Source organism: Haliotis cracherodii, unplaced genomic scaffold (assembly GCF_022045235.1).
Source record: "Haliotis cracherodii isolate W230 unplaced genomic scaffold, xgHalCrac1.p SCAF_1, whole genome shotgun sequence".
Classification (NCBI taxonomy): domain Eukaryota; kingdom Metazoa; phylum Mollusca; class Gastropoda; order Lepetellida; family Haliotidae; genus Haliotis; species Haliotis cracherodii.
In genome coordinates, this window is record NW_027266264.1 from 26,196,069 (window position 1) to 26,268,157 (window position 72,089).

Below are 72,089 nucleotides of genomic sequence, written 5' to 3' on the forward strand. Positions count from 1 at the left end.
ATTTTACCTTTCAGCGTAATAGATACATCAGAAATAGATACATCAGAAATAGATACATCGCATAAAACAAAAAGGTAATCAGTCACAAAACGTGATCAACACAGACCCACAAGGAGTTGTCAAAGTTAATCACCAGCGTTTTCGTTTCATCTGAGAAAAGTACCGCTATGCGCCTTTCAACTTCTGTCGACATTTTGTGTAAAGTTTCGGCGAAGAAGTTGCGGTACATGTTGTTTGTTTTTGCAGAATTTGAGGTTTAAGAAGCATTAATGGAACATCTAAGTATACATATCAGTATGACAAGTAGCAGTGTTTCACACTGACTGTTTTTTACAGATGTCAGTTGGTATGTATTAGAGTTTGAATGTTTTTAATGCGCTTTGTGACTCGAATGTGCACAAATACAGTGGAGAAGAAAATTAACGCTCTACATTCACCATCGATAAACTGAGTTTTTAGTAGGTTCCATAAGCTTATTAAAACGTAGCTGCGTAGACATTTGATCCTTTTCAAATATTTAACCAATATATTTTTGAAGGTTTCAACCATTCCTTCGCAATCAGTTTGTTCAAATTGAAAGCATATACCAATGGCGGCACATTTGAGCGGAAGTGTAAACATGGGGAATTTGACTAACTGCATACGAATTGTTTATTGACAGAAGAGTTGTAAAAATGACAAAAATGTGTTGGAAAATGTCTATTTTTGCGATGTTGCAAATGATATGGGCTTTGGGTAATAAAAACATCAATTCTTTTAACATGATGTTTCTGAGGGACATATATGTCCCTCTGGCACAGCAACTACGTTTTATGTAGGGACATATATGCCCAAATGGCATCCAGGGGGTTAAAGAGGTTGGGGGTAATAATAAACAATAAATCAACCTATATTCTTTATTCAGGATATTGTGAGCCTCAAAAAGAAGCTGCTTAAGCTATGTACAGTTACTGTGAGCAGGAGTAGCAGTGGTGGATCCTAGCTTCAATGCTATGCACATTATCCGATATGGTCAGTTCAGCGAATGTATATAGGATAACCAGCATGTTCAGTAAACGAACAGTAATGCATCTAAACAATTAACCTATCGCTACATGGCCATCAAGCAACATGATTGACCAATCAGAATGCCCTGAAGATACAGGATCCTTAACTTTGTCAAGCTTCAATCAAAGTGATAGACATTATTCCAAATACCTTGCAGGAAAATGTTTTGGAGCATATTTGCTTCTCAGCACAATTGACCATTACGTATAGATTAGAAAAATGCGAGAAAATCATGACAAACGGGACAAATAAAAAATCGAAATGGATCTGTTTCTATTAATGGGCGAAATATGTTATGAACGTGCTTGGTCACTCAGATAACCGGTCATTTTTGTATACAAAATATGAAAGGTACATTTCTTACTTAGCTGGATCCGTTGTGGTTAAGGGCCCGTGAAGATCCGGGGTAGAAAAGGTCTTCAGCAACCCATGCTTTCCGTAAAATGCGACTATGCTTGTCGTAAGAGGCGACTAACGGGATCAGGTGGTCAGGCTCGCTGATGCATTACATCGTATCCCAATTGCGTGGATCAATGCTCATGATGTCAATCACTGGATTGTCTGGTCCAGACTCGATTATTTACAGACCGCCGTCACATAGCTGGGATATTGCTGAGTGCGGCAAACAAACAAACAAACGTTGTGGTTAAGTGTGAGTGAAAGTAGAGAAGCCAACATCTGCTTATTTGTATTATATCTTCTTGATTACAGAGCATTCGAATGGCATGTTGCAAAACACAGAAGCTGACAATGTCCTGGCGTTTCATTACATGATGAGCATGAGTTTCATTTGAATACAGTCAAGACTTGAAAATCAATATCCATGAACATCTCCAGTTAAAACATATTTAATCACATCATTTAAGCATTAATCTTCCGGTATATCCGACTTCGTTTTGTAAGAATGCTGCCTACCGTTTCTACTGTGCAGGCAGATGCGATGGTTATGCGATTCACGTACGTTTCAAACGATTAAAACAAAACGTCATTGCTAACCACGTGCAGCTGGCCAGTTCAGATGTGCCTCTGCATCTTCCAGGCATTTTTCCAGATATTTGATAAGCACACAGAGGAATGAAATCGATAATAAATGCCTAGAGGTACTGATATATGAGTAAATATAGCCCATGCTTCATGTCCATAGAATTCCACCTGAATGGGGTTATGTTTGGGCTTCTGTGTTTGAAAGGTGTTCATTGCCCACATAGCGAAGTTGCACAGCAACAGAAAGGTTACCAACTCCCGACCAGGTTTCTTCCTAACCTGTATGGGAGTTGCAGCAGTCATACGATCTCCGGCCAAAATAAATATTGTCTGCATCGTAGCTTGTACCATCATCATTATATTGGAAACAATCGTCAGGGCACTCCTTTCGTCGTACGGATGTAAGATGGCAGCAACGAGACTAAAGATTGAGAAACACAACAGTCCAGTGTAGGAAATGAGGATGAGTGTGTCCTCCAGATCACCTTTGTGTTCTGAGTGGAAGCGATGGTGTTTCATCTTGTGGGCAGCAATAACAAGTGCCACAGTGGTGAGCAGATAGATGCAGGTGCCAGAGAGGTGTGTCAGGATAATAGCTGTGCTAGACATAGCCTCCTGGGCCGCTAGGACGTAGAACGCTATGATTGAGATGACTGACCCCACCGTGAGAAGGATGCCGAGAAATAACCCTCGGTTGGATCCTGCACAGTCCACGCTCATTCTCTGATGGCTCATGGCTTCATCGTCTTCATCTTCGTCATCAGAATCAGTGCGGCTTCTCCTCCGTCGGTATCCAACGTTCTTCCACATTACGTATAGAATGCCTGTAAAGCAAACGAAATAGATTTGTATCACACAGGACATGTATTGACTACATCCTGCATTCTCAAAGTGTGTTCACATTTGTTAAATACTGCAGTATTATTATCATCATTACTACATGTCAATGTATTCAAGAAACACTTCACAGAAACATGTTCTCATGATCATAATAATCAGAAAACATTAAATGCCCTAATTCGGAGCGTAATACAAATCCGGTGAGGGTGAAATCATCGTGTACTAAGCTGACTGTATGAATAACTAGACATGCCTGTTAGTGTCATATTACTCCGGACTGGTACAGGCAGCAACACATGGCATTGCCTAAAAGTCGGGCCGGGCCGGGCCTGGCCAAGACGGGCCAAAGTGTTATTGGCTAATTACTTCATTATCGGCGATCATACCTACATATTATTGATGCAACATACACACATGACATTAATGAACAATCACCAACCAAAAACGTGAAACATAATTAGGTATTTCGGAGTAAATCGTTTGAAATCCAGAAAGTGTAAGCGTCGCTGATCTAGGTAACATGTAAAAGAGCAATCGTTAAACGAAATAAGATTTGAAACGTATCAAAATACTTCTAGCTATCGCGATACAAATTTCCATCTGTCGGCATAGCGTTTATATTTATAGGATAGTACTGTATCTATGTAAATACCACTTAATAATGTCACTGTTCATCGTGTATAAAGCAGACACGTTGGTTAAAGTAGACCTCTTCTCCCCATATTCTCAACAGTCTCACAAGTGTTCGGTCCGACTTGGCCCGGGCTGTCAAAATCAACTTAAACCTCACAGATGTAACATGAAATGGATTCACACATATAGATTGGTATTATATCTACCTAAATATCTCTTTATAGTGTCTCAGATGGCGGTTTTTAAAGAAAACAAGGTGCTCAAAGTGAAGCGCTTTTCCCTCTACATTCTCAACATAGTCTCTATCAAAAGTGTTTGGATTGTGCTCGGTCCGACTTGTCCCGGGCTGTCAAAATCAATTATACACACAGATGTATCATCAAATGTGTTAATAACTGTAGCTTAGTGTTGTATTTACCTATAAAACACTTTATAATGTCACAGTACATCGTATTTAAAGAAAACTTGGTGCTCAAAGTGAAGCCCTTTCCCCTCTACATTCTCAACATAGTCTCTATCAAAAGTGTTTGGCTTGTGGTGGGTCCGACTTGGCCCGGGCTGGCAAAATCATCTTTAAACACAGATGTATCATCAATGTAGAGGGAAAAGGGCTTCACTTTGAGCACCAAGTTTTCTTTACATACAGCGATCTGAGACACTATAAAGTGGTATATAGGCAGATATAATATCATTTTCTCTTGGAACATCTATAAGATGTACAGCTACATGTATTTACCAAGAGAAAGAATCTACGTTTTTACTTCATTAAATAAACATTCACTCATTGAACATCTCCAACAATTTTGTCCATGTTGAGAACCACTGAAATGGTTAGTTCACTTGTTACATTTATATAGAACAGAACGATATTTGTGATTAAATATGATTGTGGATACATTTACCTTGGCTATATTTTAAAATTCAACAATAGGTTGCGTGTGGTTTGTTTGGAAGCATAAAATCAACTATTGTTTGTAAAAAACATTTGTGTGCGTTAATATATATGTTTTTTAAAGGAAGGGGTCTTTGAATAAATAATTATTTGTGTGGTCACAAACCCCTATCATGTAATTATATTTTCCTGAATAACATGTTGTTTGCATGTAAAAATGTCCCTGTTCACCTATATAGAAAGTCAATCAGCGAAATAAAACTGAGTAACATACTGTGTATTATAGATCCATAGAAATACGATTGCATAGAAGATCAATTCAGAATACAACAGGTGTAAGGTGTGGCTAATTGAAATGTATCTCGATGACTAATTGAAATGTATTTCGCAGGTAATAATCAATAAAAATTGTGACAGAAAAACAAGTGAAGGATTGAGTTGAATTTTAGTTTTGCGAAAAAGGTCCGTGGTTTCTGTGGATGAAACTAAGTTTGACAATGTTGCAAATGATCACTTTCTTTGACTTCATTACGGATTCCTCAACCTGTATCAAGGAGAATTGTTTACAGTTAAGTAAAATTCTAATTAAGATTTCTTAAAGCTGTCACGGTGGCAAATTTTTATCTCGAATTTGAAATAAGCGGTTAAATTTATATGTTTTGTTTTTTTGTTTTTTTGTTTAACGCCACACTTAGCAATATGCCAGCTATATGACGGAGGTCATGCAAATAATCAAGTCTGGCCCTGACATTCCAGTGATTGACATCACGAGCATCAATCCACACGATTGGGATAAGATGACATGCATCCAATCAACCAAGTCAGCGAGCCTGACAACCAACCCGATCCCGTTAGTCGCCTCTAACGACAACCATAGTCACCTTTTAATACAAGCATTGGTTGCTGAAGATCTGTTCTAACCCTGATCTTCACAGGTCCAAATCTATATGTATTTTTATGGTGAGGCGGTCGTGATCGGAGAATAGGTTCGAGAGTTCGGTACACACATTCGTGGTCAATATCTCTCATGTTGTGGATGATAGGGATTTTGTCATGTTTTGAAGAAATGTCATCACTGGCATGCTTTTGATGGTACACAAAACGTAAGCTTTACCTCGAACATGCTAGTTCCGGTCACAAAATATATGCTTTATCTTTTACTGATTTTTGTATTAATAACATTACAACGTTTCTCAAGGTTACAGACTCCAAGGATTCATTAAAGTGCATTTCAAGCACCTTAAATTGACAACTAACACCCTGTTCGCAAAACTCCTAACGATTTTTACTGAAAATAGATACGAAAACTTTAATTTGCTGAACCCGAGATTTGAATGACTGACAAATCCGTACTTTCTTGTGTTCTCATACATAAAACAGCAGTGTAAACATGATCTAACATGGCTTAATGTGGAATGTGTCTAGGATTGTAAACTCTCCATATTATTCAAAATTGTATGCATACACATGTGTCATCTCTTAACTGGTTTTGTGTCTCTACCCGCAAACATATGTGGCAAGATACACCTTCCAGGATAGTTGACAATGTGGACACTGACGAAAATTTCTACAACATGTCCAAACATTCCCAAACAGACAGAATCATATGCTTTCTGGAAGTAAATCCAGCACATCGTTGTTGTCGTTGTCGTTTTTGTCGTCTACGTCATCATTATCCTTCAAGGATAGTGGACGGTATGGACACTGGAATATTTCGAATATTGGAAATGTGTGCATTTTAATTAATATAAACACTATTTTAAGCGTCAGGAAACGGGATTTTTCTTGTCATGAATGGCGAGTATAACAACTTGGGAAGCTAGCTTGACATTTCGTTAGTACGGTCCTCATACTGTCTTTGCCTTGTTTCTCCTGAATCTCATTAGTTTCAAAAGAAACAGATAAATCGGTCATACAATGCTTTCATTGGATTTATCAAAAAGGACCATATCAGGTTTGTTCGCTTGGATACGTCTGACTCTGTATGTGGGCGTATTCCAGAAATTTTATATGTAATTATTTCCCACGACGCCCTAAACATATTCTGGGTCGTACCATTGATGGTCTCGGAGTCAAAACCACACATTACGGTAACAAGAGGATCGAACCATGCCAAAGATACTGTGTTTGTGTCAAGCTGGACATCAACTTTGACACAAAATCACACATTGACGTTTTCGAGTGGCAAGTGACTGGTTCTGGGTCGATTTGATATGTCACTTCGCTTGATTGACACTCATTTCTGTACCGTCCAGCACCATCAACAAAATAAACATTAACATTGATATTCAGTACTGCATCAATGGGTCGTTTAGGAAAATCCATTGAATGACTTGTTTTCAGTCTTGACATGCTTCACAAGAGGATCTTCAGATAAATAAATATGTGCAATAGTGCACGATTAAAATCAATCATGAAAGGCCTCCTTGTTAATCACACCATAGACGTTAAAATATGGTGATGATCCTCATCATAAACAACTATCATCATCATTATCATTATAATGTTTATGTTCCCGTCACAGTACATCGTATTTAAAGAAAACAAGGTATAGATATAAACACATTTGATGATACATCCGTGAGTTTAAGCCAAACACTTCTGATAGAGACTATGTTGAGAATGTAGAGGGAAAAGGGCTTCACTTTGAGCACCTTGTTTTCTTTAAATACAGCGAACGGAGACACTATAAAGTTGTATATAGGTAGATATAATGCTAGTCTATAGATTTAAAGACATTTGATGATACATTTGTGTGTTTAAAGTGCATTTTGACAGCCCGGGCCAAATCGGACCCAACACAAGCCAAACCCTTCTTCGTTTATAGATGTGAATACATTTGAATATTCATCTGTGAGGTTTAAGTTGTGCGTTTAAACACTTTTGATAGAGACTATGTTGAGAATGTAGAGGGAAAATGGCTTCACTTTGAGAACCATGTTTTCTTTAAATACAGCGACTTGAGACACTATAACGTGGTCTATAGGTAGGAATAATGCTAGTCTATATATGTAAACACATTTGATGAAACATTTGTGTGTTTAAAATTGATTTTGACAGCCCCGGCCAAGTCGGACCCAACACTTCTGACAGAGATTTTCTTAAGAAAATACAGTAAAAGTGTTTGACTTTAACAGACCAGTTTTCTTTAAATACGATGTACTGTGACATTATAAAGTGGTATATATGTAGATACAATACTAATCTATAGATCTTAACACATTTGATGATGCATCTGTCTGTTTAAAGTTCATTGTGACATCCCGGGCCATGTCGGACCCAACTTAAGACAAACACTTTTGATAGAGACTATGTTGAGAATGCAGAGGGAAAGGGGCTTCACTTTGAGCACCTTGTTTTCTTTAAATACGATGTACCGTGACATTATTAAGTGGTATATAGGTAGATTTAATACTAATCTATAGATGTAAACACATTTTAAGATACATATGTGCGTTTAAAGAAGATTTTGACGCTCGGGCGAAGTCGGACCTAACACAAACCAAACACTTCTGATAGAGACTATGTTGAGAATGTAGAGGGAAAAGGGCTTCACTTTGAGCACCATGGTTTCTTTAGAGACGATGTACTGATACATTATAAAGTGGTATTTAGGTAGATATAACACTGATCTATAGATGTAAACACATTTGATTATACTTTTATGTGTTTAAAGTAGGTTTTGACAGCCCGGGCATAGTCGGACCGAACACTTCTAAAAGGGATTTTCTTAAGAAAATACAGTAAAAATGCTTCACTTTCAGCACCTTGTTTTCTTTAAATACGATGTACCGTGACATTATAAAGTGGTATATATAGGTAGATTTAATACTAATCTATAGATGTAAACACATTTTAAGATACATCTGTGCGTTTAAAGTAGATTTTGACTGCCCGGGCCAAGTCGGACCCAACACAAGCCAAAAACTTCTGATAGAGGCTATGTTGAGAATGTAGAGGGAAAAGGGCTTCACTTTGAGACCCTTGTTTTCTATAAATACTGCGATCTGTGACATTATAAAGTGGTGTATAGGTAGATATAACACTAATCTATAGATGTAAACACATTTGATGATACATCTGTGTGTTTAAAGTAGATTTTGACAGCCCGGGCCAAGTCAGACCCAACACATGCCAAACACTTCTGATAGAGACTATGTTGAGAATGTAGAGGGAAAAGGGCTTCACTTTGAGCCCCTTATTTTCTTTCAGTAGAGCCATCTGAGACACTATAAAGTGATATTTAGGTGGATATAATACTAATCTATAGATGTGAATCCATTTGATGATACATCTGTGAGGTTTAAGTTGATTTTGACGGCCCGGGCCAAGTCGGACCGAACACTTTTAACAGGGATTTTCTTAAGAAAATACAGTAAAAGTGCTTGACTTTAACGGCCCAGTTGTCTTTGAATGCCATATACTGTGACATTATAAAGTGGTGTATTGGTAGATATAACACTAGTCTATAGATGTAAATACATTTGAAGATACATATTTGTGTTTAAAGTAGATTTTGACCGTCCGGACCAAGTTGGACCTAACACAAACCAAACACTTCTGATAGAGACTATGTTGATCTATAGATGTAAACACATTTGATTATACTTTTATGTGTTTAAAGTAGGTTTTGACAGCCCGGGCCATGTCGGACCGAACACTTCTAAAAGGGATTTTCTTAAGAAAATACAGTAAAAATGCTTCACTTTGAGCCCCTTGATTTCTTTAAATACGATGTACCGTGACATTATAAAGTGGTATATAGGTAGATTTAATACTAATCTATAGATGTAAACACATTTTAAGATACATCTGTGCGTTTAAAGAAGATTTTGACCGCCCGGGCGAAGTCGGACCTAACACAAACCAAACACTTCTGATAGAGACTATGTTGAGAATGTAGAGAAAAAAGGGCTTCACTTTGAGCACCTTGGTTTCTTTAAAGACGATGTACTGATACATCATAAAGTGGTATTTAGGTAGATATAACACTGATCTATAGATGTAAACACATTTGATTATACTTTTATGTGTTTAAAGTAGGTTTTGACAGCCCGGGCATAGTCGGACCGAACACTTCTAAAAGGGATTTTCTTAAGAAAATACAGTAAAAATGCTTCACTTTCAGCACCTTGTTTTCTTTAAATACGATGTACCGTGACATTATAAAGTGGTATATACAGGTAGATTTAATACTAATCTATAGATGTAAACACATTTTAAGATACATCTGTGTGTTTAAAGTAGATTTTGACGGCCCGTGCCAAGTCAGACCCAACACAAGCCAAAAACTTCTGATAGAGGCTATGTTGAGAATGTAGAGGGAAAAGGGCTTCACTTTGAGACCCTTGTTTTCTTTTAATACGATGTACCGTGACATTATAAAGTGGTATAAAGGTAGATTTAATATTAATCTATAGATGTAAACACATTTGAAGATAGATTTTTGTGTTTATAGAAGATTTTGACCGCCCGTGCCAAGTCAGACCCAACACAAGCCAAACACTTCTGATAGAGACTATGTTGAGAATGTAGAGGGAAAAGGGCTTCACTTTGAGCACCTTGTTTTCTTTAAATACAGCGAACGGAGACACTATAAAGTTGTTTATAGGTAGATATAATGCTAGTCTATAGATTTAAAGACATTTGATGATACATTTGTGTGTTTAAAGTGCATTTTGACAGCCCGGGCCAAATCGGACCCAACACAAGCCAAATCCCTTCTGATAGAGACTATGTTGAGAATGTAGAGTGTAAACGGCTTCACTTTGAGCTCTGTGTTTTCTTTAACTACTGAAATATGAGACAATAAAGTGGTTTATAATTAGATATAATACCAATCTTTAGATATAAAGAATGTTAGGAACTTTAGAAGTGCTTGGACAGTTATTAACACGTGTCGTGTCAGTCCTTTGACATTCGCGAATATCCACTTCCAGAAAACATCCTGTGTTGGTTTAACACGAATTAGTAAAGGTTAATTAGGGATGCCCAAGACGTTAATTAATGAAAGAAGAGTAGTCAAAACACTGTCGTTTTCTGCCCAGGACATCACACCCCGACACGCCAAGGTCGGTGAGAAGCATTCTAATCAAAGAATACACGCAGTCAAGACACTGACTTTTCTACGAGACTCACGGTATGTAGTCAAAATCATCAGTTTACTACATTGTTGAAGGTGCATTTTTATTCAAACTCAATTAAATGAGCAAAACTATACGTTTGTGGACATTTGAGATCTGCCTAGATATGCGCGTTTCGTTGTATTATTCTGCAATCCATTTTTAGTATTACCCGCTGGCCCGGCCCGGCCCGACTTTTCTTGGCCCGACTTTTAGGCAACCCCGCAACACACACGTGCGTGCAAGTGGCTATGTAAGTGCAAATATCTTGAACGCGATGTTTCACGATTTCCCATGTCACCCCATCTAGAATAGACAACCGTCGCCAGCCATGCACGACGATTTACCTCATCCATCTCAATTATCACATGGCAAAATGGCCTAAATGGGAATCAACTATCATATGTCAAAGTGGCCTATGGTGGGTCTCAAATATCATATGTCAAAATGGCCCATGGTGGGTCTCAACTATCATATGTCAAAGTGGCCTATGGTGGGTCTCAAATATCATATGTCAAAGTGGTCCATGGTGGGTCTCAACTATCATATGTCAAATTGGCCTATGGGGGGTCTCAACTATGAAATGTCAAAGTGGCCTATGATGGGTCTCAAATGTTATATGTCAAATTGGCCCATGGTGGGTCTCAAATATCATATGTCAAAGTAGACCATGTTGGGAATCAACTATCATATGTCAAAGTGGCCTATGGTGGGTCTCAACTATCATATGTCAAAGTGGCCAATGGTGGGTGTCAACTATCATATGTCAAAGTGGCCCATGGTTGGTCTCAACTATCATATGTCAAAGTGGCCCATGGTGTGTCTTAAATATCATATGTCAAAGTGGCCCATGGTGGGTCTCAACTATCATATGTCAAAGTAGACCATGTTGGGAATCAACTATCATATGTCAAAGTGGCCTATGGTGGGTCTCAACTATCATATGTCAAAGTGGCCTATGTTGGGTCTCAACTATCATATGTCAAAGTGGCCTATGATGGGTCTCAACTATCATATGTCAAAATGGCCTATGGTGGGTCTCAGCTATCACATGTCAAAGTGGCCAATGGTGGGTCTCAACTATCATATGTCAAAGTGGCCTATGGTGGGTCTCAACTATCATATGTCAAAGTGGCCTATAGTGGGTGTCAAATATCATATGTCAAAGTGGCCCATGGTGGGTCTCAACTATCATATGTCAAAATTGCCTATGGTAGGTCTCAACTATCATATGTCAAAGTGGCCTATGGTGGGTCTCAACTATCATATGTCAAAGTGGTCTATGGTGGGTCTCAACTATCATATGTCAAAGTGGCCCATGTTGGGACTCAACTATTATAGGTCAAAGCGGCCCAAATTGGGTCTCAACTATTATATGTCAAAGTAGCCCATGTTTGGAATCAACTATCATATGTCAAAGCTGCCCATGTTGAGAATCAACTATTATATGTCAAAGTGGCCCATGTTGAGAATCAACTATTTTATGTCAAAGTGGCCCATGTTGGGACTCAACTAGTATATGTCAAAGTAGCCCATGTTGGTAATCAACTATTATGTGTCAAAGTAGCCTATGTTGGGAATCAACTATCATATGTCAAAGTGGCCCATGTTGGGACTCAACTATTATAGGTCAAAGTGGCCCATGTTGAGAATCAACTATTATATGTCAAAGTGGCCTAGGGTGGATCTCAACTATTATATGTCAAAGTAGCCCCATGTTAGGAATCAACTATCATATGTCAAAGTGGCCCATGTTGGGACTCAACTATTATGTGTCAAAGTAGCCCATGTTAGGAATCAACTATCATATGTCAAAGCTGCCCATGTTGGGACTCAACTATTATAGGTCAAAGTGGCCCATGTTGAGAATCAACTATTTTATGTCAAAGTGGCCCATGTTGGGACTCATCTAGTATATGTCAAAGTAGCCCATTTTGGTAATCAACTATTAAATGTCAAAGTAGCCTATGTTGTGAATCAACTATCATATGTCAAAGTGGCCCATGTTGGGACTCAACTATTATAGGTCAAAGTGGCCCATGTTGAGAATCAACTATTTTATGTCAAAGTGGCCCATGTTGGTAATCAACTATTATATGTCAAAGTAGCCTATGTTGGGAATCAACTATTAAATGGCAAAGTAGCCCATGTTGGGACTCAACTATTATATGTCAAAGTAGACCATGTTTGGAATCAACTATCATATGTCAAAGTGGTCTATGGTGGGTCTCAACTAACATATGTCAAAGTGGCCCATAGTCGGTCTCAACTAACATATGTCAAAATGGCCTATGGTGGCTCTCAACTATCATATGTCAAAGTGGCCCATGGTGGGTCTCAACTATCATATGTCAAGGTGGCCCATGGTGGGTGTCAACTATCACATGTCAAAGTGGCCCATAGTCGGTCTCAACTAACATATGTCAAAATGGCCCATGGTGGCTCTCAACTATCATATGTCAAAGTGGCCCATGGTGGGTCTCAACTATCATATGTCAAAGTGGCCCATGGTGGGTGTCAACTATCATATGTCAAAGTGGCCCATAGTTGGTCTCAACTAACATATGTCAAAATGGCCTATGGTGGCTCTCAACTATCATATGTCAAAGTGGCCCATGTTGGGACTCAACTATTATAGGTCAAAGTGGCCCATGTTGAGAATCAACTATTTTATGTCAAAGTGGCCCATGTTGGGACTCAACTAGTATATGTCAAAGTAGCCCATGTTGGTAATCAACTATTATGTGTCAAAGTAGCCTATGTTGGGAATCAACTATCATATGTCAAAGTGGCCCATGTTGGGACTCAACTATTATAGGTCAAAGTAGCCCATGTTGAGAATCAACTATTTTATGTCAAAGTGGCCCATGTTGGGACTCAACTAGTATATGTCAAAGTAGCCCATGTTGGTAATCAACTATTATATGTCAAAGTAGCCTATGTTGGGAATCAACTATTAAATGTCAAAGTAGCCCATGTTGGGAATCATTTATTAAATGTCAAAGTAGCCCATGTTGGGACTCAACTATTAAATGTCAAAGTAGACCATGTTTGGAATCAACTATCATATGTCATAGTAGTCTATGGTGGGTCTCAACTATCATATGTCAAAGTGGCCCATGGTGGGTGTCAACTATCATATGTCAAAGTGGCCCATAGTCGGTCTCAACTAACATATGTCAAAATGGCCTATGGTGGCTCTCAACTATCATATGTCAAAATGGCCCATGGTGGGTCTCAACTATCATATGTCAAAGTGGCCCATGGTGGATCTCAACTATCATATGTCAAAGTGGCCCATGGTGGGTGTCAATTATCATATGTCAAAGTGGCCCATAGTCGGTCTCAACTAACATGTCAAAATGGCCTATGGTGGCTCTCAACTATCATATGTCAAAATGGCCTATGGTGGGTCTCAACTATCATATGTCAAAGTGGCCCATGGTGGGTCTCAACTATCATATGTCAAAGTGGGGCATGGTGGGTGTCAACTATCATATGTCAAAGTGGCCCATGGTCGGTCTCAACTATCATATGTCAAAGTGGCCCATGGTGGGTCTCAACTATCATATGTCAAAGTGGGGCATGGTGGGTGTCAACTATCATATGTCAAAGTGGCCCATGGTCGATCTCAACTATCATATGTCAAAGTGGCCAATGGTGGGTCTCAAATATCACGTGGCAAAATGGCCCATAATAGGAATCAACTATCATATGTCAAAGTGGCCCATGGTGGGTCTCAACTATTATATGTCAAAGTGGCCTATGTTGGGTCTCAACTATTATATGTCAAAGTTGCCCATGTTGGGACTCAAATATAATATGTCAAAGTAGCCTACGTTGGGAATCAACTATCATATGTCAAAGTGGCCCATGTTGGGTCTCAACTATTATATGTCAAAGTGGCCCATGTTGGGTCTCAACTATTATATGTCAAAGTGGCCTATGTTGGGTCTCAACTATTATATGTCTAAGTGGCCTATGTTGGGTCTCAACTATTATATGTCCCAGTAGCCCATGTTGGGTCTCAACTATTATATGTCACAATGGCCCATGTTTGGTCTCAACTATTATATGTCACAGTGGCCCATGTTGGGTCTAAACTATTATATGTCAAAGTGGCCCATGTTGGGACTCAACTAGTATATGTCACAGTGGCCCATGTTGGGTCTCAACTATTATATGTCAAAGCGGCCCATGTTGGGAATCAACTATTATATGTCAAAGCGGCCCATATTGGGTCTCAACTATTATTTGTCAAAGTAGCCCATGTTGGGAATCAACTATTTTATGTCACAGTGGCCCATGTTGGGACTCAACTATTAAATGTCAAAGTGGCCCGTGTTGGGGCGATTACCCTGCAGTGAGTCAGAACGGAGAAAACACACTAGCTTCCGGTTGAAAATGTAAACACGAGGAAGAAGGTAAAGACCGATTGCAGAGTACCCGACGGCTTTTCCCGACCTCGAGTGAAACACACAGAACCGAAGCTAACAGCATCATCAAAAGGACCAATGATGAGCAGAAATAAGGCGGTCGTGTCTGGTGATGAATCTGCAAAGACGGCTGTCCAATATGGTCCTGTCTACCAACCAATATAAAATCAGCCCCATGTTTATACATGATTTACACTTATTTTACTTTTCAAGAAAATCCTATTTATGAGTTTTTACTTGACAGTAAAACTTCATAAAAGGGTCAGACCAACACATGTTCAGTGCAGACGTCTGCTATTTAAGAAATAAACGACGAGTGCAGTGTTTTATTGTTCGATAAACAAAGACAACGAGTCGTTTATTACTTGTATGAGATATCAACATTACGACTAGCCTCTTTAAGGATGTTAGTGAAAAGTACACTCTTTAAAAAAAATTAACCCTAAAAATATAACCTGAATAAAATCCGACGGCGGCCATGGATGACAAGTCAAATTTTATAAATAGGGTTTTGGGGGAGGGGGGTCTTTCCCGCATATACTCACAACCTTCACGTCCATTTTCTTTACTTTTTCTCCCAATACCAATGTATATATCTCTCCCACTTTTGGAAGCGATTGTTCGGCCTTTGCGTTTATCTGCCTGGTCCAGCTATACATCTATGGGAACAACTAACTGGACACATCCCTCAAAATGTAGTGTCGTCCAATTTACGACGTCATCAAGTTACGAGCGCATGTTAGAATCACCAGAAATTACGTCATGATAGAACAATGTTTTATCGTGAAATACACCACGCTTTGTTCTTCATTGTTCTTTGCGATTTATCGCGTAGCTATCTTATATATGTTTATAACAGCTGTTAAATTGTACGTTCAAATGTTGGAATACAGCAACATTTTCAGTAACGCCGTTGTAGATTTAAGATCCACGTTCGAAGTTTTATTGATTGCACACCAGTGGTAGACATCTGTCACTTTGAGCTGTGGGGGTGGGGGGGGGGTTGGGGTGGGGGTGGGGTGGGGGGGGTGGGGGGGGTTGGAGAGGAAAAATATACATTCGTGTCAACAAAGACAGGCAGCGGAAAATCACTTTCATACGAAAGTGTACCAGTCGTGAATGTTGATTTTTTGTGAAACTTTCTCTGTCTGGACTATCGATATGTGCCATAGTCAAATCATATTTAGCACAGGTATGTGGGCTTGATGTGGCAGGGGTGGAAACAAGACTTTGATAAAAAGTCTAATGGACGCTCTTGCCTCGGGAAGATGTGGTAAAGAGGAAATGTACATCATTTCCCAATTCGAAGTTAGCGGTGTAACGCTGTACGTCGCAAGTATGCACTAATCAATATCGTCGTCATGCAGGCCCCTTTGTAAATTAAACTATGTAAGCGCGTTTTTCTGTGCGCTGTGTTTTGATTTCATGTAGAATGTCATTATGCCTTACACTAAGGCTTTATGCACACTGTAACATGCATTTAACTTAAAGAAATATTTTCTTTTTCTTGGAGTATTAGAAACACTCATAAACCTTCACAGGCACGCGGGGGAAAACAAAGTATACATAGTTTACTTTTTTGATGTAATTGATATTTGAAAGAACTGTTGTTAAGTTTGAGTATGTCTATTTAACCATCACTCATTCCGGGGTAGAATAGGTCTTCAGCAACCCATGCTTGCCGTAAAAGGTGACTATGCTTGTCGTAAAAGGCGACTAACGGGATCGGTTGGTCAGGTTCGCTGACTTGGTTGATGTATGTCATCGATCCCAATTGCGTTGATGGATGCTCATGATATTAATCACTGGATTGTCTGGTCCGGATTCGATTATTTACAGACCGCCGTTATATAGCTGGAATATTGCTGAGTGCGGCGTTAAACTAACCAACCAATCATTCATGCAACAAAATCATCTGTGGCTGTGTACTTGTGTTCAAACATAAGTTGGTTCAATGAAGACTGGAGTAAGAAATGAATTTGCCAACACATGGCCCCCACGATGTTTAAAATTGTGTAAATCTGTGCTGAAAAAAAGCAGATTATTGATTTCCCAAGAAACGAGTACATGTATGTCTCAAATACCCATCAGCAGTTGTGTATTATGAGAACATTTTTTGTTAAATTAAAAAAATGCAATCAAATTATATTTTATAAAATATAACCATGTAGAATCATTCTTTGAATACTGACTAAGCGCCAATACAGTTCATTTTTTTATATAATATCGCTAACTATGGTAAAATAAACGGTTTGCAAACACAGTCAGACTGGTCCTAACTCGAATATTTTCATTCTCCATGACATAGTGAATAGAAAGATTCACTCACTCACTTATCGTGAACGTCTTTCTCTCCTTGTACCACAGTCAGCTAGGGTACAGGGCTATTCCACTTTTCTAAGGCGCAGCAATTTACTGTGCACAGGTGCGTGCATTAAGCGCGCCAAAAACCTGTGATCGTGGGTTCGAGTCCCGGATGATTCATTGTCTTTGTTTCTCAATACCATACCCGTGCTCGTGGTTTCACTAAAGAGGTGAGACATTTCGGGCTTTCCTAGCAACATCAAGCTGACACGCCTTGATATAACTGGAATACTGTTCGAAGCGACGTTCAACCAAACTCACCCGCCCTACGCACTGCTAAACTACGTAGCCCAAATAACAAGTGGCTGCACACTTACCTGCACACATCAGGCTGTACTCAATAGTGCATGGGTACAGGTAGGGGCCTGAGGACTCGACAAGCTCAGTCATGATAGTTTTCTGTGGACAGACATCTCCAGTCGACGTCAACACTGATGCTGCAGAACAAAATCCGTCATGTTAAATCATCATCATCATCATCATCATCATCATCATCATCATCATCATAATGATAATAATGTACGCATGTGTCCTTTCTACAGACGAATTAAGCTTTGAAAAGATACACTTCGCCCAGTAATGTCGCGGTAATATCGCGATACTCCTCCATAACAATATGTTCCGAATCATCTTTGCAATCGACCTCAGGCCTGTATTGCGGCACAATTGGTATTGGTATTGTGATGCAATTGCGTCAGTATCGTAACACTATCTCGACACTATTACGCCCATATCGACATACCATTGCGCCCTATGTGCATTTAACAATTATTCCGTGGCTTCCGCACTATTTGCACGGAAACGTTTCTCCACTTTAACTGTATTATCATGACACTATCGCCATTACACAACACTTATAAGTTATAAAAGAAATTGCATACGTATAGACTCCCATAAGACAAGTAACGATACCTTGAAGCGCCCGTCCGTGTATAAGTGTTGCGTTGGCCTCATCCCACAGAGACTCATTGTCATGGCCGTCTGTACCATAGCTTACTGTGTGGTCGGCGTGGTAGTCATGGTGATGACTCTCGTTATGTTGACCACGATGGTGCATGTGTATCGTGTGCAACGTCTCAACGACGATACTCCTAAACCAGACACATATATTTGCAGCACACATGTGCATCAGCCCAAACCTTGCAATGATCTTGTAACGATGGATGCACATCTGAAACAATGTATTAGTGGATTAATTTCCAAACAAAACAAAATAAAATGACTTTACAATTTTCATCTATCATATCACTAACTTAGCAACACAGCAAAAAAAGTGTAGGTTTCCGTCTTCCGGAAACCTTCCGGAAACCTTCTGGATACCTTCCCATTTTGGATCCGGCCCGGATACCTTCCGGAAACCTTCCGGAAACCTTCCAAAAAAAATGTCAAAATTTGGGGGGTGCATTTTGTTCACTTAAGTGTGAAACACATAAAAAAATTAACTTGAAAATACCAACCAATTTGAAGGTTGTTGAAGGCATCTGGAAGGTTTCCGGAAGGTATCCGGAAGGTATCCGGAAGGTATCCGGATGCAAATTTTCTTCATGACTTGCTTCTGGTAAATAATGTTAGCCTGTGCATTACAGGTACCTGTTGTAATATTCTGTGTTATTTTAATGGTAAATATCCTCCTAAAACATTTTTGGAGAAGAAAATTGTTCAATTTCATATTTTGTCCTTTTCGGATGTTAATGGTATTTAATGAACAAACATCAGTTCTTGTATAATGATATCCTTAAATTTCATGTCCAGACTTCCAGTTTGTACTGAGAAAAAGAAAAAGTTACAGGTACCTGTTGTAATATTCTGTGTTATTTTAATGGTAAATATCCTCCTCAAACTGAGATATGTGGGCATGCATTGTTCACAAGTTGTTTTGCGACATGGGTCCAATGTGTGAAGCTTTTTGCTGGTGTCCGCCACCATGATATTGTTGCAATATTGCTAAAAGTGGCAAAACAGCATTCTCACTCACAAAAAAATGGAAAGTCATTGGCTATGTGCTTTGGCATTTGGCCCTGGTGAGATTAACAGATTAGTTTGGAACGGTATCAGTACTTGTTATATCGGGACAGTGTAGTTTCATGGGAATATAAAACAGAATACAATTGTCCCAAATTGGTGCATAAGACTAATGGCATCCATAGAAAACACCTAAATAAAGTACAGAAAAAATATCAATGTCATTTGTCTACTAAGGTGGAACTACAACTTTTGTTAAGTATTTATAGTAGGAAAACATTCAGGGCATTAGTACATTTCATATTTGTTCAGCACCTATGTTATGGCTGATCAGTATTATATATCTTTATGCTAATGAAGCAAAACAAATCATGTTTTTGGAAAAAAATATTATTTATTGATTATATGGCATTTCATAGGTACATATCACAAATTGAAAGTTGATCAAGCAAGAAGAGGAACTAGCATAAAGTAACCAGTGGTGTTTGCAAGGCCTTACAGAACAGACGCTTCAATGCCATTTTCTAAATAAACAAATTAGTCAAATCTCAGAAGAATTTTATTGAAGAAAAATATCTAAAGTCAATTATGTTTCTGCAGTAAACCACAAAAGTCATTCAGATTTGTATGGTCAGCATCGGTGTACACAACCTGGACATAGTCACAGTGCTTTGGCATAAATTCATTCAGACTTCATTAGTGTCATAATAAAACCACCTACAGTCACACTGATGTGGCATTATTCATTCAGAATCATCACTTTCTGAGGTGAATCTGTTGGTTGTTATCAGGAGTACTGTTCATCTTCCGGCGAGTCCCTTGTCTGAATTGTGTGAGCAAGATCTTCTTAAATGTAGCTGGTGTGAGATTGTGAAATCCAGGTACCTGAAACATTTCATAACATCTTTAGAAACTTGTTAGTCAAAAGTTATGAAACACACACATATTTACAAATGTTTAAAGTTGTTTTCTCAAACAGTGAGGTATTGACAATTTATCTTGCAACTGATATTTAACCAATCTTTGAACATGTAAATAAGCCATTGCAAACAGTAAAGTGTTCAGAAAATACAAAAATGTATCCGGTCTTCTAAAACAATACCACAAGGTTCACCTGAATTTTGGTTGAGTGTTTGCATTACATCAAAATGTAAGGAAGGGTAAACAAGACTATGAAAAACTAAGTTACATAGGTTCTTATACATAAATACATAAATGCAACTATTCATAATTATCAAAACACATGTCATGTAAGTGATCTCAAAATACAACATAATGAGCGAGTGAGTTGGTATAGTTTCATGCAGCTTGTTAGCAATATTCCAGCTATGGGCTTCACACATTGTACCCATGTGGTGAATTGAACCCGGGTTTCAGAGACTGTTTCACCCACTAGGCTACCCTTGCACACCAAATACAAAAGAAAGTATATTAGGAATTCAGACAATAGATATTCTCACCAAATTCATTAATTCATTAATGGAAGCTATATTGAAATTCAAATTTTGACAAATTAGGATGAGACTGTAGAAGCATTTATCTAAGTTATTATGGATATTAAATATCTACCGTTAATTGGTAGTCCATCATAGACAGTGATAAGAAATTCAACTGAAAAGTACAACCTGAACCATCAACTAAAAACTATGTATATTACATTAAAGGGGCCGGTCATGTATTACCGGTATGTTCTCATTCATTTTTGACACAACCCTCCCTGAAAGAAAATGCAAAGCACTTTATATTTTATTGTCCATTTTGTCAAAAGTCTCCCCTAGAGACTCTCACATTTTAGGGTGACCCTCCCTGTTTGTTCTGATCTGAATTCAAATATTCATGACTCATTATCATATTTTATCATTCATTTTTGAAAATTAACTAAATAAAGATTAACTATAACATGCAAATCTGCCAAAATATTGGCCTGGCAAAGTTTAAATTAATCATAATTACTGTTATAAAGTTTTGGATCCATCGTCTGTTTCTAAATACAGTGAAACCCAACTTTGACTTGTGTGGCATTGTTGAATCATCTACCCAATGTTCTTTATGCATTGATATGCATCTGCACAGAGTGGTCAAAGTCTGTGTCTGACACATAGTGTGCTACAAGGGAGACATCAGTTTGTGTCTAGCCAAACTGTCTGATAATCTCAAGGGCTGCCTTGGTAGCATCAAGGGATGTAGCTAATCCTAAATAAACATAAAACAAGTGACATCATCTCTTCTACAGAACACATGATCAAAGCCTGCCCCACCTTTGATGTTTATTACCTTGCTACTCTAAAAACAGCTAATTAGCAAAATGAACTCAATGTCAAATCATTGTGGACTAGGGATTAACAGGGCAATTAGTGTCGGGTGGGTATTAGTACTTGCAATTGTCTGTTAATTACTTAATTGAGTAGTGACGGCTTAGTCAGTTGTGCCTTTACAAATGTTATTCAACTTATCGAGTCAGTTTACTATGTACCATGCTTCTTGGGACCAAGGAAATGTATCTTGCTGGATAACAGTTTTTTTCTAATTTATCAGAGATCAGAAATAATAATAATGACGTTTTTGATGTGCATTTCTTTGTTGTGTTCACTAGGATGATGGTGATGGTGTTTGAATTATTAGACACTATTTATTCCAAAAGAGGAATAGGGTTGGTGAAGAGGCAAAGCTTATTTGAACAACATATATATTGATATACAGAAACTGTACAACAAACAGATTAACTGTATCTACAGTTGAAACTATCATGATGCAAATTTTCACTGAATCAAAGTCATATCTTTTCAAGACTCAGATCAGGTTGTAGTGATTGAAGGTCACATTAAACTTGCTAATTTCAAATCATTCATCCCACACTTATGATTTGGTTTGTTGTTTTATGCCGCACTCAAGCAATATTCCGGCTATATGTAAATAATCAAGTCTGGACCAGACAGTCCAGTGATTGACATCATGAGCATCGACCCACACAATTGGGATCAATGACATGCATCAACCAAGTCACCGAGCCTGATCGCAACCTGATGGCGTTAGTCAACTCTTTAGACGAGCATTGTCGCCCGTTACGGAAAGTATTGGGTTACAAATATCCCTTGTAAAACCTTTCAACATGTTCAAATGACACATCGAAAGGACATTGTGAAAAATTGCACCATGTTAGGATTCTTAAATACAGTTTCAGCTTGACATTGAGTACTTTAAACTTTAAAGTGAAAAATACATTCACAACAGTCGGTGAGTAAATTGGAGTAGGGGAATAATTTCGAAGGTAAACTTGTTTCAACGTTTAACAACTACATGCATTTGTGTTTGTATGAGACGATGTGTGTTTAATTCCATATATTTTACTTCAAAGCATGTTATCACAATAAATTGAGTCGGGTATCAGATAAGTTGGAGTAGAGGCTAATTTCTATTGTAAACCTGTTTTAACATTTCACAATTATTGGTCTTTGCAAGTTATCATTCCTAGTTTAAATTCATTTATTTTACCAAGGTAAAAAAAAAAATAAGGTGTCATTTTCGTCAAGTAATAATCGCCGTTTTCGCTTTCGGCGAGTATTTCGCCAGTCAGTGCTGTTTTGCTAAGGTGTCGGTTCAGCTATAACCCGCTTATTGCACATTATTAGTTTCAATTTATATTTATAATCATTTTAACCACTGTAATAAGTAAAAAAATGAAATAAAAGTATATAGAAAATAAACAAGCACTTGTTATAAAATGTGCATCCGCAGGCAATATTTATAAGATAATCCTGCATGTAGCTGTGGCCATCACACTGAAGATGCACTTCACTTCTTTTTCATATGTCCAAATTACAATGATTTAAGACAGAATATGTACTATTATGTTAAGGGATATGATCTAAATTCAATTCTATTAGGTAATCCTGAAAGGACGTCAAAAATAAACTTAGAAATTCTTAAATCAGTAGAAGACTACATTCAGCTATCCAATAGGTTTTGTGATTGTACATAGCATCTTAAATTTATAATACTATTCCTTGCCGTATATTGCAGTACACTATTACTACTAAAAATGCGACCTGACAGCGCCGACAACGTAGTTTCTATAATTAGAACATGTATATAATTGTATTCCTTGACTGTACTTTTGTCATATCATATTGTATTCTAATTCTGGAGCGGTATTTAAATAAGTTTTTGCTTGTTTACCCATCCAGTTCACATATAAATGTTTAAAACAATATTTAGTAAACAAATAATTTAAACTCATGCAACAACATAGCGTGTGAAGACGATAGACCACTGAAAAGAGCATATATATGCACATCCAATGACCCCTGACATCACAAGGCATTGTTTTGCCAGGGTGTCAGGCAACAGAATACTACGAATTACATCACAGGGTACTGTGACCTGTTTGAAAAGGTACTGTATTCTAAAGGTAGGCCCAAAATTCTAGACAATCCAGTGATTGATATTGTGAACATCAATCCACACTGTTAGATGGTCACTGTCAGATGCCATGAACCAGGTCACTGAGCCTGATCACCTGATCTATTAGGTTATCTCTTATGGGTGAGGCTAAAACGGCACCTCAGCAAAATGTCACTGATTTCTCCAACGAAAACAGCACCTTGATTTGGCAAAAAGGGCTACTAATTGTTGTCTGTTATCTGGAGAGACATGTTGATTCCTGGCCGAAATATATATAAATGAAATTTCTATAAAATTACTATTTATTTCCTACTTACTAAAATAAATATGACATATATAGTATACCTGCTGTCCAGTTTCTTGACATTTTCGCCAGACTCAGGTTCAGCTTGACATTGAGCTAATCTGAGTAAAGCTACTTAAAACTTCAAAGCATGTGATCTTTCAATGATAAGTTTAGTTGCACCTCCCAATCAGAATCATGAGTAAATTTGAGCAGAGGCTAATTTCTAATGTAAACTATTTTTAGGTGACTAACATTTAACAATTATTTGTGTTTGCAAGTTTAATTGCATTTATTTTACTTCAAAGAAATCAAAGCATATTATATTTTCACAATAAGTTTAGTTGCATCTCCAAATCAGAGTCGGCAAGTAGATGCTAGTTTTTAATGTAAACCTTTTTGAAAATTTCTCAGTTATTTGTGTTTACAAGTGACCATGCAAGTTTAATTTCATGTATTCGGGCATATTCAGACACAAGGTAAAAAAAAATAACAAGGTGCTGTTTTCACCAGGCAATAGTAGGCGAGGTACTATTTCCCTTTATAGTTTTACCCTCTCTTACAACTAGCATAGGTTGATGGGGACCAATTCCAACCCGGAATCCCCAAATGAGTGGGTATGGTTTTACGCTGTTTTTAGCAATACCACAGCAAGGGACACCTGACATAGACTTCACACATTGTACCCATGACAAGAATCGAACCTTGGTCTTCAGCACTTCAACCACTATGCTACCCCACCGCCAAAATTCCCAACATGATAAAGTTGTTATCACGGTATTCTTCAACAAGTTCAAGTGAAAATATCCATACCTTTCAAATGTCTTATCTTCCACTTCACTATGTTCACTGTTGCAAAACTCCTGTCATTTAATTTGTTCTTGATTATTCACACCTGCAAAAGTAAGTTTAGTCGGTACGGTATGAACTAAAAAATGAGTCACTATAGAGTATCTAGATAAAGGAATACAAGTAAGCAAACATATTTCTACATCATATACATTAGCAAGGATTAACATAAATTAGGTAGATTGCTTATCCTACAAAAATTAAATCACACATTTACTAACATATATAACACAGAATAAGTGGCTTACAGAAGATAAATAACTTTAATACGTGATCAATATGATTAACATATTCCTTACCTGAATCAGAGACCATATAACAGTCTATGTATTATGGTCTCTGTCTGAATATGTCACATCTTCAGCTCCCTGCAATCGAGGTTGTGAAACATTTCTGCTGTAGGAATATTACATCCGCTGGGATATCCCTTGTCACACTGCCTGGCATGGTAGGCAAACGCATATTCCATACACCACATAGGTATACTTCCTAATACACACTGTCGAAATCCCCGCGGCTCCCAATATGGCCTGTATGAACTGTAATCGGCCAACCTCGTCTCTTTCCGTAACTGCTGCAGAAATGACCGCTCGTCATTCGTGACCAACTCGTGTTATTCCGGGACAAGCAAGTCTACCCATAATTCCCTGTATGGCCGAGGGCGCCATTTTGGAACACAATTGTAAACAAACACTCAAACCTCGTGTACTCGATGTACACCGTGATGCTTGATTGCGATATGCTTACCTCGTGTATGGATACATTGTTCTCAATCACCCGTAACTCGGAAATCCCGGTCGAAATCCACCTGAGCCATCCACAACGAGGACGTCAAGTATTTCGAAAACTCGATTGACAGCCGAAGGAAGGAAGAGCAGCTTGCAGATGCCAGGTATGTAGCAGGGCTTCGAGACATAATGTTCCATGATTTCTATACAGAGATCTTATGGAATGGATTGATTTAGATATTTTCCTGATCTCCATGTTACTACTGTAAACGTCAAGGGCCTTTTAGTTTTGTTGTTTTCGGAAACCCTTTGTTATTATTATGATCAAGTGTTTGTTGTGACATGGTATTTCTATTTGGGCTTGCATAAGAGCTACAGTTGCAGGACTTTTAAGGGTCGTGTCCTTATTCTCAACATAACGCTGGGATTTGATGATGAGGGTTAGTTACCAAGGGTATAAATCTGGCAAAGTGCATGTCAAACAAAACGTGGCATTCAATTCCAATCATGTGTTGCCACCTGAACCACCTGAAAGTGAGATATGGATTACAATGAATAATGACAGATTATCAATCTTTAACAAATTCACACTGAAACATTGAAAGGATAAAGACAAGTTAGTTGTTTTCTGTTTCAGCATGTTCAGGGTTTGTGGGGAGGTTCACAGACATCCTCAGGGAGGATACCAAGTATTGAGTGAGTATTTTTGTTTGTGATAAATACAAACTACATGTATTCATCATGGTATATTTCAATGTAATGTGAAACATCACACTCACAATAGTCCAGCTCTGTGATGACAGCCTGTAAATAATTGAACATGGACCAGGCAATCTAGTGATTGTTATTTTCAGCAAAGATCCATGCCCTCAGAGTATGATGACAACCTAGTCTGACCACTCAATTCATTAGTTGATTAGTGTTTGCAGCGGTAGAAACTAACACTTTCAGTCCACTAGTCCTAAAATGATAGCATATAGCAAAACCTTTAAAATGTCAAAATGACTAGTGCCAATTTCTAACCCTGGTGTTTGGATGTTGTGTTTGTGTGTGTATGTATGAGTGTATTTAGGTTGGTTTGTTGTTTAACGCCGCACTCAGCTGTATGATGGCGGTCTGTAAATAATCGAATCTGGATCAGACAACCCAGTGATTCATATCATGAGCATCGAGCCACGGAATTTAGATCAATGACATGCATCAACCAAGTCAGAGTCTGACCACCCGATCCCGTTAGTCACCTTTTACGACAAGCACAATGGCCTTTTACGGCAAGCATGGGTTGCTGAAGACCTAGTCTACCCCGGAATCTTCACGGGTCGAGTGTATTTAACTTAAATCATGAATCCTATACTTGTTTCTCTGTGCTATTACAATGTAACCCAAATTTTCTCGGGAATAATAAAGTATTCTCTTATTTATATCATTTCTGAACAAAGTGTCATATCAAGGTTAGATCTCTGTCAAAACAGTGCCATGGAAAAGCCAAACAAATAGCCTAGAAATAAAAGTAAATACTGCATTGCATTAATCTGCATTTCAAGAAAATGTGGCAATAATTCATGGAATGATATTCAACATGGTGAGGATCTCTCTGCATTGTCGAACAAGTTATTTCCTATGTAATGTATGTGTTGAATGACCCTGACTTTGTTGTCAAAATATTGTTTTAACATTTGTTAAATATGGGGATAAATGTCATCTCTGAATGTTTGACATGAATTATTATGATTAGGGTAGTTCTAAGTCGGAATCACAACCGGGGTCTTTTCATTTGAATCAAATGTACAACATGTACAGTTTGGACATTTCTGTGATGTGAATGCTACTTATGTTTGTAGAATGTCCGGATGAATAAAAGAGACAGTCATCCGTGCAGCATCAATGCAAAGAAAGACCATAGAAGAGCAACAGTGAGTGGTAAATATTTTGAAATTATTCTGTTTGGTTCATATGGTTATTTTGCAAATATGTCTTCAGTTTGTTCCTTATCGCTGTAGGCACGGATGTCCTATTATCTAAGGCACTACAATTTTCTGTGCAGAGTTGCATCTCTTGGGCTTAGCAGAAACCTATAGTCATGGGTTCAAATCCTGGTTCTCCCCGATTATGTTGCTAGGTTTGTCAGCATTATACACATACTCGTGGGATTCATCAAAGACCTGCATCACTTAGGACTTTCTTCCCACATCAAACTAACATGCGGTGATATATCTGGAATACTGTTCAAAGCAGTGTTAAAGCCAAATCATTTATTTAACACTGCATCCAGCAATAGTTTGGCTATGTGACAAGGATTGTGAATATATATTTTTCCATGTTGATGAGTTGAAACAATCACTAAATGACATCTCTTAAAAAGATTCCCAGCATTCCAAGCCTAATTAATAGATAAGGTTGTGATTGAGTAGGCTCATTGATCACATGTAATCATACCACAGTGATGTGGGATATTGTCCATAATAGTTATCATCGGTTTGTCTGGACCGAGTTCATAACATTAGTCACTGGTTTGTCTGGTTGAGATTTGAGATGTGATTATCTTAAATGTTTAGCATATAGACTCACATATGACAACTTAAGTGATTTTGCTGCCTTCTATCTGTAAGTACATGTGGCAACAATTCTTTTTGATTGCTAAAATCTTTTTACATAATGCTGCAGAAACTGAAGTCCTGCTTGAGATCCCTGGATGAGTACTCCAGGTTGACAGTCTGGAAGGACCAGACAAGGGAGTCCTAAACAGAGGCTGCACCCCTTCAGATATCAGAGGTGATTTGCAGACAGCGACGATGAGGGTCCTGTTATTTCAATGGAGGCCGACCGAGAAATAGTATGCCAAATGGTACTGGGACACACAAAGGCTGGTCTGGCTAATGTGAGAAGACCAACCAATGCCAAGCTGGAGTGGAATTCTTCCAGGACATTCAGGAAATTCTTGTAAACACTTGAAAGGAATGATAAATGGGACTTATTGTCTTTAAATGTGGACCCAAACACCAAATGGAAAGTTCACAATTCTACTAACACAATGCAGCAGAGATAGAGTCTAACTGGTATCCCCTCATCCTGGTTCCTGTTCATCCATGGCAATATAGAAAGAAAAGGAGGATTGAGGGAAAGTAAGTCATCTGAACTGGTGAACATAATCCGTAGGTACTGTCAAGCGAACAGTTATCACACTCTGTTATGAGTATTGAAGAATAGGATGAAATTGCATACTGCATCAGGAACCATCATGTGAACACTGTTCAATGTGCGATATACTATAGGCATATGAATAAAAGAAATTGATAATTTGATTGTTGCTTATGTTTCATTTGCCAGCTGTGTAAATGGGGATGTTTCATGATTTGGCCTCAGTTTAATAGCCACACTTATCTTATGAAACCATGCATTGCTTGGGCATCTCAAGATAAATAACACATGTTTCCTTTGCTCTGAAAATGTCTGATGACACATTGATCTGTTATGTCTAAGGTTAAAGTCACAACCAGACAAAAAGTTTGTTTGTGGTCTAACTCTTCCTTTGGGCAGGGGTCGAAGTTGGAAAAAGGTCGTGTGTGATCTATATATACTACATTTTCCCTTAAATTGCCTTTTCTACAGAAGTCTTAGTAACTCTTATACATATACTGGTTACATTACTTCCATATTTTGGTCAATGATATGTTGAATTCTACCAAAGGACTGCATATTTGGTTTAGCTCTTTGAAATGTTTTTGAAATATTTATCACTGATATTGAAGGTCAAATTCACACTCAGAAGTGATAACTCATGAGGGGTTGAAGTGTAAGATCAAGGAAACAGTGAAGGGGTCATTCATAAAGTATTTCTGCAATTATAACTAAAATGCCTATTTCTGGAGATATTTGTGAAGTATTAAGCACATCGTTGTTATATTATTTGAATACACATATATGTGCAGTGGTTACAACTCCAGTGTCAAATTAACTGTCAATCCCTTTTAATAAAATAATTCACAGTAACTGAGGAAGAGCTTACTGTAGTACCATAAAACTAGGGTGAGGCAAATGTCAATGAAGTTAGTATTTTGGATATAACAAGTACATGTACCGTTACAAATAGTCTTATTATCATCTCACTAGGACCAAAGGCCCAAGTGAGCACATTGTCAATGACTTTTTCTTTTTCTCAGTACAAACTGGAAGTCTGGACATGAAATTTAAGGATATCATTATACAAGAACTGATGTTTGTTCATTAAATACCATTAACATCCGAAAAGGACAAAATATGAAATTGAACAATTTTCTTCTCCAAAAATGTTTTAGGAGGATATTTACCATTAAAATAACACAGAATATTACAACAGGTACCTGTAATGCACAGGCTAACATTATTTACCAGAAGCAAGTCATGAAGAAAATTTGCATCCGGATACCTTCCGGAAACCTTCCGGAAACCTTCCAGATGCCTTCAACAACCTTCAAATTGCTTGGTATTTTCAAGTTAATTTTTTATGTGTTTCACACTTAAGTGAACAAAATGCACCCCCCAAATTTTGACATTTTTTTTGGAAGGTTTCCGGAAGGTATCCGGGCCGGATCCAAAATGGGAAGGTATCCGGAAGGTTTCCGGAAGGTTTCCGGAAGACGGAACAAGACACACAAAGATTTACATCCACACCACCCTTCTCCCAGTTACACATGACTCACGTACATGACACACAAGGTTTTACATCCACACCACCCTTCTCCCAGTTACACATGACTCACGTACATGACACACAAGGTTTTACATCCACACCACCCTTCTCCCAGTTACACATGACTCACGTACATGACACACAAGGATTTACACCCACACCACCCTTCTCCCAGTTACACATGACTCACGTACATGACACACAAGGATTAACACCCACACCACCCTTCTCCCAGTTACACATGACTCACGTACATGACACACAAGGCATTACACCCACGCCACCCTTCTCCCAGTTACACATGACTCACGTACTTGACACACAAGGATTTACACCCACACCACCCTTCTCCCAGTTACACATGACTCACGTACTTGACACACAAGGATTTACACCCACACCACCCTTTCCCCCAGTTACACATGACTCACGTACATGACACACAAGGATTAACACCCACGCCACCCTTCTCCCAGTTACACATGACTCACGTACATGACACACAAGGATTTACCCCCACGCCACCCTTTTCCCAGTTACACATGACTCACGTACATGACACACAAGGATTTACATCCACACCACCCTTCTCCCAGTTACACATGACTCACGTACATGACACACAAGGATTAACACCCACACCACCCTTCTCCCAGTTACACATGACTCACGTACATGACACACAAGGATTAACACCCACGCCACCCTTCTCCCAGTTACACATGACTCACGTACATGACACACAAGGATTAACACCCACGCCACCCTTCTCCCAGTTACACATGACTCACGTACATGACACACAAGTATTAACACCCACGCCACCCTTCTCCCAGTTACACATGACTCACGTACATGACACACAAGTATTAACACCCACACCACCCTTCCCCCAGTTACACATGACTCACGTACATGACACACAAGGTTTTACATCCACACCACCCTTCTCCCAGTTACACATGACTCACGTACATGACACACAAGGATTTACACCCATACCACCCTTCTCCCAGTTACACATGACTCACGTACATGACACACAAGGATTTACACCCACACCACCCTTCTCCCAGTTACACATGACTCACGTACATGACACAGGAGGATTAACACCCACACCACCCTTCTCCCAGTTACACATGACTCACGTACATGACACACAAGGATTTACACCCACGCCACCCTTCCCCCAGTTACACATGACTCACGTACATGACACACAAGGATTTACACCCACACCACCCTTCTCCCAGTTACACATGACTCACGTACATGACACACAAGGATTTACACCCACACCACCCTTCTCCCAGTTACACATGACTCACGTACATGACACACAAGTATTAACACCCACACCAACCTTCTCCCAGTTACACATGACTCACGTACATGACACATAAGGATTTACACCCACACCACCCTTCTCCCAGTTACACATGACTCACGTACATGACACACAAGTATTAACACCCACACCAACCTTCTCCCAGTTACACATGACTCACGTACATGACACACAAGGATTTACCCCCACGCCACCCTTTTCCCAGTTACACATGACTCACGTACATGACACACAAGGATTTACATCCACACCACCCTTCTCCCAGTTACACATGACTCACGTACATGACACACAAGGATTTACACCCACACCACCCTTCCCCCAGTTACACATGACTCACGTACATGACACACAAGGATTTACACCCACACCACCCTTCTCCCAGTTACACATGACTCACGTACATGACACACAAGGATTTACATCCACACCACCCTTCCCCCAGTTACACATGACTCACGTACATGACACACAAGGATTTACACCCACACCACCCTTCCCCCAGTTACACATGACTCACGTACATGACACACAAGGATTTACACCCACACCACCCTTCTCCCAGTTACACATGACTCACGTACATGACACACAAGGATTTACATCCACACCACCCTTCCCCCAGTTACACATGACTCACGTACATGACACACAAGGTTTTACATCCACACCACCCTTCTCCCAGTTACACATGACTCACGTACATGACACACAAGGATTTACACCCACACCACCCTTCTCCCAGTTACACATGACTCACGTACATGACACACAAGGTTTTACATCCACACCACCCTTCTCCCAGTTACACATGACTCACGTACTTGACACACAAGGATTTACACCCACACCACCCTTTTCCCAGTTACACATGACTCACGTACTTGACACACAAGGATTTACACCCACACCACCCTTCCCCCAGTTACACATGACTCACGTACATGACACACAAGGATTTACACCCACGCCACCCTTCTCACAGTTACACATGACTCACGTACATGACACACATGGATTTACACCAACGCCACCCTTCTCCCAGTTACACATGACTCACGTACATGACACACAAGTATTAACACCCACACCACCCTTCTCCCAGTTACACATGACTCACGTACATGACACACAAGTATTAACACCCACACCAACCTTCTCCCAGTTACACATGACTCACGTACATGACACACAAGTATTAACACCCACACCACCCTTCTCCCAGTTACACATGACTCACGTACATGACACATAAGGATTTACACCCACACCACCCTTCTCCCAGTTACACATGACTCACGTACATGACACACAAGGATTTACACCCACACCACCCTTCTCCCAGTTACACATGACTCACGTACATGACACACAAGTATTAACACCCACACCAACCTTCTCCCAGTTACACATGACTCACGTACATGACACACAAGGATTTACACCCACACCACCCTTCTCCCAGTTACACATGACTCACGTACTTGACACACAAGGATTTACACTCAAACCACCCTTCTCCCAGTTACACATGACTCACGTACATGACACACAAGGATTTACACCCACACCACCCTTCTCCCAGTTACACATGACTCACGTACTTGACACACAAGGATTTACACCCACACCACCCTTCCCCCAGTTACACATGACTCACGTACATGACACACAAGGATTTACACCCACACCACCCTTCTCCCAGTTACACATGACTCACGTACATAACACACAAGGATTTACCTTCGAATTGAGAAATATGAAGTATAGTTGTGTGAATGTGAAGATGAGGTGGAGAAAGGGTTCTGCTGACTTCATGATGTTGGAACAGTGTGCGAGACCGTCTTCATACACCAAGTATTGCCCGAAGTGAAGGCCACTGTGGATCATACTGCCGATACCGAAACCTGCAGGGAAACACGTACGGTAAAATACGTTTCTAACGAACACGCTTATAACGAACTGACAGATATAACGAACTTATTTTTTTGGTCCCGGTTATTTGCTGTATATTTGTTGTATATATGCATATAACGAATACGGTTATAACGAACTAAAATTAGCGGTCCCTTTGTGTTCGTTATAACCGTAGTTTTCTGTACAATTATATACTGACTGTCTCGAATGCTTAACGTTTCACACACTCACAGACGCCTTTGTAAGAACTGCGGTCCACATCCAAATTAAAGGTTTTCTTGAGGCAATTGTCAAATATAACTCCTTTCCAGCTGCTGTATCTACGTTAGGGTGGCTGATTGGTCTAACGGGCCAAACATATATGAGCAGAGTTACGTCCATTGATTGTGCCAGGATCCGCTGCTCGTGAGTTCGAATACCAAATTCGACTCTCGTATGATCATTGGTTTGTTAGCACCACAGCCCTGCTTGTTGGGTCTTTGATAAGACCTGACTGACTCACCTGCATGAAGATTTCGCTCAGTCATAAACAGCTGTTCTAAAGTTCTCGCTTCATTTCCATTTGTTCGCTCGTCACGCCGAAGACCCGGGTTCGATTCCCGACATGGGTACAATGTGTGAAGCCCATTTCTGGTGTCCCCCGCCGTGATATTGCTGGAATATTGCTAAAAGCGGCGTAAAACCATACTCACTCACTCACTCATATCCATTTGCATGAGTTCTCTGCACTGTTAAACGGCAGAAGTAATTCAAAACTAACATATCGTTTAAAGAAAATCAGAAAATACGCCATCGAGTCACTTGATGCTTTGGTCCATCACGTGATTGTCAGGGTTGTTTACAGGGCGTCGTCGCATGGCAGGAGTCCAGCTGTGCGGCGTCCAGCAACAAACAGACTCTTACTTCGCATGCAAATTGTGTGTCCTAGACGGTTACCCTTTTCGCGAACCCCTGGTGTCATCACAGATTTTCAATGATCCATTCATATTTTGCCTTTTATTTTTCCATGTAATTCTTTTCGGCGGATAATAGAGCGTCGTTATCCTCTGGTGTTGACGTTTTATATTTTCTTGTAATGTGTCAAAGAGAGTAACGAAAAATATCCATTATGCAACATTTATTTATTTACATACCGACGGCACCAAGGCGTAAGTAGAAACTGCCAGTGTGAGGGGATACGTCTACAGAGATATGCCTCCTGCGCTTTCCTCTCGTTGACGAGGAGTCATCTGTCCTGGTGGAGGTCTTTGCCCACCCTCTCGTGATGGAAATTGATCGTGTCAGCGTCTTCGTCAGCAATTCCGTCTTGAGTTTCTTCCTCCGGAGCAAGTAAGCGTAGACGTAGACGAGGAAGATGATGCTGACCACGTACAGGTAGATGTAAAAACCCTGAGATAAAGGATATATTCACATTTCATGACTCTCGAAAGCTGCTGTTAATAAAAGAATATTAACATTGTTTCATCCAGTTGTTTGAGACTTAGAATAGCACGATGAAATGAGTTATTGGCCATAATAACACGCCGGGATCCGATGGTTCGAATCCCAGATACGTCAAGATTATGACCCTTGGCTTCTTGCAAACTTCTACCACATTGTACCTTAATTTCGTCACTTTGGTCGTTCCTCCTACATTAAGCCTATAACTGATATACTGTTCAAAGCGGCGTTAAGCCACACTCACTCACTCAATTCAACCAAGTCAGCGAGTATGACCACCCGATCCCGTTAGTCGTCTCTTACGACAAGCCTGGGTTGCTGAAGACGTATTCTAACCCGGATCTTCACGGATCTGTTAAATACTAACCTCAAATGCGTACATGTGCGTTGTGGTCACAAAGGACTCTGTGATTGGTATGACTGATCCTAGCACCACCAGCAATATGCCGTACAGTCCACTCAGCATCAGGAACAGGCTGCCTCTGAAGGAAAAGACCATCTCCAGTAGGCGTGATAATAACATAGGCATGTATACTCAACAGGTAAGGAAACTGATCGTATCCTGTGACATTTTAGAAGCATATTACTGAAACTTTATCTTTGAAGATTCAAGGTGGGCCAGATTTTAAGAATTAAAGAGTGACTATGGTTTTACGCCGCATTAGCAATATTCCCGCAATATCACGGCGAGATACACCTGACATGACCAGAGTATAAGAAGGCCGAAGACGTGTACACAGTTATATGTATCGAGAATCTTTCTTTCAATTAAAATTGTGAATTCAAATTTAAACGCAAACCAGCAACGTGTGTGTCCTTTACATAAGTAATAGTGAAATGTCGGTGTGTGTGTGTGTATGGGGGGGGGTAGGGGGGGTTGGGGGATGGGGGTTGGCGGGTTCATTCCTCTATAGAGATGTGCAGCAGTTGGAGATGGAGATGGAAAACTACGTTTGGCGTGTGTTTCTTTTGAAGCATATTTGAAACCTACACTGGTGCATCAAACTGCGGTAAGAATGTCCCTCAGAATCAGAAATCAGGCAGCAATCGGACACAGACACAGTTTTTTGTCACAAATTTGTACATGTGTAAATAGTCAACAAGTTTCACCGTAATAACAACTGACAAAGACTGAAGTACTACATTCCGTGGCGATGCGGCCATCAAACCATCTGTTTCAATCAGAGGTGATTATTTAAGAATAGACTTCAATATTTTTTATGTTTATAGGAGTGAGTGAGTGAGTATGGCTTTACGCCGCTTTTAGCAATATTACAGGATTGGCAAGGCAGGGGACACCAGAAGTGCATACTGTGCATACTGGAGTGCATACTGTATACTTCCGGAGCGCAGCTCACCTAAATCATGACTATTCACCCATAAGAACGATACGTGGAAATAGGCTCTATCTTACAAATCCACTATTGTCGAGCAAATACATACTTGACATAATACCGACTAACGACAAACCTGTAACGCCACTCTTTATCATTAACATCGTCAAGTGGATACTATTTACCCTCTAGTACAATGCTATTTGTGACCATCTCTCTCTCTCTCTCTCTCTCTCTCTCTCTCTCTCTCTCTCTCTCTCTCTCTCTCTCTCTCTCTCTCTCTCTCGTTGGTTTCACCATTAAAGCTGATGCGCCGTGATATAACTTGAATACTGTTAAATTAAAAACGGCGTTAAACCAAACTCAAACACTCACTCACACACACACATCTGCCTCGGTCTCGCGCGCAAGACACACACAGTCATGACACAACCTTTATTTGTGGAACTGCTTCTTCCATGTTGCTTATGATCATGTAACTTTGAAACAGTTATGTTAACCCATACATTGGAAGAATATAGAATATATAGAATAGAGTGAGTGAGTGAGTTGGGTTTAACGCCGCTTTTAACAGTATTCCAGTTATATCGCGGCGTGTCAGCTTAATGTGGGAGGAAAGCCCGAAGTGATGCAGGTCTCAGACGTTTACCACTTCGGTGAAACCCACGAGCACGGGTATGGTGCTGACAAACCTAGAAACATAATCGGGGCGAACCGGGATTCGAACCCACAATCATAGGTTTCTGGCGTGCCCAAGGGACGCAACTCTGCACAGCGAATCGCTATAGAATAGAATATCTTACTTGACGTCCATGACTTTCACAGCTGCAGATGCGCCACGGTTCTCGTCAGTCGTGTCGCTGAATGTAGGCAGCATTTGAGCATCTTCACTTCCTGCTGGGAAAAAATGTAGTGTTCATTATCATGGTCATGTAGCGGTCATCTAGTGGTCATGCCGCCCTCAGCCAATCAGATAAGTACGTCAGTTTAACTTCAGAGCACACACATGAATGTTTACGTTTCAATACTTCAAAGTCAAACCATTTATATTTTTACCCTCTTCGTGTTCGTCAATATAGAACATCGTACGTCCAGCCGACGGCGTCGATTTGTTTCTTTTGAATATAAACACGACGTAGGGGCTTCAGAAAAAATCGTTTTACAACGTTCAGCTTGTTCACGACTGCCGCCACCTTGACTTGTGGGATGGTTCCAGATACAATCGTTTCATGACTCAATGTTGTGCCTTTTACGCGAGGCGATGAGAACATAGCACTATCCCAAATATCAATAATAAAGTGAAAAACAATAGACAGATGTCACTGTCGTCATAGAATCAATCACTTCACGAACTTCTGCTTTTCTTAGCCTGATAAAGATTTAGTGGGAATTGTCCTCAAAGACATATTGCTTGTACGTGTCATGGCTCTCCTCTTTACGTCAGGCATGTTACTCTGGCTGGGATATTTACATGTTGCTTAAGACAACAATGAATAGCCTGATGACACAGATACAATCGAATACACGTATGGGTCAGCGAAGATGAGATGGGTTCGTTTCCAAACACCCCCTCAGGCGCAGGATGTAGTGACAGATATCACACCATGGTCGTATCTTACACATAGTCCTTTAAAGATAGATTCATTCTCTTATTTGTGTCCATATGATGTTGCTGTCTATGTCTAGATGCAGTAACTAGTGTCACTTCCACAAGAGAGTCGCTTTGGTTAGATCAAGGGATATCTCCTAGGGGATACATCGGCGGAATGTAACTGCATCACAATGCTTTGTAGAGCATTGTGACGTCGTCGTTACCATGACGTCACAACCAAATGACACCAAATGACAAATGACACTGAAATAGGTTAGCCGCCCCTTTTCCCTTTAAGACAATCGTTACTTCTGCTTATTTATTTATTAACGGGATCGGGTGGTCAGGCTCGCTGACTTGGTTGAGTCTGGTGAGTGAGATCCGGGTTAGAATTGGTCTTCAGCAACGTTTGGTGTCAGTGCAATGGTAGACATTAAATTTGTACCCAATCTCAATATTATCAATCGTTAATGTCTATGTACTGTCAGAAAACAAGATCTTCAGCAAGCGATACTTGTCGTTAGAGGCGACGAATGGGATTGGGTGTAGCCAGGCTTGCTGACTTGGTTGACGCATGTCATCGTATCCCAATTGCGAATATATATGCTCATGACGTCATATCACTGGATTGTCTGACCAAGACAAGATTTTATACAGACCGCCGAATATATGCATGAATATTGCTGATTGATCTTTAAAGAACAAACAAACACATAAACATGATTTATAATGGTAAGTATTAACTTAAAATAGTAAGTAGATGACTTGCTTTATGGCAGCTTAACATCCTCGATTACCTAATGTTTTATATATACATTAATCATATCCTGGACCCATTCTTCTCGTTTAGGAAGTGACGTCATCATCCCCATTTCTCGTATTACTAACTTTGCACAGAATTTCTTTCGCTCATTACTGTTATTTGATTGGACGGTTAGTTTAGCGTATAGGAATCGACTCAAACCGATTCTTTGGAAGCGAATCGTTCAAGGATATTTATTGTAATAGATTAGCTTTGATCACTCAATGTCTTTTAGAAGGAGTTCAAATGTAAGGGATAACCAACTATTGGGTTAGATCGCTGACTTTGTGTGCTGGCGATTTGGTGCCTCACTCTGGCAGTGTGGGTTCGAATCCCGGATGGGACTCAGCCCAAACACGCACCAGAATCTGTACTTTACTGAGAAGTATATCATTTGTTAATTTGACAACTTTCTAAATTGCATTGTGTGATCATAGTTTTCGGGCATGGGAGCCGCTCAAATGTACACTTGTCAGAGGGGTACACACAGTGCGTGATCTAGACTACCAGTTTTCGGGCTTTCATTTTGTGGAAGCCTCGGTGTCTGAGTGGGTTCGAATCCCGGATGGGACTGAACCCAAACAAGTGCCAAAATCTGTATCTTACTAAGATGACGATGAGATGAAATGGAGTTTAATTGATTGAAAGCGTTATCCTAAATATAACATGTATTACACGAGAACACTTTCTAAATGACAATGTTCTTTCGGACATTGTAGCCGTACCAATTTCCACCTGTCAGAGGGGTACACAAAATACGTTATCTAGACTACCAGTTTTCGGATTTCATGTTGTGGACGCCTCGGTGTCGAATGGGTTCGAATCCAACCTATACAAGTAATAGAACCTGTATTAAGCTAAGACAATGTTATCGAAAATATAACATTTGTTACGTCTGACCACTTTCTAAATGGCATTGTGTGTTCACGAGAATGCTTGTCACTGAGAATCCGAGGGGCAGTCGAAAGACCTATAACCTATAAGCAGATGTGGTGGGATAGTAGAATTCACAGAGAAGTAGAATAATCTTTCAGATGGTGATGTGACATAAATCAGCCTGCATACGATGGACCAGATGGTTTTGTTATTATGATAAGCGAAAACACATCATCACATGCCTCATCATGATCAGGATAGCTGACTGCAAGGTGGTCCACGTGTCAGTATTGGTCGGAGGAGGAAGACCTCCGAGAACTGTCCAGCTAATGAGACCATTACAGGGTGGCACAGAGTTCAATGCCACTGTATGCGACCTAAGGACATGAGAAGGGAATCGCATTGATTTATTACGACCATTTTAGGTGTTTACTAATTTTAGACGTTTTACAATAACTTGGATGTCAGGTTTCACTTCTGAAATGATGCGGGGGCACGGGTGGCCCTGTCCTCAAAGGCGCCGCGATTCGCTGTGCAGAGTTGCGTCCCTTGGGCACGCACAAAAACTATGATTGTGGGTTCGAATCCCGGTTCGCCCCGATTATGTTTCTAGGTTTGTCAGCATCATACCCGTGCTCGTGGGTTTCACCGAAGTGGTGACGTCTGAGACCTGCATCACTTCGTGCTTTCCTCGCACACTAAGCTGATACGCCTTGATATAACTCAGTCTGGAATACTGTTAACATCGGCGTTAAACCCAACTCACTCACTCACTGAAATGATGCAAGTAGTGGGTACCACGGCGTGAACCTGAAAACTTGAACATATCCCCATAGACTTATTGAATCGTTATGGCAATTCAGATTCAGGAGGATTGTTACTTACTTCTCTGTGTATTTCACTCTCCTACCACATGTAAGTCAGTCTGAGGCGTAACTGTACGTGACGTTACTGGATGATTATCGGACATCACGAAGTGATTTGATAAATTGTTGCTAACGTCCACTGTTGGGATGAACGTAGTTTGATAGACTGGGGCTCTGTTGGAAGTGGAAGCAGGAATCTCTTACCGTCAATATTCTGCGAGCTGCCATTCAGGTTTCGCGAGTTTGAATCTTGGGGCAGGAAGAAAGTCACAATGCCATCCCCTGCAGAAAAGACCATGATACTCAAACATCGGAGATAGTTTGGGCGGAGAAAGTGATTTAAAGATCGGGAGATAGTTATGGAAAATCGCTATCCACGCCGAAAGGCCGGGTTCGATTCTTCACACGGGTGTAATGTGTAAAACCAATTGTGTATGCACCCCCCCTGCCGTGATATTGATGGAATATTGCTCAAGGCGGCGTAAAACCATACTCACTCAATTTCATCTACTTGCGGGCGTAATCCATGCGGGATTATATAGAAGGCGGATAACACAGCCACATTATTCAAAGATCGGTGATAGTTTTGGACGAGGGCAAGGTCGGTTTAAAGTAAGGTCGGAAAACAAATAGCCTGATTTAAGATTGAACATACTTTTAGCCAGTGTTTATGGATCGCGTGAAAGGGGACATTATTTGGAGATTAGAGACAGTGCAGGCGATAGCAAAGCCTGTTTATAAAGAATACACCCTCGCATTGGTATATTCAAGACACATGCGTGAAGGGGTTGCTTTTAACAGTACATTTTCGATTTGTAAATATTGGCACAACAGGGGGCAAGGGTGGCCCAGTCGTCTAAGGCGCCGCGATTCGCTGTGTTGGAGATTTTTTATCATGTTCAAATGTCGCATTATCGCGTTGTCGACTTTTGACAAAAAGTGCTATGTATAAAACACCCAAAATCTCGCGTTCTCGCGATCTCGCATTCTCGGGTTTGGGGTATATTTAGTTCGTTTCCAAAGGTCGAATGCGAGATCGCGAGAATGTCCCTTACGGTATTCCATAGTATGGTCATCTTACCTGACTTTGATTCCTCCACAGGTGAAATGCCATTCTCACTGTCTTGAGCAAACGCGACTTGAAATTGTAAAATCTGAAATTAGTATTATCCACATGTTCATATGCAGAAGTTATCTTCACATTCTCCAGTAAAACACATGTATACATTTCATTAATCAGAAGTAATGTAAGTTTAAATTCAAACGTATTGTACAGTTCTAACATAAAGTGAAACTTTTCCCAGATAACACTTAACACTTGATAAAAACAAACAGTATAAAAATAGGAAAAAAATCAAAACTGTAGTTACGATAATATAAATTTATGTATTCATGCAAATCACTTGCACGACTGTATGTAGTTTATTAAAAGTCACGTCTATCGTTAATGTATATATTTTAAATTTTCAAATACTCGTAAGATTGCAATACATATGATATTTTATCATAACACTACAAATCTGTAATTCGAAACTAATATTACTCATTTCAAAACCCCATGTTTGTACAAATATTAGAAAAGTAATGATCGATTTACATACAAGATATTTCAGAAAAAAAATCAACACATACCATCTGAACTGAACGCCAAGCAATAATCCAAAACACATACTGACCAGTGGCTCCTGTGCACCTTATATACTCAGCTCAATAACAAAGGGTATCCTACAGGGAAGCAGAACGCACTGGGTATTCTATTTAAAGCATTGCGCAAACGCCTCTCCACTGATTTAGAAGGATTATGCAGTGGTTCAGTGGCTGACTATGCTGAATCTGTCTCCACACTGACGAGGTGATGATTATGTCCACTTATCTTGAAAATCGAAAATCAGCTGGATACAGATGAGCTTATTATCCACAGACTCGTAAGAGGCATGCAGGATTACACAAATGAGCGTCAACAGAGGGGAACGGTCATTGCCTTGCCTCACGGTGTGCGGTTATTCTTTAGTTGAAGAGACATCGGCACGTATGCTATTTTTAATGACTCCACTTAAAATGTACTCGCTGCGAAAAAATAAAACACCTTTCTTAAATTAAATAATTTGAAGTAAATTGGTTCATTGAAGAATGGGGTAAGAAAAAGATTTGCAACCTAACGACTCCTACCATAGTTTAAATGTTGAAACTCTGTTCTGAAAAAGCAAATTTATAGATTTCAAAGATAAGATGTCTATGATACCCACGAGCAGTTTGTTTAATGCGATTTTTTTTTGATTTTTCAAGTATATAGAAGTACTCTTTCAGAACTGGCTAAGAGCAAGACTGAGTACAGTTCTTTTGCACAAATAATACCGCTAACTATAACCGAGAGGTATACTTATTTTTGCTCATCAGTTTATATGGACCATGTTTCAGAAGATATGCAATTTGCATTAATTCACATGTTTTCAAACCGTCCAAGTAATCAATACCATTATATGTTTGATATTGATATCCAACCAAAAGAAAGCGGATACGTACCAATTTTCCATAGTTAATTTTTCAGTAATTGCCAACATTATTGCTCGAACAGTGTCATGTGTTTTAACAACCGTCACTGTGATCACGTTCTTATTAATCGTATTTTTACAATTCATTGCATACTTATATTATTAAATTAAACAAATTCTAAATTTAAAATTCAACCTCTGCCTCGAATTTTTTTCTAAAACGTGTTATGGTGAAATGTCAAGTTATTTTTAAACCCCATTAGAAATGCACACAGGACAGAAAGGGAACGCAATTTAGTTCAGACATTGTCACACACAAATAAGCATTCAAACTTGACAAATGATTTGTTTGTTTGTTTGTTTGATAGATGTTGAGTGAGCAGACTGGTCGATCAATAAATTTAAGTTACAACATTTTCCTGTTTCCCTGAGGTGAACACATGGAATGATAACATTTGATAAATACGAGTATTGTGGCAAATGTTTGAAGTGTGAAAATTCAAACAAAATATAACATTTCATATGTTACTGTCTTAATGCATAAATATCCCTTCGTACGCCTTATCAATACGCCCCTTGATCGACAAAATACTATAATAATACTTGAATAGGCTGCTTTTACTCGCCCTACATTGGGCTATGTAACCCAGAGTTGAGTATATTCATGATCGTTCTGTTTTACGCAGTCAGTCACCTATATATGGATCGACCATATTTTAGATTCCGGATTCGAATAGGTCCCCAGCAACCTTTGCTGGTCACAAGAGCGGATTAAAAGGTTCTGGTGGTCAGGTTCGGTGACGCGGTTGATTGTTTGTCATCGTAATCAGACCGGATGAGGCGTCGCTCATAATATCAACCACTGGTTTGTCTGGTCAAGACTCGATTATTTACAGACCACCTTCTGCTGGAATCCTGTTAAATGAAACATTAAAGAGCCAACAAACATTTTGCTTGGCAGCGACAGGATTATTTAAAGGCCGACCTTTACATATTCCTGTCTCAGCCAAGCAAATTGGTATGCTAAGCATATGGTGACATTCAGCCAAGGCATATAATCCTCATTTTAGAAGACATTTGCGACGCGCATGGGGTACTGGGTTTCTATTCTGCCTCTGAATGTCAACGGCATGAACGAATGTGTAATAGATCGCAAGAATGTGAGAATAATTATCTCAAAGCTAAAACGGAATTTTCCTGTGGATATTCAAGGACAGAAATGTATCCAACACCCCAGTCTTGTACCAACTAATGAACATCGGGTTGTTAAAATGTCTGAACTGGCAGATTGAAGGTCATCGTACTCCGACAGCATGGACCGTTGCTCGAGCTATCAATCAGTGGGTTTCCTGGTACAGACTGCGTGACATGACAGTTTATATATATACTGGAATAAGTTGTTTTGTGGAATGGGTTGTTTGCGAGGTTCCTTTTAGTTAACATCGTAACGTTGACGTGTGCAGAAAGGGAATTGCATTCAGATGTTTGGGCCACGCTTTACTTCAGGTCTTTTAGAATACCTCAATGACGATCTCTAAAGGCAAGTAGACGTTTCAGAAAGTCTCAAATATGATTGCACGTCGAGTAGATGCAGCGGACTATTCTACAAACTTACTGATAACTAAATATTTATCAAAATAGCTATGCCTTGCACTATATAGCTTTACCGATTGAACAAGATCAGTTTTGTCAAGGTATCTCAAATACGTTTTCTTTCCATTTCAAACCGCGTGCATTTCCTGACCAACTGGAAATAGCACTATGGTATAACAACTGCAGAATTTGAATGTGAAATATAGAAGTTGTGTACACTTATATTACTCCGAAAAATGGTTTGCGTTCGGCTACAAATTAAATTTACAGGATATCATTTTGGAATAACATTCCTCTAATTTCCAAACATAGTTGGTTTATCTCCTTCAGGTGATATTAAAGAAGACGATCACAGTTAGTTTTGCCCACGGGTATAGCTTTCGGATTGGTCAAATAGTGACACCCGTTTTGCGAACCTGACAATATGAAAACAACTGAATTTGGAAAAGAATAAATCATTATCGAAAATAAAATTTCCAGTGCAACTAGGATCGTGTAATATATTATCCGTTCATGATGATTTCCGGTTTTGAGTTTGAACAAACTTGACCCTTCTGCTAAAATGTCCTTCATCCGGTAAATTAACTACAATCTGAGGAAACGTTGCCACCAGTTGAATATCAAAGTCATCTGCACTTGGGTAACATCTGTCAATCCCTCCTATTTCTTGCTTTTGAGACATAACGTTAGGCATAGCATCCATGCTTTAATGACGGCTTCCAGCACTACCACCTAGTTACATGTCGAGCAGCCCCACCCAGGGTGTTGTTCCCGTGCCAGACATAAGGGTGGATTTGTTACGCTTGGGATACCACACCCAATGGAACACCACAACTGATTCGAGTTGACACATCGTTACTAGCGCAGGCGTAATATCACCATCAACATTATTGTGTGTATTCCGTGAACGCCTCTAATAGGCCACTTAAAATAATTCTTGCTTCTCGTGACTTTTAGGGAGGGAATATATTATTATTTTTTAATAGATTACAAAATGTATAAACGTACAAACGGCTAGGTTCCGCCGTGAATCTGACCCTTTATGTGTGACATAATCATTGCATTCTGATGCAAACACAAACTGTAGTGTGTTGTTTACTTTATGATTAATTACCTTCTTACATCCGAATTATCATAATTAGTCATGGTATTTTATAACCGAGTTAACCTAAAATTCGACAAGAGATATGATGAAATTCTTGATGTGGATTATCAAACTTCCTTAAAGTTGGGTATTAAAGATATGTTCAAAATATTGCTTTGTAACTGTGTATTATTATCGGGGACAAATGACTTCACACTCCAACATGTATCCATTGAATGTGGATTTATTATTTAATGAAGCGCTCATAAAATATATATAGACACTCAAGGTGTGTTCATCTGTGTTCTTGGAGTGTGGTTTCACGCTATTTTAGCAATAGTCCATTAATATCACGGCGGGGGAGACCAGAAACGGACTTCACACATTGTTCCTATGTTGGAACCCGAACCCGGGTCTTTAACCACTAGTCTACCCACCGCCCTATCCACGTTGTGAAGTGATAACAATATAAATTATGACAGAAAATCATGATGCCGGGTGATGCCTTGATATAACGGATCATGGATCTTTCAAAAAAAACATTGGCTACCCATCCTTTCACACGTATCAAGTTTACCAGGAGCCGTTGAAAGGGGGTCCCAGAATGACTCCTATCTTGATCCTTGTCGTTCAGTAATGTCCACGTATTCGTGGGTGTCACCTAAATGTTAACGCCTATGACCTACGTCACATTGAAATTGTCTTACATTTGCAGACGGCAGATGATATTTATTTATTAATGTTATGACGCGCAGGAGTGGGCGTTCTGTTGTGACCGTACATTGACATAGACCTACCACCGTCAATATATGGCTGACAGTCAAGAATGAAAGTTCATCACTTCGAAATAATTCGTGTGTTAAGATTGTCAGTGATATTCGTTAAAGCTTGGTAATCTTCAAGGGTCATCTTACAGATTCATTCAGGCATGCAGAAGATGTAGACAAATACAACGGAACAACAAAAGACATGAGATCAGTTCATGGATTTTATTTAGGTTACTTCCCCAAAACTTAACAGGCTTGCGCCTGAAAATACATGTAAATATTATCACCATGTCCGCTAACGTTATCATTTGGTCACCTGAACATTCTTCACACATAACGGAAATTTAGTACAACAGTTAATACAACCTACACGCATAACAGAGACGTTACCATTCAGTACAACAAAGACGTTACCATTCAGTACGACAAGCAACTCAACCTATACATTGCGGAGATGTTACTATTCAGTACAACAGTCAACTCAACCTATACACTGCGGAGATGTTACCATTCAGTACAACAGTCAACTCAACCTACACACATAACGGAGACGTTACCATCAGTACAACAACCTACACATGTAACGGAGATGTTACCATTAGTACAACAGTCAACTAAACCTATACATTGCGGAGATGTTACCATTCAGTACAACAGTCAACTCAACCTACACACATAACGGAGATGTAACCATTCAGTATAACAGTCAACTCAACCTACATACATAACGGAGATGTTACCATTAGTACAACAGTCAACTCAACCTTCACATGACGGAGATATAACCATCGGTACAACAGTCAACACAACCTACACACATAACGGAGATGTTACCATTAGTACAACACTCATCTAAACCTACATACAGAACGGAGATGTTACCATTCAGTACAACAGTCAACTCAACCTACACATTGCGGAGAAGTTACCATTAGTACAACAGTCAACTCAACCTACACATGACGGAGATGTAACTATCAGTACAACAGTCAACTCAACCTACACACATAACGGAGATGTTACCATTCAGTACAACAGTAAACTCAACCTACATACATAACGGAGATGTTACCATTAGTACAACAGTCAAACATCCTACACACACAACAGAGACGTTACCATCAGTACAACAACCTACACACACAACGGAGATGTTACCATTCAGTACAACAGAAAACTCAACCTACAAACATAACGGAGATGTTACCATTTGTACAACAGTCAACACAACCAACACATATAACGGAGATGTACCCATTCAGTACATCAGTCAACTCAACCTACACATTGCAGAGAGGTTACCATTAGTACAACAGTCAACTCAACCAACACATAGCGGAGATGTTACCACTAGTACAATAGTCAACACAACCTACACAAATAACGGAGATGTTACCACTAGTACATCAGTCAACACAACCTACACATATAACGGAGATGTTACCATTAGTACAACAGTCAACACAACCTACACATATAACGGAGATGTTACCACTAGTACAACAGTCAACACAACCTACACATATAACGGAGATGTACCCATTCAGTACAACAGTCAACTAAACCTACACACAACGGAGAAACAACCATTTTGTACAACAGAGAAGTAAACAATACATGGCACAAAACTATCACTTGGTTACAAGCTTGTCTTTCGTCAGTAAACTCTGTCTATTGGAAATGTGTATAATTGAGTCATCGCGTCCCTTGAACAAGCATTGATAAAGTCATTACAAATATCGATCAATACATAACATGTTTTTTTAGAAATCACGGAAATGATAGGTGGGTATTATTTTGTTTGATACCTTTAATACTGGGACTATAAGTCCAGTGGGAAGGTATGCTCTCAAAACGTTTTCATTTTGGATGCGAATACCCGTGTGTAATGACGCTTATATTTATACTAAATAAATATTTCTCAGTTTGACAGCTCCCTCTTCCATGCCTGCTTCCATATGTTAGACAGACACACTGTTGAGTGAAACCGGTAGAATATGCCAAGGGGGACGGACACGTGAGTGAAGATTGACCACGCCTTGGTTCCATAAAGAGCCACCTGGAGGGGGTTGTGTTCCATCTTCTGTGTCTCAAAGACATTAATTCCAAACATAGCAAAATTACTTATCAACAGAAAGGTGATACATTCTCTTCCTGGTTTGGCCCGAACCTGGTATGCATTAGCAACCGTCATGCGCAGCCCAACAATGATAAACAACGCCTGTGTTGATGCTTGGAACGCCATGATAGAATTGGTAACGATAGTGAGACAACCCTCCAGAGTACCATAGTGAAATATGGCAGATACAATGCTGAACGTGGAATAGAGCATTAACCCACTTAAACTGATCAAGAGCAGCGTTTGTTCAAGGCCGCTGTGTCCTTGACGGTCGAAATGCATGCCTTTCATGCGGTAACTGCCAATACCTAGAGCCGCAGTGGCTACGATATATATCGACGTTTCTGACAGGTGCCCGACAAGGGAGGCGATAGAGCCGAGATGTTCCTCCCCCAGGAAAACATAGAAGGCGACGAGACAGATGACGGCGAACACAAGGACGAGAAGTCCGCAGAAGAGACCCCTGCTGGACCCAGCACAGTCGACGCTCATTCGATGTAGTTTGTGTTCCTCGTCGGCCTCCTTGGGTCTGTGTGTATGTTCACTGCCAACATTCTTCCACATCAGGTACAATATACCTGTAGAAAGACAAGGTCATTTTAAACTTGGATATTGTATCAATATTTGACCCATTATTATTTTCAATGAAACTTCAAGTGAGGCTAATACTTTCTTTCTCTTAAATGTATTTAAACATCTGCATCATTCTCTCTTTAAAGACTCTCGGTCGATATTATACCATGGCTTAGCTCGATCAGCTCAATTTATCGTTTGAGGTTATATTATTAACTGATGGGCAAAAGACAATATACACCCATGTTTGATGGTGATTTTAAATGAAACAAACAAGAAATGTTTTTTCGACGGAGAAGTATTTGATACGTGTTTTTACTTTAAGTTTGCAGTTCGATGTTTTTGGCTTCTTAACGTTTTGATAACTTTGGTAATTTGTTGGTCAAATTCAATCTCCAAATGTATATTTTCTTTTGCACGGCAATTTATAACCACATTGTCTTGCAGAATCCCGGAAGGTACTTTGGTATAACATTGCAATGTCGCTTTTCTCGATTTGCGAAAAATTCGATATTCAATTTCAACAACTCAAGTTAACAAGGTTTTCCTGTATTTATTTCTTGCATGGTGTCTACAGTAAACATTTTCCAGGTCAGATGACACTAGCAACTTATTAATGATTTTATTCAGTTATTCAAATTGTAATACAATTGTTGTTTTTTAAGAAAAAAAATACAGTGAATATGGTTATCCATTCAGATTTCTCTATCAGACTATATGATGTTGTTTGTTGTTTGTTTGTTGTTTAACGCCGCACTCGGCAATATTCCACCTTTATGACGACGGCCTGTAAATAATCGAGTCTGGACCAGACAATCCAGTGAATGACATCATGAGTATCGATGTACGCGGTTGGGATACGATGACCAACCAAGTCAGCGAGCCTGACCACCCAATCCCGTGTGTCGCCTCTTACGACAAGCGTAGTCGCCTTTTACGGCAAGAATGAGTTGCTGAAGACCTATTCTTTCCCGGATCCTCACGGGCCTCAGATTATAGGAAGTAATGCATTTACTGTAACAGTATGACCTGTCTACCTGCGGAGATGAGGCTGTATTCAATGGTACAAGGGTACAGGTAGTAGGCCGCCTGCTCGACGACTTTCCCCATCATGGCATCCCAGTGACAGCTTAATTCAGGCAAGAACGACCCCGCCCTTTCTGCTGAAACAACAACATAGAAGTACTGCATAATCCTCGAGCAATATTGTTTCTATAGGGTCCTCGTTTCATAGCTACCTTCCGTATTAATACTAAGGCTTGCTCGTTGTTCTGTTGTCTGAATGTATGCTTGGATACCGCGCACCATATCCCTCTTTTTGCGCAAATCAAGCACTCGTGGTCACGATCCAAATTTACGCTCTTTACATATGAAACATGCATTTCACAGTTATCACGCTCGGCTTGTAAATGGTTGTGTTGGTGTTCAGTTTAGTATTGAAGATGTTTATTTCTCATGAATCACCGTGGTGACATAAAGAAGTTGACAAGAGAGACATATATACAAAGAAATGAGACAATAGTTAGTGGAGCATACGCAGTCCATATTATACATACTGGGCTAGTCGTAAGAGGAGAGGTTTATAAGAACAAGTCATAAGTGAAACAAATTTTTCAGTATTTGGATATTTACAATAATATAATGGGAGATATTTATTTCTTAAATGATCCAATTCATGGCATTCTAGTATAAAATGGAATTCATCACCAATTTTATTTTTACAGAGAGAGCAAAGCCTATCTTCCCTATTGCGGTTATACCATCGGCCAGTTTCAATTGGGAGTCGGAGGTTGGTGTATTAAACCCGCTTGTACTTCCATCAGATTCCTATGAACAGTATACAGAATAGCCGATCAGAGACACACTCTGTGGAACAAAGTAGACACGAGCCTTCAACCTTCATTAACTACAGCCTAAGGAGGTCAATCTGCATCAGTAGCAAGTTTAGTTTAAGTCACTCAAACGTTATTGTGTCTGCTTAATCATATAGTGTTATATCTATTAATCTAGTTGTATTTACACGATGATGTTGTTTTACTCATATTAGGATAAAGCTACAATGCTAAAAGCTAACCAAACTTTTTGAAAAAACGGCAACAAAGAGAATACGGGCTGAAACATATTTTATGCTGCAAAAACCATAAGCTGAGATTTGTGAACATTTTAACATGAAATAAATAACAATAAGCATGTAAGTTGTATTTGCTTGTTAGTGACTTCCCCGATGACGGCCTGCAAGGGAGGTAATTCTGAAAAACATTCTCAGCACATTGAGTAAATTTGGACATTAACTACATACATGGCAGAAATAACATGACCTTACCTAACACATGAATGTCGGTTCTGATCGCCTGAGACCCATTCTATTATTTAAAATGTACCCCTCAATCATATCCTATGTTTGAATAATTATTACATTTGCAGCATACCAAACCACAATTGTGTATCTCGACTTAATTATATAAGACGCCCGTCTCCGGATATTTACAATAGTTTCCGAATGAAATAGATCTGGGGGAATAAATCTAAGTTTGTTTTCTGTCGTCTGTTGTTGTTCGTTGAATGTGAAAAATAAACGAAGTGGATACATGACTGACTATTGGATTCATACATGTCATATAATAGATGTGCGGTTGTAATAGAACTTCGTTGTCCTCCGGACCATCTGGTAACATGAGGTGATGTACCCTCTAACGTAGGGGGTACGTCAACCTATGTACCCCTCGAGACAGGTGGACAATTAATAATGTCCGACCCTAGCTGGAAATGGGTAGAAATGGTGGTGCTTATTCCAACATTACGTTCTGAACATGTTTACCACATTCTTTAAACAATTAAACACGATTGACCGCATTCACTGTTTCGTGTCCACACCTGTAGCCTGCCTGTACCTGCCTATACCTGCCTGTACCTGCCTATACCTGCCTATACCTGCCTGTACCTGCCTATACCTGCCTGTACCTGCCTATACCTGCCTGTACCTGCCTATACTCACCTGCACCTGTGATGGCAGAGCTGTCCGTGTGTTTCATACTGAGAGCTGTAGAACCCACCCGAGTCTGTTGGTGATCGAGGGCCTGGCGCATCTCCCACTTCTGTGTCACGTGCAAGGTTTCCACGACAATGCTCCTGAGCCAGACACAGATGTTGGTGCCACACATGTGCATGAGTCCGAACTGTGCCAGAACCTTGTAGCGGTAGATGCACATCTAAGTCACAGAGGGAATTTAAATAAAATGTCTCTTACAATAAAATGAAAGAAACATCGGGCGTAGCTTAATGATATAAGCCATTTGTGAATGAGAGAGAGCGAGCGAAGGAGATAGGTTTGAGGGTGATGTGGGGGGGGGGGGGGTGGGGGGGGGGGGGGGGGGCTGGGGTTCGGGGGGGGGGGGGGGGGGGGGGGGGAGCGAATCGGCCAATACGCCAGACAGTCATGCAGAGACAAAGATTGCAAATTCGGAACATGCCATATTTCAATATAGCTGGTGAACCTTTCACATTTGCTTGTGGGGTGTATTTATTTGACAGCCAATTACACTGAAAACAAAATCTCCAATTTAGACAAACTTGGACAATCTGTGTTTTTTTTCAAGTGAAAATCAAAATCAACACAAACACATAAACACACACACACACCTCTCTCTCTCTCTCTCTCTCTCTCTCTCTCTCTCTCTCTCTCTCTCTCTCTCTCTCTCATTCACAAGAAGTAAGTTACATTTGCCCTTTTCATTACAACTTTTTAAATTGACGTCGTGTCGTTCTTGGGGCTACGAATCCTGATAACATCTGTGACCACTGACCTTGGAGTTGAGGAACAGGAAGTACAGCTGTACGAAGGTAAATGCCAGTTTGGCCACGGGCTTAATGGCTTGGATGACGTCACTGCACGAGTCATGATAGTGCGTTATCTCGAAATAGTGACCTATGGTCAGTCCACTGTGAATCATGCTGCCAATGCCAAAGCCTGGAGACATAGGTGTTATGAGGAAGTGAATCTTGACATTTACTTGACAAAACGTACACACACAAAACATTGTCGAAATGATCAGTTCGGTTGTCACTCTTGAATTGTCAGGGTTAATTGGAATATTTAGTTTTACCTATATCACCTCTATGTGTGTCGTGACCTTGATTTTCACTCAAACGGGTGCTTCCGTACGCCCGTCGCCATCATTGTGAATTAACGGTGATTCGTGGGTGTAGGGTCGAAAATTAACGGTTTTTCGTTTGTGTACGGTCGAGAATTAACGGTGATTGGTGAGTGTACGGTCGAGATTTAACGGTGATTGGTGAGTGTAGGGTCGGGAACTAACGGTGATTCGTGGGTGTGCGCACATGAATTAAACTGAATTCGTGATTTTACCGTCTTGAATTGACAGTGATTCGTGAGTTTAGGACGACAAGAGCTGAATTGGTCGTTGTTAAGATCGATGTTCATGTTAAGGTTTTCAATAGGACATGTGCTCAATTTTGACGTGATGTTAACCCGTTTGGAAGGCGGTACTCACTGAGAGCATCTACTGATTTACTGAGGACATCTACTGATGGTATCTTCTAGGTCTTTGTCACCTGATTTCATTTAGCTTTTTCTCATCATTCATGGTACGCTACTGCATCGCACATGAAATGCCTTGAGGGCTTCAACAATGGTCATCAATTATAAAAAGTAATGGAATTGAGTTACTAAGATCTTTTGACATTGGCATGTTGAAGAGGTACTTATTCCTTGTCTTAAAAACTCTCTGAATTGGAACACAACATACGTTTCTAGCATAAAAACATACACTAAATGCGGTATCCATGGAGTGAAGTGCAAGTGACTATCGATTCTGAATAATCTGAACACAGCATATAACTGTAAAAAGGGATGGGAGGACTCGGCCGTGGACGGTGCCGAGACAGAATTCAATCAGCAAACTCCACACACTGTCGAGAAACCTATTAGGAATAAACCCCAACGCCCCTGAGACGTTGATATATCGAACAATCGGTCAAAGAATGGAATAAAACAATGAGTTTTGTCGTGACACTATGCGACACGCATGTTTGTGCGTTATGGGTCTAGGTTAGACCTAAAACCTGATCATTTCGAATTGCGTGTACACAAAAAGGTCTTTCCTGAAATCCTATTGTTGGAAATAGTTATGATTTACATGCGTTATAAACTGACATCCAAAATTAAACTTTACCACTTTCAAAATAAAATTGCAAAAATTTAAAAACGCAACTTCTATCTAAATCAATGCAAAACCCAAAAATGCTCTTTGCAGAAAGGGATACACGTCCAGGGCACGTTCTTCGTTAGTAGAAAATGGGAAAAAGTGAAAAACATGTGCCGCTTGGGCAGCCGAAACTACACGTTCAATAAGGGCATATACATGATGTGGACGGCATGTCAGACACTCACACAGATAATAAAGTACCACAGAAATGCCACGACCGACACCAGAACAACGCAAGGCCCTGTGTATGATATAGATGGGAGACGCCCATGCCCACATTGGTACAACTTTTGGTTGCTCTGGTGTTGCTGTAATTAACCTGAAGCAACGTTACAGACAGACCGGGCAGACATCAGACAGGGAGACCCAACTACACCCATTGAAGACCGGTACTTGCGTACTTTGCATCCATTCCTGGCAGTGACATCATCAGCGACGAATGTCTTAGGGCATATGGTTGTCGAAAGACAGTGGTCAGGCGACTCAGGGTTCAATCAATTAAGGTTTAGTGACCTTACCGAGAGCAGGTATTGTCAGCCTAACATCGTCGTCAGAGATTGAGATGGGCCCGGACTGTACGTCGTTGGCAGCGACGTGACAGGCAGAGGGTCGCCTTCACTTATTAAAGCCGGTTCTGTCTGTTCACAGCTGATGGAAGACAGCGGCTTTATCGTGCCGTATGGTCGAGGGGGTGTTAGGGTGTGGGGAGGAATTAATTCCCTTGCAGCCTACAACGTCAAGGTGTTGCCGTGTCAAGCACACTCCCCAGACATTTCCTCCATAGAACACTTCTAAGATGTCATGGATCGTCGTGTTCGACATCGACCACATCCTCTAGCCAACCGACAAGAACTGATCCAGGCCCTCAAAGAAAAATGGTCACGACTGACTTTATATGTGCGTCGGAGAGGTTTTGCGTTTGTGCCCTTTGTCCATTACGTTGAAAATTCGTTTTTGCTACTGTCATGCCAATATCGGATGCTGTATGACTGTCATTTTAAATGTTGATTTCGTTGAGATTGTGATATTTTCTATACATTCATGCATCTATCTGTTGTGTTCTTTTTTTAAAGAGTCATTTAAAACTATGGTAACGTTTCTTTTGGCCGTCAGTGTATATAGCCCGAGGCGGCATGTCTTATTTATGTTGTAAAAAAACTACAAATATGGCTAAGTGCAGTCTTGACCAATTATTGGAAAAAAGCGTTTGAACAATAACATTGAAGGACAATGTTTCCATGGCAACTCGGTGCCGGTTTTCAAGTTTCAAACAAATATAAACTACATCAATGTATACTACCCAACAATACCTGTATATTTAAGTTCACAAATAATACCAAAGTTAGATATACGAACGGGTATGGTACTAACAAACCAAGATTCATAATCAGGGTGAATCTAAGATTCGAACTTAAAATCATAGGATCGCATTAGAGACGCAACTCTGCCTTGTGAAATTCTATATATTAGATGTCAGCCCGTGTATTCTTTGATTTGAATTCTACATTCGTTAAATACATCGCCCACAGGACTACATATCTGGCATTTACTCTCACCTACTGCACCGAGCCTCAGATAAAAGCTACCGGTGTGACGACTAGTTGTGCTGTCATCAAATGCTACTTTCCTACGTCTTTGTCTATTTGAAGAAGAAGATGCAGAACTCGATGACCGGGAATGGTCATCTACGTTGAAACGGAAGTTGCGAGAGAAGTTCCGCACCAAATCTCGAATGCTACGTCTGCGCCTGCGCAGAAGGTAGAGGTAGACATACAGAAGGAATCCCATGCTTGTGCAGTACAGGTAGACATAGAACGCCTGGAAATTGAACCAAACACCAAGTTAGAAACGCACACGGTCAGATACAAGAATCGGGGTGTATTTCATTAAGAGCCACCAGGACATGTTTCCACAATCGACCAAAGCGGGGACTTGAATTTGTTGCCTTAGACGTAACCAGTCAATGCTTTTTAACCAACCACCCAGCAGTAAAAAGTACGATTGTTTTTAACAATTTTCCTGTTCGGTGGCATCACTTTTCTTTCCCAACAATGTGAGCACGTGGCCTCCTCCTACATGTAAACGAGTAGACATCAGGGAGGCTTCTAGGACTCACAAGACTGTTGAGTAATGACTGTAGCTAGTTATATATCTTTCCGGTTACACAAGCAAAGCTATCGTGACATAGTCTGGACAATTGTTAATTAAATACGTGTCCACGTGATAATGTAGAGTCTGTTTCATGGTGCACTGATACAAATCAGTCAAGTAATTTCGTCAAAATGTAATTAAGTCACTTTCTCTATGTAATTACATGTAGATTTACATTGCTTTCTATCATTACAAATAGCTTTTCTTTCCCGAGACTGCATTGCTTAAGACGACATCCTAATAGGATTCAAGAGAAGTCAGCAGAAGTGAGTGAGTATGGTTTTACGCCGCTTTTAGCAAGATCTTAGCAATAACCAGGCGGGGGACCACAGGAATGGGCTTCACAAATTGTACCCATGTGGGGAATGGAACCTGGATCTTCGGCGTGACAAACAAACGCTTTAACCACTGGGCTACCCGACCGCCCCTAGTCAACAGGAACGTCTGCACTAATTTCTACCTCTGGTTAAGCTTACGTTTGTATGATTTGTATTCCGGAACATTGTTAATCCCAGCGATATCAGTCACAAAGATACTGTCCGGATTACCGTGGACTTTTTGTTTAAATCAAATACTCTAAGATAGGAGTAATGAAGAAGAGTATGTTATACGCGGTAGCTTACCTCAAAGAAATATGGGCGACGTGAATCTACGAATGTTTCTGCTATGGGTAACACTGCACCAAGCATGACCAAGAATATGCCGTATAGTCCACTCAGTATTCTGAAAACATTCTTCCTGTTGGCAGAAACATGAAGACGGAGAGCCAATTACTGTATGTGCATGCAATAAATGCGACTCCCAAACATGGCAATCTGTTTTAACTTTGACTGATTACAGGGTTCATCAATGCACATCATGGACATCTAACGTACGATTCAGTGTCTTACGTTATGTTCAACAGGTCGATATTCAAAGAAATGTATTCAGATATTGCATAATACTTTGAGAACACACACACACACACACACACACACACACACACACACACACACACATATGCACATATGAATTTAAATATCTGTCTGTGGTGCGTATGTGTGTATGTGGTGTGTGTGTGTGTGTATGTGGTGTGTGTGTGTGTGTGTGTGTGTGTGTGTGTGTGTGTGTGTGTGTGTGTGTGTGTGGTTGGTGTGTGTGTGTGTATGTGGTGTGTGTGTGTGTGTGGGGGGGGGGGGGGGGCTATGAATACCTGAGTTCTGTAGACACACCCCTCTGGACAGTGTCACCTGCAGATAAAAGATTATCGTGTTTTGTACCATGATTTTCATCTGAGTCAGTAAATAGTCGGTTGGACAAATATCTCATATAAAATATGAAACTGTATCTCCCTGCTTAAATTGCCATTCGGGCATAGAAGATGAATATCATGTACTTTTGCTATGGCAACATTTTCAACATCAAAGAGAACTCTAATATTAACCAAATATTACTTTCATTATACCAATATCAGTTTGTTAAATTTATGTCCAATATGAATATTTTTGCTTAGATGAGATACAAATAGAGAAATTCACCCGAATATATTTTGATATTAAATATATCTACACGAGTTGATAAAAGTGGGAAAAAACTCCGAAGCTTGCTTCCCACTTTATCCACTTTTATCAACGAATGATGATATATTTTATATCAAAAGACACAAGGGTGAGATTTTATTGATCATCCAACATCCTACTTCCAACCTTTTCAGTTTGTAGACAGTAATAAGCAGTGTCTTAAGTGTAAAGAGTACTGCTAACAACTTCAGGAGCAGGGTCATTAGTGATGTCATTTGATTGTGACGTCATGTAACAATGACGTCACAATGGTCTGCATAGCAATGTAATGCAATTTTATTGCAGCGATATCTACAGTGTAGATGAACATTGTATTATGAATTGTTCTGTGGCCTTTCTACGAATAGACTGTTTGTAAGCCTGTATATCCCAGTGACGGGGTAATGTTATAGAAAAGCCCAAACTGACGTAGGTCGAAGATATTTACTACTTGAAAACCCAAATAATTAGGGCGAATCTGGAATTCGAAAACTGATCAGCGGGACCTGCATCACTAAGGGACACAGATCCATGGACACCCAGTAGTATGATTCGCTTTGTTTTATTATATTCACATATTTCGTAATGAGTGAGTGAGTTCGGTTTAACGCCGCTTTTAACAGTTTTCCAGTTATATCACGGCGTGTCAGCTTAATGTGGGAGGAAAGCCCGAAGTGATGCAGGCGTCAGACGTTTACCACTTCGGGGAAACCCACGAGCACGGGTATGGTGCTGACAAACCTAGAAACATAATCGGGTCGAACCGGGATTCGAACCCACAATCATAGGTTTCTGGCGTGCCCAAGGGACGCAACTCTGCACAGCAGCGAATCGCGGCGCCCCCCTATTTCGTAATGATTCGGGTAACGCAGTGGTATGTCAGATTTAATACTTGTGCCTTTTTTATATTGTGGAACTTTTTAATCAAAGAGTATATTCCTATACAGAATAATATGGGTGAGGTTATTACATACATCCACAACATAAAATACTGACACACATGTAAAACCCTACACAAAGGTATTACATTGCCGGGCAAAAGCATGTACTCCCTATGAATTTGGAAAATTTCAAAAGTTTTCAAAACATTGCTAGTCTGAAAACAGTCGCGAAAAACACTACAAAGTTGAAGTTCAAAACGTAACTATGATACCCATATCAAATATACCATCATCGTATAACCACTTTTTGTTTGCTTCATTTTTAGCCGCCATCGAACATAATCTTTATTTTACCCGGCATTTAAGATGTCAGGTATCTGAAACAATGACGAAATGACGATGATGTCGATACTAGACATTTGACTACAGTTGCATCCATAAATTTTAAACAATTTTGAAACGCGGACAATACAATTTATACAATTAGTTTAGTTAATATGAAGGAGTTAAAATGTTGTTTCGATTTTCTACAGAAAATAAAAATATAATAAAATCAGGAACATTCCTTCAAAAGAGTGACTGTGTAATTGCCATTTTGTTTTGGCAAACGTGAACTGTTAATGTAGTACCTGTTATTATATGAAGCAAGGCGTAATCCCCATCAGTGTCATCTGGCTGCTGAGTTGTCTTTGTCGATTCCACATCACTTTCAGCTGTACTTGGCAACGACGTCGTTGCAGTTACCATAACGTCAATGTCTCTCATCGTTTCACAATCATCAACAATTTCAACCGTATCACGTACCCTGATTTGGTCACCAACGCTGGCAGTTGGACCCTCACTCACAAAAGACATCCAAACTTTCGGCTGAATTTTTAGAAAGTTTTCGGAAACTTCAGATTCCATTCTCGCATTCTTCAACGCACATTTAAAGTTTTCTTTGACATCCCCATTTCCACCAGCAACGACACGACGGGGAATGGCCATGGGCATTGCATTTGAAAACTCTTTCAGTGTCGTTGAACCTTTTGCAGCAGGATGTACATATTTCGTATCTGTGTCTTGAGTAAACTCTTGGTCCTTCATCACGATAATGGAACGAAAGATGTAACTGGTGAATCTGTCATCTGTTTTCTTTCAATACAAAGATGGAGCCTGACAATCGAGAAAGACTATGGCCTGCTCTGTTCTCAATACATTCAGTCTCCAAGAAAATAAATGTCAGCACTCTTTTAAACACTGGACACATCGTGTATCAGCCACTATACGGGTGTCAGGTCATGCCATAAGGTCAGACCATGCGTGTCAGTCAACCTGTTGCCTATCTGTACGAACATCTTGAAAAGGTCAACTGAAGAGCATATACCAACGGTCGATCTGTGTCAAAATCTGATGAGGCTTGAAAACGATATCTATTTTAAAACATAATGTGGTTTAACCAAGAGATGTTTAATCCATAGACAGAACTTATGCTTATGAAAGGAAAAAGGTCATTTCACAATCGTGTTTTATTCCCAAACCATTTGGTCGATTGTCGAAATTATCCTTGAAAAATATTGACATGTTTAAAGCAATTTATGAAAAGAATCTTTGGTCGGGAGAAATAAAGGAAAATGAAAAGGAATTCGTTTTTGAAGAAAAGTCAAAGGGTTACTTCGCTCCCAGTATTGTCAGACTTACTGAAAGGTCTCAAAGAGTCTCGTCAGGTGAAAAAAATCTGTAATCACTTGTGAAATTGTGAGTCGACGGATCAATAAAGTAGGAGGCAGAAACTATTATGAAATGCCTGAAGCACAACAAATGACGACCTGGACATTGTTACGACAAGAGGTGTTTCTATCAATGATAAAAGATATGAAATCTTAATGAAATCTGCCCTTTATGGCATCACTGATGTTATCTGCTATTGTAAAAGATATACAAAAGAAGGCCTCACCGAAACAACTTTTTCGATAAAACGAAAGATAATTCCATTCAAAATGGATTTCGTGGCCATTATCAGCCATTCATTTAATGTTTCGTATGAAGCGAATGCTAAATGCCAGACATTGACTTGGTTGACTTATTCAATATAGTCTGTTATTAATGAAACTATTACGTGTATGAGGCCTGTACAGCATGTCTATTTCTGAGCGCATTATTTGAAATTGATCAAAGGAAACGTAAATATCCATGGCATACGATGAAGAAATGTAGCAATCAAAATGTCAATAAAATTATAAGCTGGCTGCATTGATACCCCCTGTCGCGATACAAACCTTTGAACTGCTGATAGGTATGGTCGTGCTATTCCCGCGTTGTGTTATTTTGGTACTTCATGTTATAAATACCTTTGAAGCATCAATAATTGTGCTTGTTATTGTAAAATTATTAAAAGGGTGTCGCAAAGCATTTCGTTACAGGACATTTTCGTATGTAATAGCCATGTAACTTTGCTTGAGACCTGCTTCAACAAATCCCACTGCACGACGTCACAAGTTATCTTAAATACCACCCTGTTATGATATGAACAAAATATTACTCCTAAAATTAATGTGTCGTGTTAATTTGTGATTAGGTGAGTGAGTGAGTTTATGCTTTACGTCAAATCGGCAATATTTCACCCATATCGTGACGATTGTGATTAGGTGGAAAATGTACCTTGAGAGTAGCGTTGCCTGTATGCGCACGTGTGCGTGTGTTTGAAGCATGTGTAAGGTAGTGTGTGTGACACGGTATAAAGAAATATGTTTCAATCTCACAAGATGTACATACATGTATCAGTGTGCCAGTGTTTGTACCAGTGTGTTAAGGATTGTGTTTCTCCATTTGTGAAAGCGTATTTATCAAGTTGTGTACTAGGTGTTAAGCAATATGTGTATCAATGTCTGACACAAATTGTTTATCAGCGTTAGGCAATGTGTTCATCAATGTCTGAAACAGCGCGTTTTATCCGTGTGTTAATTAAAATTGCGAATTATTACGAATAACATTGTACGATTCCGTCTATATCATGAGCATGTGTTGGTGATGATACCGGATGTTCTCGAAAACACATGCAAAGTCCAGTCAATTATTCACCCAACAAAACTACACGGGGACATATGGTTTAAGGACAAGTTGGGAACTGCATCGGACTTTGTCATTGATGCGTTACATTTGTCCTCCCCATATCTACCATGGCTACTTGATTGTTATTGAACAACTTCAGATCATCGCTATACCTGAAGCTTAGGTTATACTGCTTGGTCAAATTACCCTGTTTTGATTTTGCCAATCCGAGCAGAAATTCCGATTCATGTGCATAAAGAAACTGATCAGCAAGATGGAGAGCACAGTTGGCGCCCATGGGGATGCCTACTTCTTGCCTAAATGATTTATCCCATATTCTACGTAGATGAACGTAATATAATGTGTGTCTGACCACAGTGTGTTGAGTAGTATGTGTAGAGATGACTGAAACAGTCTGTTGAGAGAGAGAGAGAGAGAGAGAGAGAGAGAGAGAGAGAGAGAGAGAGAGAGAGTGAGAGTTACAATAAAAACGTTATATCTTGACACGTGATATCAACTGGACCTAAAAGAAGAGGCACACATCTTACACATATCAAGTAAAACCTTTACTCCAAGCTTTGGTGATAGGTTCGTTGTATTATACAGCAAATACATATTCTAAGCCTTGAACATGCCACCACTTGCCTATTGAAAAGGGAAGATGGACTAAAATACCAATATATGAAAGGAAATGTAAATTATGTAAGGTTGAGTATTGATATTGGTGATGGATTCCATTATGATTTTAAAACTGAAACATTTCAATGAAGAGAGACAACTGATCACAAAAAGCATATTTGGAGACACCAAACATTTTAAAATTCAGACAGTCAGATTTAAAACAAACTCCACATGTTTCGTAAGGTCATAATGGAAAATGTTCAATCAGCTGGTTAATCAGGTATTCATCTCGCCTTCTCACATTGTATATATCCATTTGTCATTTCCACATCGCATGCCGAAGAGTTCGAACCGAGTTATAAACGTGTACTGTTCTGATCACCAGGTCAAGACAAATGACATTCGTTTTCTTAATATTGGACACACAGCACGAACAAATCCCGGGTCACGATCGTGTAGGTGATTAACTTCTGTTATTCACAATACTACCACAAAAAGCCCAAACACCTTAATGACAAAGTTGGAAGCTAATTCGACAACGTTGGAGCTAATTTACAACGTTTTCTAAGAAGGCAAGCTTGCCATGTTCGCTCTTGTACTTGTCCGCTGAGTAAATGTTGACTTTTCAAGCCTGCTGCATACCTCTGTAACGTGGTGTGTCTGTCGTGTCGGTAGCATTTGCCAAAAGTGACTTCATCAACGACATGTCAAGAAACTGCACATTTTCTGTTGTTTCCATATCAGAGCATCATCCTAAGAACAAGTAACCACTTTAATATGTATGATGAGTGAGTGAATGAACATGTAATGCAACTATGCTAAATGAATGATAGATCTAATCGTCTAACTTTCTTTCATTAAAACATTAAACTTGTCCTAACTGAGATGCAAAATGAACGTTTATCTTAAACATTTTTTTCTGAAGCACTAGGGCGCCATTACACAGCCGTAAATGTTTGTTAAATTATGGGAGATACGATTACCTTAGCGGACCACGGAATCTTTGCACTTGTACACAGCAGTCGATGCTAATAGCTGCAAGATTGCTGATGCGGCGTTAAGCAATACATACCAGACGTAATTCAAAATTAACATGTCGTTTCACGTTTCAACAAAATCAGTAAATATGCCATTGTCTGGTCAATTAATTGGTTGTCTGGCGCAGACTGCATTGAGTACAGGCCGCCATCATATGGCAGGAGTACAAACGTTTACATCTTTAAAGCAAATTGTGTGTGGCGGGTGCTTCAGGTAGGGCAGGACATGCTTACCCTTTTCGCGAACACCTGGTGTCGTCACTGATTTTTAGTGATCCATTCATATAATCTTCACCTCTGTATTCCTTTTACGCCTGATGGCATCTGTTTCGGCAGATGTCCGAGACTGATTATTCACTGGCGTCAACGTTTAATATTTAAGCAGCTTTTAGCACTATTACAGCTATCGTTGAATACCTAGAAAGGGATTCACGCGCTTTTTCAATGCGGGGAATCTCCGCTCTTAGGCGCGAAAGGAAACGCTTGATCAGTTTGGCTGTGACACTCACACCCATACAAGATATCACATCAATGAGTCCTTGAAATTTGACGCACTAACAATTCCGCGCTACTGTTTATGGGGAAGACTTACAGAGATAAACTGATTCTGTTCGGTTTAATTGACCCCAAAAATGTTTTATAAATGACATCACTAAAATATAATAAGAAGTATAACCATAGAAAAGATTTAACAGATGCTTATATTTTGAAGGTAATATTTCATGATTTATCGACCTTCATTGTAACTCGAAGCTCCCTGTTGGAGATTGTGAGGTAATACATATTTACTTACTAAAGCATCATCAATACACCCATGATAATGACTACTAAAGTTGAGAAGCGTCAACACCATACCAGCGACGAAACAATAGTTTAACCTTGGACAAAGACATCTCAGCAAACTTTGGTACCACCAATGGTTCTCCATATTATAAGGCCAAATTGCCACAACAAATCTGGGTTTATGCCAATTAAGAACAGCCTTGGTTGCTTGGTTGCTTTTGTAAACATTCCAGAAGGGATGAATATTTAATGTTCAATTAACGCCTTCCGCTCTTTTATTGATAAGTTTGCAGATTTAGATAACATTAATTTTCCATATTCCTTAAGGTTTACAAAGAAAACAAGTGTATTTGTATATCCTTACAAAAACACACCCTCAACACGTCAATATATAAAAATATAAAGGTTCTCCGCAAGGAAATAGCTTCTACTTAATATGTTCTTGCATCCTTGTTTGCTTTGATGAAGAGTATGTCAAACATCATTAAGGTTGGGAGATGGTCATTATCCTTCTGTTTGCTCCTGGGGAGATGTTCAAGTATTGCAATGCCTCTGAGTATCGGTATGGCAAATGCATTTTGCGTGGACAATTATATGCAACTGAACGTATTTTATTATAGAGATGCCCTAGTCAATTGGGCCAAGGTCTTTGGTAAGTTACATAAGCCTACGGCAATGCATTATAAGTACCTTTTGCTGCTTTTAATGAAAAATGAAAAATGGCGAATCAATTCCGAATTATAATTTGCTTAACATGACTCAATTAATAGGGAAATTTAGTAAAGTTACATGTTTTATTGACATAACATTAATTGATATGTTCCAAAGGATTTAAAATGCAATAAGCAAGTTTGAGAAAATATATAAAGTAATACCATGCGTTCTAGGTATATCAGTGGTAACTTTCTACTGAGTATTGCTTCTTTATAAAGGAAATGTATGGTTCCCGATCAACAGAGACTTGGTAGGGCAACCACTTTCCTAACTCATCGAGACAGCCTCCGTGGTCTTGTGGATTGAGCGCCTGACCGGAGAGCGGAAGATCGATGGTTCGATCCCTGTCCGCATCATACTAAAAGATGATAAAAGACACTAGTTGTTATTACCCTGACTGTTGTTCGGCATTAAGGGGATAAAAGAACGACTGGTCGGCTCGGAGTCAGTACACTGTGTCTGAGCTAGGTATCCATGTTAAAACCGCGGCAGAGTATCTCATTTGGCTAGCACGTTTAGACCGGCTTTAGTCCGGGATTGTACAATCAGCCAAACACATGTGCATGCACGTCGCTATATAAGTGCGGTGTTCTTCAACGCAATGTTAAATCCCATTTCACCTTACCTAATCCTGAAACAACTCATCGTAATTCAATATAGACAGTCATCATGTTCCGAAAGTTTTGAGTATCGGGATCATTTAGATACATTTTCACTTCAGTTGCAGCTGAGTGAGTGTGTGAGTTGGGTTTAAGGCCGCTTTTAACATTATTCTAGTTATATCACGGCGTGTCAGCTTAATGTGGGAGGAAAGCCCGAAGTGATGCAGGTCTAAGACGTTTACCACTTCGGTGAAACCCACGAGCACGGAAAGCCCGAAGTGATGCAGGTCTAAGACGTTTACCACTTCGGTGAAACCCAAGAGCACGGGTATGGTGCTGACAAACCTAGAAACATAATCAGGGCGAACCGGGATTCGAACCCACAATCATAGGTTTCTGGCGTGCCCAAGGGACGCAACTCTGCACAGCGAATCGCGGCGCCTTAGACGACTGGGCCACCCGTGCCCCCAGTTGCAGCTGACAAACCACCGATCGTAACCAGAGTGAAGCTGGAATTCGAACCCTCGATCACTGGGTCCTGATACGCCACAATGACCTGAGGCGCCTTATCAAACTGTGCCACCCCAAGTAGCCACTGCCACGGAAAAGCGCACCCCTTCAATTATAACTAGTTGAGACAAACTCTCCTTGGCAAACTTCTGGGTCTTCATACATTAGAAACATTATTGTTGTCAGTGTCAATAAATTATATTTGATATTTGCCACTGTCAGTGATACGTGCAGCGTTTGACATAAACATATGAACATGATTCCACAGATGACGTCATCCCTTCTTGATATGCCAGTAAAAAATGAGTAATGACTAGCAATGGCGTTATCAGATGTCGGAACGTTTCTTTGAACATCTGGCCATATTCCAAATGTCACAATGCAGAACCTTATCAAATGCACACAGCAACACCTGTGCAACGGTTAAATGCTGCAAACAGTGAGGCTTCAAAACACATTACAATGAAATATTCGTCTTACGACTGCCATTTACCAGGCTTTGGCTTGCCAGTGAGGATTCCGGGGAAGAACTGGTCCCCAGTTTATTCAGCATTTGGTACATAGACTCGGTGACATGGATACTTGAATATCCTGATGGTAGGAATCTTTGATCATGTTTCAGTCACTGGTTCATCTGACCCAGATTCGGTCGTTAATTGACATCCACTCACGCGTCTGAAACAAAACCCACATGTGGTTTGACGTCATAACATATTCGTAATTCCCTCCATCATTGAAGAAAAAGTATTTGTCAGTATTAACCGAGATAGCGCGCACAAAAATAATAATTTTAAAATATCACTAATGCTGCTGGAGGCATATGTATCAATATAATTTTCAGTTAGCTATGGTTCAGGTTCATAAAATGATTGGGCGGAAAATATTAATGATGTTTATGATAAAAGGGACAAAAAAAACATTTCCATTATCATTTAATATCTCTGTTCAATCCGTCCATTGTACGATTCCCACTATATCCTATGCATGTGTTTAGGAATCACTATCAAATAGTGATGATGCCAGGTGTTCACGGAAAGATGAGCCAATTTTCCCCACGGGTGGTGAGCGTCATACAAAGGTAAATTAATTGTTCACCCTAAAAAATACAGGAAGATAAAGTACAAGTCAAATTCATAGGACATCATCTTTCTCACTGATGTGTCAAATTTGACAACATCCTCCACAATAAGACTTCAACTTTTTATCGCGGTGTTGAATTGTGTAACCCCAACGAAAAAAACTTTTGACTAAGAGTCGTATAACGTTCTTTGAAATTTTTGTAGAAAGAGCATGCTCGATTGTACTTCACAAGTTGTAAACTGTAGGAGATGGAGCTGGAGGAATATTGCTCGACATAAAGAGAAAGTTGACTATTGGAAGTTGAACTGATCTTAATGCCTCATGTCAAATAGTCTTGTGGAGAATCTGTTGTCACTCTGAATCGTTATGCATAGATCGAACTATGAAAAGAACTGAAGTAAAGTAAATAGACAAGACAAGACAGTTAAGTCGAGAAGACGTGATGCAGAAATCGGTATCAGCAGGACAAAAAAAATAAATTGGTCTGAGTTCCACACAGATCTATATATGGCTGTATTTTTCTTGAAAGACACACTCGTCCATTTTCCCGTTATTTCAGGCAATATACATGACGCCCCAGCAGTTGTTGTTAGACCTCAGTGTCCCCAAAACCCACTTGTCGTAAGAGTCGACGACAATGGGTCGGTGGACAGACTCTTTGACTGACGTGATTGCGTGCGATCTTTCCCCGATGGCGTGCGTCGTTTAAGGGATGATGCATGACGTCTTGAAAGGGCAATACATGTAGTTGACCTAAAATAGACATGTTTTCGTGGAATGAAAGTTTTTGCTCACAGTTAAAGCTTTTCAGTCATATTTTCCCTACCAAAGACCTAGTTAGGTCATTCCAGACATTTTGTGGCAGACAATCAGATGGATCATTTTTTTTATTTAATGTGACACGTAACTTGCCAACATGATGCGCCATGCTATCCCATACCTGTTGCCAGGTCCCTACAGGGGGACAGACAAAAAGGCTTGGAACCGTTTCTGCCCTAGGTTCCTACAGGGATAACAAATTACATTGCCGGAGACATATTCTAACGCAGGTCCATATAGAGGGGGTCTATTCTTACCTGGGTCCTTTCAGAGGGACCATCAATAGTAATGGAATATGTTCTACCTCAGGTCCATACAGGGGAGCAAGCAATAGTGATGGGGACATGCTCTACCCCAGGTCCATACAGGGGAGCAAGCAATAGTGATGGGGACATGCTCTACCCCAGGTCCATACAGGGGAGCAAGCAATAGTGATGGGGACATGTTCTATCACAGGTCCATACAGGGGAGCAAGCAATAGTGATGGGGACATGCTCTACCCCAGGTCCATACAGGGGAGCAAGCAATAGTGATGGGGACATGCTCTACCCCAGGTCTATACAGGGGAGCAAGCAATAGTAATGGAATATGCTCTACCCCAGGTCCCTACAGGGGAGCAAGCAATAGTGATGGGGACGTGTTCTACCCCAGGTCCATACAGGGGAGCAAGCAATAGTGATGGAATATGTTCTACCCCAGGTCCCTACAGGGGAGCAAGCAATAGTGATGGGGACATGTTCTACCCCAGGTCCATACAGGGGAGCAAGCAATAGTGATGGGGACATGTTGTACCCCAGGTCCATACAGGGGAGCAAGCAATAGTGATGGGGACGTGTTCTACCCCAGTCCCTACAGGGGAGAAAGCAATAGTGATGGGGACATGCTCTACCCCAGGTCCCTACATGGGAGCAAGCAATAGTGATGGGGACGTGTTCTACCCCAGTCCCTACAGGGGAGCAAGCAATAGTGATGGGGACATGCTCTACACCAGGTCCGTACAGGGGAGCAAGCAATAGTGATGGGGACATGTTCTACCACAGGTCCATACAGGGGAGCAAGCAATAGTGATGGGGACATGCTCTACCCCAGGTCCATACAGGGGAGCAAGCAATAGTGATGGGGACATGCTCTACCCCAGGTCTATACAGGGGAGCAAGCAATAGTAATGGAATATGCTCTACCCCAGGTCCCTACAGGGGAGCAAGCAATAGTGATGGGGACGTGTTCTACCCCAGGTCCATACAGGGGAGCAAGCAATAGTGATGGAATATGTTCTACCCCAGGTCCCTACAGGGGAGCAAGCAATAGTGATGGGGACATGTTCTACCCCAGGTCCATACAGGGGAGCAAGCAATAGTGATGGGGACATGCTCTACACCAGGTCCGTACAGGGGAGCAAGCAATAGTGATGGGGACATGTTCTACCACAGGTCCATACAGGGGAGCAAGCAATAGTGATGGGGACATGCTCTACCCCAGGTCCATACAGGGGAGCAAGCAATAGTGATGGGGACATGCTCTACCCCAGGTCTATACAGGGGAGCAAGCAATAGTAATGGAATATGCTCTACCCCAGGTCCCTACAGGGGAGCAAGCAATAGTGATGGGGACGTGTTCTACCCCAGGTCCATACAGGGGAGCAAGCAATAGTGATGGAATATGTTCTACCCCAGGTCCATACAGGGGAGCAAGCAATAGTGATGGGGACATGTTCTACCCCAGGTCCATACAGGGGAGCAAGCAATAGTGATGGGGACATGTTGTACCCCAGGTCCATACAGGGGAGCAAGCAATAGTGATGGGGACGTGTTCTACCCCAGTCCCTACAGGGGAGAAAGCAATAGTGATGGGGACATGCTCTACCCCAGGTCCCTACATGGGAGAAAGCAATAGTGATGGGGACGTGTTCTACCCCAGTCCCTACAGGGGAGCAAGCAATAGTGATGGGGACATGCTCTACACCAGGTCCGTACAGGGGAGCAAGCAATAGTGATGGGGACATGTTCTACCACAGGTCCATACAGGGGAGCAAGCAATAGTGATGGGGACATGTTCTACCACAGGTCCATACAGGGGAGCAAGCAATAGTGATGGGGACATGTTCTACCACAGGTCCATACAGGGGAGCAAGCAATAGTGATGGGGACATGTTCTACCACAGGTCCATACAGGGGAGCAAGCAATAGTGATGGGGACATGCTCTACACCAGGTCCGTACAGGGGAGCAAGCAATAGTGATGGGGACGTGTTCTACCCCAGTCCCTACAGGGGAGCAAGCAATAGTGATGGGGACATGTTCTACCCCAGTCCCTACAGGGGAGCAAGCAATAGTGATGGGGACATGTTGTACCCCAGTCCCTACAGGGGAGCAAGCAATAGTGATGGGGACATGTTCTACCCCAGGTCCCTACAGGAGAGCAAGCAATAGTGATGGGGACGTGTTCTACCCCAGGTCCATACAGGGGAGCAAGCAATAGTGATTGGGACATGTTGTACCCCAGGTCCCTACAGGGGAGCAAGCAATAGTGATGGGGACGTGTTCTACCCCAGGTCTATACAGGGGAGCAAGCAATAGTGATGGAATATGTTCTATCACAGGTCCGTACAGGAGAGCAAGCAATAGTGATGGGGACATGTTGTACCCCAGGTCCCTACAGGGGAGAGCAAGCAATAGTGATGGGGACATGTTGTACCCCAGGCCCCTACAGGGGAGCAAGCAATAGTGATGGGGACATGTTGTACCCCAGGTCCCTACAGGAGAGCAAGCAATAGTGATGGGGACGTGCTCAACCCCAGGTCCCTACAGGGGAGAAAGCAATAGTGATGGGGACGTGTTCTACCCCAGTCCCTACAGGGGAGCAAGCAATAGTGGTGGGGACATGCTCTACCCCAGTCCCTACAGGGGAGCAAGCAATAGTGATGGGGACATGCTCTACCCCAGGTCCGTACAGGGGAGAAAGCAGTAGTGATAGGGAAATGTTCTAACTGGAGACTCTATGGTCTTCTCAACATATGACAATTATAACAGTTGACAATATTGTGTCTACCCGGTGTGATTGGTCTCGGGTCTCAGTGGTAGGGACATACCCATATACATTACCTATTGTTTGCTCTACAGTATATTATTTTGTTTCGATTGAAGGTCTCAAATGCAACAAGAATATAGAACAAGGTATACACAATTATCGTGATCAAAACAAACAACATCGCTGATTGTGTAACTTGGTATAACTGTCTCATATGCAAATTAGTGCCAGAATGTTTATGAGGGACATTGAGAGGAATAATGTCTAGTTGTGCAAACACGATACTCGATGCTATCCCATTCATTGACCTTTGCGGCGAGCTTTCCCACCTACGTATCCACTGTCACGTACTTGAATGGATCGGTAGGCCACGCTTGGTGATTTGGTTGACAACGACGTCGTCGTATGCTGTCGTATCCGTCGTATGGCAGGAGTATTGCTGATCTTCACAACCCGGTTGTCGTTAGAGTTCTCGGGGGCACGGGTGGCCCAGTCGCCTGATTAGTCGCAATTAGTTGTGCAGGGTCGCGTACCTCGTGAACGCCAGAATTCTATGATCGTGAGTCTCTAGGCTTCTACAGCACAATACCCGTGCTCGTGGGTTTCACCAAAATGGTAAAAGTCTGAGACATTCATCACTTCGGGATGTTTGTTCCCACATTAAGCTGACACGCCGTGATATCACTGGAATACTGTTTAAAGTGGCGTCAAACCCAACTCACTCACTCACTAATTCCTAGAACAAAAAGGTCCCCAGTTGTAAATTGTGAGGTCTTACTGATTGAATGTTATAGGAATCCAACGGTGCTAATCGGTGCTCACCCCAACCACTTGTTTGGCTGGAGTAGACTCGATTATGCCCAGGCCTCCCTCAAACTTCACTCCCTCAAACTTACACCTAGAAATATGTAAAATCATGTTCTTTGTACGTGAAATCATGCTGTTTAACAACATCTGGGTAAAGGGCATACCAATATGAAAACACTCTGAAAAGCTGTTCAGTTGCATCACACTTATATATGATGTCAGAGTAATACCTATTTCGAACTCTGTGTAT

General features: G+C 40.3%; 1 protein-coding gene, 2 long non-coding RNA genes and 1 pseudogene across 3 annotated transcripts; 1 reads left to right on the plus strand and 3 right to left on the minus strand.

The window, feature by feature from the left end:
* Positions 1–2,061: 2,061 nt before the first annotated feature.
* LOC139454988 (proton channel OtopLc-like) lies at positions 2,062–45,175 on the minus strand. Its single transcript, XM_071236580.1, has 10 exons — positions 45,062–45,175; positions 41,469–41,541; positions 40,592–40,669; positions 37,056–37,146; positions 35,286–35,400; positions 34,612–34,867; positions 33,305–33,468; positions 18,219–18,489; positions 17,636–17,755; positions 2,062–2,855 (listed from the first exon to the last, which is right to left on the minus strand). The coding sequence occupies exons 1-10, from the start codon at positions 45,173–45,175 to the stop codon at positions 2,062–2,064; spliced, it is 2,076 nt and encodes a 691-aa protein (XP_071092681.1).
* LOC139462449 (uncharacterized) lies at positions 19,702–25,568 on the minus strand. Its single transcript, XR_011653029.1, has 3 exons — positions 25,113–25,568; positions 24,778–24,859; positions 19,702–20,165 (listed from the first exon to the last, which is right to left on the minus strand). It is a non-coding gene; the product is annotated as an uncharacterized lncRNA (long non-coding RNA).
* Positions 25,446–28,809, plus strand: LOC139462453 (uncharacterized). Its single transcript, XR_011653030.1, has 4 exons — positions 25,446–25,705; positions 26,179–26,237; positions 27,383–27,461; positions 28,206–28,809. It is a non-coding gene; the product is annotated as an uncharacterized lncRNA (long non-coding RNA).
* A 3,069-nt stretch (positions 45,176–48,244) lies between the features above and the next one.
* On the minus strand, positions 48,245–59,896 carry LOC139454998 (proton channel OtopLc-like; annotated as a pseudogene).
* Between the last annotated feature and the right edge of the window lie 12,193 nt (positions 59,897–72,089).

Bases quoted from the DNA above. Each gene is read 5' to 3' on its own strand.
- LOC139454988 (XM_071236580.1), bottom strand. From the start codon at position 45,175: ATGGATGCTATGCCTAACGTTATGTCTCAAAAGCAAGAAATAGGAGGG. The intron at 37,147-40,591 runs GTAAGAGATTCC...TTTTCCCAGCAG, and splicing joins CAGCTCGCAGAATATTGACG to GAAGTGAAGATGCTCAAATG. The intron at 33,469-34,611 runs GTATGTAAATAA...GTTTCCCTGCAG, and splicing joins CTTACGCCTTGGTGCCGTCG to GTTTCGGTATCGGCAGTATG.